Below are 72,089 nucleotides of genomic sequence, written 5' to 3' on the forward strand. Positions count from 1 at the left end.
TATGCATCTATGAAATGGTAGCTGGAAGAAATCGAAGCATAGACTAGTAATTACAATGCAAAAACAGAAACCCAAAAAGAAAAAGAAGTTTGAGAGGATCAGATTATCTAACATGTTCCCTCTAGTTTTCCTTGTGAGGGTCTGCTAGTGGTGATACTAGAGTTCCTTCTTGGGAAGGGGTGTTTCGAGATCCTCTCGAAATAATCAAGCAATGATGAACACTGAATTTGAAGGCAATCATGAATCTTTTTCTCGGACTGATGAGAGGAAGATTGAAAAGGTTACACAAATTTCAGATGAGGTAGAAACGAAGCAGGGAATGAATGGAGAGAACGAGGGACAGCAAGAAGCAGTGGAATGGATTGAGCATGAATCGGAGCAAGAAACACAAACCTTCACTTGATTAATATACAAAGATGTTAATAAACACGATATATTACATACTCTAGCAGGGTATGAACTAGAGACTATTCGATTGTCAAACTACCCACACCAACATATAGAAATAAAAATTACAGAATAACTTTCCCCTCTAATTCTCTATACAAACACAAGAAACGTTTAAGCAAATTTTGCTTAATAATTTCTTGCCACAGAAACCTTCTAGCGTATCTTTGCAACTATTGAGCATACATAGACTCAGCAAACAAGCACCATAGAGTTTGCCATGAAGCGAAAACTTTATGCAAACCTGATCAGCTGTCTTGACTCTTGACTTCATCTGCAAATGACAGATTTGATCTATTTGGGTGAAATATGTGCAGGACTATACCCCAAACAAGTCATGATTATAGTTCTCTAGGCCTGAATCATATATTTACATAGAAAACATATTAAGAATAATTGACCACATTAGTTCATCTCAAAATTGTAGGCTAAGTTTACAAAACTTTCATTTATATATTACCTTCAATGATACCATTAAGAAAGATTTGTCAAAAAAAGTAAATTGGTCTGACAAAGATGCAATCTCCCACATTCAAAGTAAGCGCCTAAAAAACCATGAAACAATTGAATGCGACTGGAACATCATTTGGAATGCTCCAGGTCACCCCAAAATCAAACTCTCCCTTTGGCAAACCTGGTGGGAGAGGAACCCTACTAATGAAAATCTTTTCTTTAGAAAATGCGCACCCTCCCTAGAATGTAATACTTGCTTCCACCCAAAAGAAAATATGCTTCATATCCTCAAAGATTGCCCAAGAGCAAGTAGTGTGTGGAATAAGATAAATAGACCCACCCGAGTCAACAACCAACATCTACACCGATGGTTAGAGGAAAATCTCGCTCTAAGTGAAATCCGCCATGGAAAAATCCCTTGGAATGTCTTGTTCTCGTTTACCCTTTGGGAAATTTGGAAAACAAGAAACAAATGGATCTTCAAAAAACAAAAATGAAAATGAGGATGTTTTTTATAAAAAATTTAACTTGGTTTGCTCAAGAATGGTTCTTTGCCCAACCCAACACAAAAGCTCCCAAAAACCCAAAACCAAACCCACCCAAATGGCAAACCCCACCCCATGGTCTGATGAAAATCAATGTAGATGCTTCGTACTTGTCCTTGAATCTAGTTACAGGTATTAGAGGCTTATGCCAGTCAAACACGGGAAGATGGTTTAAAGGATTCATCGCAAAAACTTGTTGCAGGAACTCTAAAGCAGCCTAAAATTCAAGCTATACTCTCGGCCTCCAATGGGCACGAGACGAAGCTTGGAAGAACTAAATCATTGCCTCGGACTGCAGACAAGCAGTGAATGAGATCAATTCTAAAGAGGAAAGTGTTAGGTGTGATCAATGAGAGAACCGGATATCCCACTCCAAGGCACGGAAACTACGCTTTCCTATTAGTTTAATTTCGCCCCTCTAGGATCACCGGGTTACCACGAAATAACTATTGAGATACAATGGAGAGAACAATCCACTTTGATCTTCTAAGTGAATCAACAAGAACTTATGTTTTGTGTTTGTGAAGAACACTCAAGAGAAGTTCGCAAGGTTTCTCTTAAGCAAAGCAAAAAGATTAGAGAGTATAGAAAATTCCGATTTTTCTTCTAACCCTTTCCTCATAGGAATCACAAAGGTTTTACTTTCATAACCCCCCTTTTAATCACTGATTAAAGACCTTTAATCCACTGATTTAAGGACCTAAGTGTCATTAAAAGGTAAACGTACACATCACAACGGTTGAAAACCGTCAAGGCATCTTTTCACGTTCCAATCAAGGCAGAAGACAAGTCGCGACCCGCGACGCCTGTCGCGACTCGCGATGGCTCCCAGGTCGTGACCCGCGACGGGTGTCGCGACCCGTGACCAGCTTCTGTTTTCCCCTTGTTTTCAACGTGCTTTTGTCACTTTGTGTACTCTAATCTTTTGCATACTAGACCTCCTCCTCTTCTAGTATAGAATCATATGAGTATCAAACCCATTACCCTATAAATGTTCCAACAGAAATTAAAGACCAACTAACTAGAATCATAAAAAAATTGCAGGATATTCCTAGAGTAGGATGGAGGAACACTAGTGCATGAAAAGAGAGAAGCAAACGCCCCCACTACTACAAAAAGGGCAAAGATAACACGGCTAAATTAACTCTTATCTTAGCAACTGTTATGTAAAGTCTAAATTTAACATGTTGACATAAGAACTGTTATCTTACCTTGTATTGAAAATATATCAGTTAACACTTATCTTAATGTGTGTTATCTTTGCCATAGAATTATTATGTGGTGTTTTATTTTTTAAATTTTTTTTATGGAAACGTGGTGCTTCAATTTATTATTAATAATAAAAAAAATCTGTAAAAATAATTATATTCAAAATAACGGTTTACTTGCTAGAAATTAGGAACCAAATTACCCTTGCTAAACCCTTTTGCAATTTCCCTAAACAAGCACGACTGAACCAAGAATAACCACTCGCTCAACTCCGGTTTCAACCTTCGTTCCCGCCTTCACCTCTAGTTCTCACCTCCGGCACTCATCTTTGTTTCCCACCTCTGGTTCTCACCTCCGATTCTCACCTCCGGCTCTCATCTTTGGTTGATTCCAGCAAACTTCGTGGGATTCGCAAGTTCATTCAACCGAGCAAGTCGTTTTGGGAGAAACCGACAACAATAATCGCCATTGTTACCGGCAAATGAAGGTAATTCTTAATTTTCTATCCCTTTCTATTCCTAATACATAAAAAAATTTGATTTTCGTGGGTTAGTGTAGTGTTAATATTGTTAATTTTCTATCCCTTTGTTCAATTTTCGGTAATTTAATCAAATTTGGTAATTAAACTTCATTTTCTGCTGCTAGTGTAGTGTTACAATGATTTCATGAAGTGTTGGGTAATGTAAGTCTCTGTATGTAATCACACATCTCTATGAGCATATCAAACATTTATTTGTGAGAAAAAGTAATAGCAAGTTTTAAACATAATTCTGATTACTTCTATTAGTTTGTGAGGAGAAGAAATTTCATGAAGCTTTTGAGATTTGTTAATGCCGGATGAGGTCTTTTAATGGTGTATGAGATGGCGGCAGAGTGAGGAGAGCCAGGAGACACAGACTAAAGACATAATGCCAATAATGGGAATTTCAGATGACAAATAATAAAGTGTAGTTTGAAATTCTTGTATATGAATGGTGAATCAGTGTGTCTTGGATTTGGAATTTAGGTTTATGAACAAGTGAATGATTAAATTGGTCAAGTTTTCGAGTGCATAATTTTTCAAGGCATAAACCTAAATTAAAGATATAGCATTTACTGTTATTTTGAATTGAGGACAGCATTAATCTGAATACAGAGGCAGAATTTAGTGTTATTTTCAATTGAGGACAACATTAATCTTGGTATGGAGCTTTGGAGTTATCAGAACTCCATTTTTGTTTTCTCTTTTGTTTGTTTTCCTCACTTTTCATGCCATGTTAAAGACTGAGTTTTACATAGGGATGACTATTTTGTTTTATCTATAAATATTTCCTAATTTTTTGAATATCGAGTTGTATAACCAAGAATTAGTTTGAATTTCTAATGGGTTAGTTAATGCTCATGAAGAGAGCTAATTAATTTATTTAAAAAAATTGAATTGATGAGTTTAGAAATAATTTATCTTAAGAATATCTTCTGCGTTGCCGGAAACAGTTTTGTCTCTGACAATAGCAATTGCAGTCGTCGGTGCAGCGTCCACTGTTCTCGTAAAAAGAACCCAACAATCTGAGAAAAGGTATGTGCTAAATATTCTCATTTTTTGCAGTATATTTCCACCTTCCTGGAAGAATTTGTATTTGTAATAGGTTTAAGAGCAGTTTGAGTGAAGTAATGACAAAATGTTCTGTTACAATTTTACTAGGACTCTTTATGTCTTAGATTTCTGCTTCGTTTTGAGCGTCATGAAAGTAAATATGACCCCGTCCTTTGTCAATCCTAGAATCGCTCTCAGTTTCACTTGTCAGTACGTTAATGCTGACCATCCCAGCTTGATCATAATAATTGTTGTTATTAAGTATGTGTTCTCTTCACCCTAAAAAAAAGAAGTTTCAGAAAAATAAGCTGACATAAGTTTTAATAAGCTGACATAAGTTTAGACTAGTTTACATAAGTTCTAAAAAGCTATAACAATAAACTCTCCAATAGGAAGTTAGTTCAGATAATTCCAATATGTTTAATGACATTCAACAATATTCAAGTGAAGAGAATGCACCCTTAAACTGCATAATTGCTTGTGAATGTAGCAGTTAGTATTCGTATAACATATATGGCTGGATGTGTGTATTTAACATCTCAGATATCCATTATCAATCAATCAATACGACCTCTTGATACCTTTAATCTAAATTTGGCCACTCAGATATCCATTATGATTGTTAAAGTAGGTAAAGCTTTGATGATAATTAAGGATGATGGTTTAACTAAGACCCATAAGGGACTGAATTATTGGAGACAGGGTAGAGACTTTCTCTACCTCGATCCAGCGTACCCTATAAATTGACATTTACAAGGGGAGCCATAGCTTTGCAATAGTATAGAAAAACATAAGTTCGCAGGAGAGGAGTCCTTTTTGTCTCCAGCACTATGGGTGATGTGCATCTTTTTGTGTACTACTTTATTTAATTACTCTATTTCATCCATAACCCTTGTGCCTCATTCTGAAGTTAATTTTTATTCAACAAACAGGATGGTCAGAAGGCAGTAGAGGTTGCTGCTACAAGAGGGAATAGAGGTGTAGTTGAGATACTACCGCCCTTGACCACACCAGTTCCATCTGTTCCTGACTGGATTATAGATGGAATAATCAAATATGTGCAGTCTGAAACTCAAAAACAAGAGGTATCTCATTTATTTCTGATTAACTCTGCTCCTCCTGCGGAGGTTCAGGGCAAGGCTGTGTACATCATAATTCGTACCCAAGTCCATAGTTTTTTTTTCCGTACTATTAACCGGTGCAACTTTGTGATTTGGAATCGTCAAGCTAATTATATGCGTCTGAGTCTTTTTGTGCATGTGTACATGCTTGTGTTCAGAAACATTAGGATCTATGCAGCACACTTATTCTACAATTATTACCAAGAACAGTATAGATGATTCGCGAGAATATGTCTCTGCCGAAAGAAGATTAGCAGAAAGCCTCATATCTTCCACCTCTATTTAGAATAAACATGCCACGCAAACCCCTCAACTCAGAAGCCTCATATCTTCCACCTCACTGAATTTCTGTGGGGAAATCTCAGAAACATGTAGGTTCCTCAAATTTTTGTTAGATATAAAGTTTGTTTGCCGAGTAGCTCTTACTCTTTTAGTTTTAGATGAACTGGCAGACTGGCAGTTTCACTTTTAATGTAATTTGGTGCAACTTTTAAAGGGTTCAATTAGGTGCTGAAGACTTTAGGCCTGGCTATGTAGGTTTTTGAATACGAAAGTTCAGACATCTTATTATACCCTTACTGAGTTTAGCTGAACTCATTTATAGGAATTGATGAGACCTAACTTATAACTATCTGATGGAAAGAGGAAGTGGAGGACCTTTGCAAGAATAGGGTCTGACTATGTACAAGTGTAGTGTGTTCCTTCTTAAAATTATAACAGTCAATCTGCATGTGGATTTTCCTCTTTAACACTCCTCACTGGACTTTAGGTCCATTAGACTTCAATATGGATTTTGGTTGTATGAAATCAACCAACAATTCAAAAGGGTCCAAATATATGCAAAAACAGACTCATTTAAAAATACTTGATAAAAGTATGGTCTTTTGTGTGAAAGAAAAAAAAAAAAGAGCCTATTTACCCCTTGAATGATCACCATAGAATTATTTACTGCCTGTGAAGAGTAGCAATCATCACATTTTGTTATAGTAGCTCTTTGGAAAAGAAATGCAAGCTTGTTTTCAATATGTTATAGTAGGTACTTGCAGGCAGAATTTCCTTAATTAATTTATTCTTTGTTTAATGCTTATCACATTTCCCTTGAATGGAAAAATATTTCAATGGACAGTTTTTTCTGATGAAGGTTCTTCTGCATATTATCTACCACATTTTGGGAGGAAGCTAATTATATAGGTTCAACTCATAAATCATGAGTTGACATTTAGTGAGCGGAAGCTAGATTTTAATGTGAAATTGTCAATTAGTCATACATTGAAGGTTTATGGTGCAAATTCTATTGTTATACTTGTTGATTCACCGAAATCAAAATGAGGTGGAAAATCTGCATTTAGATTGTCACTTTTACTATTTGTCACAGAGACATGCATTTCATAGTTTCTGCTGGCTAGTGAGATCACTTGTTTGTATATAGGTTCAACTCATCAACCATGAGTTGACATTTAGCATACATGTTACTAATTTTTCTCAGCTGCCATTCACACATTAATTTGGAATCAATCACTAACGCATACATAATCAAGAAAACAGTTGGTGTCTAGTGTCCACCATACAGTGTGACTGCATAAATAAATTAGTATATGTAAACCTTTGTGTGTATTAATTTATTCTTTGTTTAATGGTTATCACATTTCCCCTTGAATTACCAGTTACCACTGGTGCAGTAACACCAAGAATTCAGCCTCCACCAAACTAAATGGATGAAAAGACTCAAGTAAATGCAACAGTTGATATTATGTGTGTCGCTACATGTTTGAGACAGTACAGTTGAGACGACTAGTTATTCCTGATAAGGTACTTGAACATTAGTTATAATTTGGCTTTTAAAAATTTCTATATGATTACGAATCTTTCATACTATAGATTTGTATCTATATTATATTAGAGAGATAAGGCTAAGAGTATTTTGGATAAATTGGTTGCGAATACTTGATTATTATTTTATATCTGAATGATCTTACTACTAACTATGATAAATTAATTTGTACATGATTAATTATAAAGTTTAATTATTTTTCAAGTTTTTATATATGAATAATTATTTTGTAGTTAACTTTATCGTAGTACTATCAAGGCATTGGTCCAACATATTCTCAGGAGAAAATTGATGAACTCAGAGAGTTGTGGATTACATATGTCGGAGATCAACACGAAGCACAAATGATGAATGAGTTCTAACTTTTCGCCTAATTTTTTTTTTTTTTGACCTTAATCCACTTTTGGACATACATTATATTTTTGGATTTGGATATTGATATCATGTGGATGTGGCTATATATATAGAATAGATTTGATCTTGTTATGATTTAGATTATTATTAATATGTATATATAGTAGTTTTTTTTAGAAGTTTAGATTTATGATTATTAGTTGAATTATTTTGTAATATAAAGAATTTTGGAAGTTTGGAATATCAATTTAATTTATTAGTTGTAAGATCTTATGGGTTGAGTATTAATTATACAACAGATACATGTATTGTACCATCAATGTCTGCGTGCTGCCTACCGTCAATAATATATGCGCGTGAAATAATAATTTGATTATTTTTAAAAAAATATCATAGATAACAGTTATAGGTAATATATGTTATATATATTATAGGAAAACATAACAGCTATTCAAGATAAGTGTTAAATTTTCCTTCTTTCAATTTGTCATATAAATAGCAAACATAACACTTATTTACAAAATGTGTTATCTAGTGGCATAACCTACATTATAAATAACTGTTATGTTTTCTCTGGCAAACATAACACTTTGATCAGGTGTTATGTTTACTTTACATTACATTGACTTGGATAACACCTCAAAACTGTTATGTAAAGTCTTATTTAACAGTTATCTTTGCCCTTTTTTGTAGTAGTGATGAATAGTATAATGTTGTTTTAGTCATGAAAGTAAGTTTAATTTGGAAAAAAGTTAGTTGAAAAGTGCATACCCTAATTAAATCAACAACAGAGTTAATTCAATTGTAATAAATGAGGATGTCATAATTCCACAAGGATTTTATAGGCCACCATGTCATTTGACATGTGACTTCGTTTTGTTTGTATTTGGATTATAAGATTGTTATTAATTTATGTATCTGTTTTTGTAAGTGCAAGTCGTCATTATCTCTGATACCAAAAATTCTCATGAAATATTCTGAAAACACATAAATTTTAAGAAATTAATATTCAAGAGAAACCTCATCTATAAAGAACCATATATGATATATCAGTAACTCACGTCTTAAAACCTTAAATTACCTTTATTTTCTTTCCAATATGAAGTATAATATCTCTGCAGAACTCCAAATTAATCAACTAATAATAGTACTTTATAATCACCATATATATATATTTATAATTTACATCCAAGCTATATACTTGATTCATTGTTACGTACACCTTTTACACATATGCATATTTCCATTTTCGATATTCAATCCTCATTATTTCATGTAGCTAGTTTTTATGCTTTCTTTTAATTTTTTTTTTCCTTTAATTCGTCTTAATTAAGATAAGTGCACAGTGTTCACTAATTACATTATTCTAATACCTACCACATGAAACCACCCAATTAACTAGCTTATATTAATTGGTTATTAAAGTCTTGTACTAGTAGGTGTTGTTGAAGACCTAAAATCAAATCTCGTTTATATCATTCGTCCTTATGATTCTCTCTACACTAAAAAGAAAAAACTGAATCCTAATAAAATGAATTACCTGGACCCAGGAATATAAACTGACTGCAAGGATTGAACAGTAATTGAAATGTGTTCTCTTAAAAGTTGAAAAACCCTCTTTCCTCCTTCAAAACTACTTCCAAATGCTGCCCTAGATATTGCATCTGCTGAAAGATTGTGTAGATATGACCACATTTCTAGTTCTTCACTTCCTGTTTTCGATGTCATCTTCTCCCATTCTTGAATCATCTCATTACAACTCGCATGAAATGCTGGCACCATATGCTATACATAAAAAGTGATCGATTACATGCAAAAATAAAATTGTAACAAAAATTGCAGTTTTATGATATACTTCCTCCGCTTAAAAATAATTACACTATTTGTATCGTATATTTCTTAAATTAGTATATTAAATTAGCTATTTGTATCGCCATACAAAAAAGCTATTCGTATGATTTATCAAGTTTTTTTTTTGACAAGGAAAAAATATTAGGTTGTCCTTTTCGCAAGAGGAATACCTAATACTTGGGATGATTTATCAAGTAGCTATTGACCTATTATATAGCGTTAAGAATAGAAAGAAAGAGATGGCTAATCACCTCAAATAAGGGACCTACGTGACTACGTGTGGGTTGAGGGGTAGGGGGGCCAGAAGGGGAGAGCTTTAAGAGGTGTAAGTAAATTGGGATGGCTGTAATTTTTGGAGAAAATTAGGTCATATTAATTTTTAAGATTTATTGATGGAAACAAAACTATTATTTTCGTCCCAAAATATAATTCATGTTTATTTTTGCATAGTTTTTATACTTCTCTTTTTTCTATTTTATCACATAGAAGCGTAGAAGAGAAAAGTGAAAAAGAAAAAGATATACATAGTTTGCCAAATAGAAGCGTAGAATGTAAAGAAAAAGTGAAAAAAGATGCGTAAAACGCAAATAAAAAGTAAAAAAGGTAGAAGCGTATAAGAGAAAAGTGAAAAGGATAGAGAGACGAAGAGTAAAATTAAGATAACGATGCATATATATTTTCCAGGTCAAAAAGAGATATACATTAATAAGGTGGATAAACCTAACTTATAAAGAAAAAAGTAATTTTTTTTTTCTTAAAAACCCCATTAAATTACAAAAACTATAAATTAAACATAAAGAGGTTTGATGCACCTAAGGAAAATTTAGGAGGGGAAATAATTCATTTGGGAGAGAACTTTGGAAGGGAACCAACTTAAGTGACTTTCATTTTCATACACAATATTGATTATCATAAAAAAAACTACAATAATATCAATTTTTTTCAAGTGTTAAAAATATTAATCCTTTAATCCGACTTTTAATTATCAATTGAATTACATTATTAAGTTGTAAAAGTAACATTTCTAAAGTTTTTTTCAACTTTCTAAACTTACTCTATTTTTTCTAAATTAATCTGAAAATATGTAAAAGTAAGCTAAAAATAATGTACCCTAATGCATGATAAATACACTAAGAATGATTTGCCACACACTCCCCTTAACAAAGATCTAACAATTATTAGCAATGATATTGTAATCAAATGCGATAATGAGCCGAGTTGTCTCCTAAACAATTACTAAAGCTTGACTTAAAATATTTATGAGTTGCGCGAAGCTAGCTAAATTCGACTTGAAAGACTAGACTTGTGAATAGACTCGACATATACTATAAACTATTTTCGGTTTACATATTACAAGATTAGATGTGTAAATAATAAAAATCTACATAATACTTGTGAAAATCTTTAATTATATATGTATCATAAAAACTTAATCATAAGAATCTTAAAATTTTAAAAGGCTGATTTTTATTTGGTTACAATCCCGGAACTCAAGTTGTGTTTTAAACGGAAAATAATTAGTCTACCCACCGGGTAATATACCCACCACTAATAGAAATTAAATAGAGAGTAATGGTGAATGATGATAGTGGAATCCAACTCACATGATTAATAATATTTTAATGCTTCTATTAGTAGTGCGTGGGTAGGTTACGCACCGGGTAGATGTAACAATGTCCGTTTTAAACTCAACTAGTCTTGAATATTTGAGCTTGAAAAGCTTGAGATTTTACTGAAGGTAAGTTAAACAAGCAAGGCCAAACAATCCCAAGTTCTAGCTCAGCTCAACTCATTATTAACCCTAATTAATGATCTAATGGCATATAAATCTCATTTAAATTTACCAGAATTAGACGTTGTGTCCCTTATAACTCAAACTAAATTGTACTTAATTCATAAGTTAAAGACTGATCAACCTTTAGTTTCTCCATATGGAAGGCAGGGTTAAGCAGCTTTCTTTCTTGTGCCCATTTCTGGCCTTCCAGCCTTACTAAGCCATTTGTAAGCCTCTTCAAAAGTGGAGTTGCTGTCTTCTGAAAATCATAAATCTTCAACAGATTTCTCTTATTTCTTCTGGTTTTGTTATGATCACTGTTGGTGTTGGTCCATTCCAAAAGTACGATTTTTCTCCTGATCATGTCAAAAATACTTTCACTTAATTATTAGTAACGAACATTGCTACATCTACATGGTAGGTAATCTACCCACTATTAATAGACTAATTATTATCACTTACCATTACTCTTTATTAGTGGTGGGTATATTACTCAGTGAGTAGACTAATTATTTTCCTTATCTTATTGTACTCTATAATCATTGCAATTGTGGCGCCCTATATGGTATACACCCCAAAACACAATACTCTAACCTTTTTGAGTAATTAAGCTAATTAGTATTAGAAACTTTGTGTCTTTGTTTGTCTCATTTGTGTTTTTTTTTTTTTTTTGGGTTTTTTCTATGTTATGCTTTCGTGTTGGTTGATTTTTTATGTTTTACTCGATCTTTTGAAAGTTTTTCATTAGTATTTCTCAATTTACAAAAGTTAGTTTAGAATACCTATTTTTACCGTTATCTCATTGTTACTATTTACAATTTTGGTTGTTTTAGAAGCTAATCATAAAATTCACAAGATAATATTTTCACATTTATTTGTTTGAAAAATCATGTGAGTAGTAGAAATCAAAGAAGTACTTATATTATGATGCAGACATATTTCCAACCTTATAGGCAGTCTCAATCTTCAATAGACTTTAGGTATTGATGTATTATTGTTAGTTGCAAACTTGTAACCTAGGAAAGTGAGATCAATAGATGATACTTTTTTCCAGTTTATTAGGATGCGAATATTTACACTTTCACTTTAGCAAATAAATAATTATGAGTTTTAATATCTTAAATATACAATTATAATAAATTACCAAATGTTAATATTTTGAAAACACACATTAAAACTAATCCAAAATGTATTATTTAATTATAATATTAAATTTATATATTAGTAAAAGTAATTAGTATGGTCAAAGTTATATATGAAGCCAATATGTAGTAATATGGTTAAAGTACGTCATTTTTATTTCAGGATAAAAGTCACTTTAGGTCTTATTTAGTAATTAACAATTTGTTAATTCGATTGACTTGTTTGAATAATTTGTGTTAAATAGTTAGCATTATAATACTGTTATAAGTATATTCTTGGTAAAATGAATTACTAAATGTTTAACACATGTGAAATGATCAATCTTTCAGTTTTAGTCCAATTTTTTTGCCAAAAGATGCTCCATTCACCACAAAAGTTAGATTTTGACCAAATTACTGGAAAGTTATTTACCAAAAGTTGACTGGATAACCACATTCAACAAAAATACATTTTTCAAAACATTATAAACAAGATTTTTTTGCTGCTCATTTTTGCATTACAACTATGCTCTAATATGATTTGATCATATAAAATATTACTCCCTCTGTATTTTTTTGTTCTTCCTATACTTTAGATGTTCGTGTTTGCCAATGTAATTCTTTGACCTTAAACATCTTTTATTACATATTAGTAAAAATAATAACGATTAGATATCAATAAAGTTTTATGAGACGAATTAAACAAGATCTGGACAGGCCACATGATCATATTTTTTTTTCTTTAATATTGAAAAGAGTTCAGAAGATTCTTTTTACTTGTAAATGGTGTTAAGATTCCAAGTAGGTAAAACAAAAAAAAATACAAAGAGAGTACTACCTAGTTAACTTTTAATCTATAAATTAATTAGTTGTACTAATCCCTACAACTCCTATGACCCTAGCACATTAGAACCAACAAAAATTCAAGACTATCCCCAAAACATTTAACAACTAGCTCCCATCCTAGGTAAAAGCGGAGTAGGCCGGTCTAGATGTATAAATTTTTACGTTAAACACAGAAATTAAAACTCATTACTTCTTTTGTCTTATGTTAATTTACTTTTCAATATTCACAAACTCAAACCATACCATTTCACCAATATATATATAATATGGGTGATATGTTTATTAAAATTATTTTGTCTCGTGTATATTTTCAAATAAGGTCGCACCTCACAATAAACCTAAAGAAGAAACAAGTTGTTATAATATTTAAAGACAAGTTAGTAATAAAACATACCATAGTTCTCCATTGTTTGATGATGAAATGGGAAGATTCGAGGGGTTAATGATTTGAAAAGTGCTCCATAGGCTTAGAAGTGGTTTCTTTCACCATTTGAGCTATTTTTTTGGTGTCACCAAACAATACCTTATAAGGTTGCCCTCGAAATCCTTGTTTTGTAAGGCATCTTTCTAGTATTTTTGGCTTCAACCAAATCCAATTTAATGCTTTCCACATCCATGCTATTGTAAAAATACAGACTAAAGAAGTTGCAACGTTGATCAAAGTTACCTCCATTATTATTCTACTATAATTTTTTTGTGTTTGATTATTAGAGAGAGAAGAGAAGAGTTGTTTGGATTAAACAAAACACCAGAAAGAATTAGTATTTATAAGCCTAGTGCTCTGACTTTGAGGCCAATATATGGTGCATGAATATTGGACGTTGAATACTATAAGTCTTTTCTTGAGGATTGGATATCTTAATTCTTAATGAAGTGGCCCCCCATCCTAATTTTACGAATTGATCAAGTAACTATAGTCATGAGTCATGACCATGACATGTACATTATTTAACTATAGTCATATTATATTAAGGAAAATTATTCCTCCATATTATTTTTTCTTGTAACATTTTATGGAAACGTGGCACAAGAATTTATTAAGAGATCGTGAGATATATAGAAATAGATAAAGAGAAGAATTTATAGATGTTATTTAATGTTAAGAGAGAGCTTAAAGACAGAATATAGAAATAAGAAAGCTTAAAACTGTAGAATATATTGTAAAAATGTCAATGTTAAGTTGTGTAAATGATATATGACTTATTTCGGAAATGAAAAACTCAAATAATAGAGATATATTATATAGAAAATCTGTGGAGAACCACTTCCTTTTCTAGTTGTGGATCATGAAGGATATATATCAAGCTTGGATTCAATTAAAGTTTTGAACAAGGCTCGTCCTCATTATGAATTTCTAATAGGATACTAGAATAAGGTCAATTAATATATAGCTATAAAGGTCTAAAGAAAAGTATATAGTTGATTTGGGGTGTGTAATAATAATTGTAGTCGTTTACAAGTCGAATCGACTACGTACCTCAAGTATGAAAGAAGTAAATTTATCTACTATTTAACTAAACCTTGTTTTGCTTCTTTTAATCGACTTGTAACATTGCGCGGGTGCTTGACACCATTTGGGTAGCCTCGAAAAGTCTGTAAACATCCCATTTGTTCATTTCTCGTAAAACCTGAAATTGCCTCGAAATAAACGTAAAGGCATCCATATATTCGTTCCAAGCTAACTGAATCCTTTCCAATGACATCCGATGGCCCTAGGAGGCATCCCGTGGCGTTCGGAGCTCGGACCCCGGAAAGTCCGAAAGTGTGTATTATAAGCTTCAATTTTGGCTGTTTTTGGAACATTTTTGGACTTCTCCGGGCCTGGTCATATTTTTTCCCGAAACGTTCCTAGGAAAGCTGACGTGACTTATTATACCATTACGCGGGTGCTTGGCACCATTTGTATTGCCTCAAAAGCCTCTAAACACCCCATTTGTTCATTTCTCGCAAAACCTGAAATTGGCTCGAAATGAACGTAAAGGCATCCATATATTCGTTCCTAGCCAACTAAATCCTTTCGAATGACCTCCAATAGCCCTAGGAGGCATCCTATGGTGTTCTAATCTCGAGCCACGGGAAAGTCCGAAAAAGTGTATTATAACCTTGAAATTTGGCTGTTTTTGCGACATTTTTAGACTTTTCTGGGCTTGGTCATATTTTTCCCTGAAACGTTCCTAGGAAAGTCGATGTGATTCATAACGTTGCGCCGGTGCTTGGTACCATTTCTACTACCTCGAAAAGCCTCTAGATACCCCATTTGTTCATTTCTCGTAAAACCTGGAATTACCTCGAAATGAACGTAAAGGCATCCATATATTCGTTTTAAGCCAATTGAATCATTTTCAATGACCTTCGATGGTCCTAGGAGGCATCCCATTACGTTCGGAGCTCGGGCCCTGGAAAAGTCCGAAATCGTGTATTATAACCTTCAATTTTGGCTGTTTTTGGGACATTTTTGGACTTCTCCAGGCCTATTCATATTTTCTCCCTAAACGTTCCAGGCAAAGCCGACGTGACTTGTAACATTGGACGGGTGCTTGGCACCATTTGTATTGCCTCGAAAAGCCTATAAACACCCATTTGTTCATTTCTCGTAAAACGTGAAATTGCCTCAAAATGAACGTAAAGGCATCCATATATTCGTTCCAAGCCAACTGAATCCTTTCCAATGACCTCCGATGGTCCTAGGAGGCATCCCGTGGCGTTCGGAGCTCGGCCCTGCGAAATTCCGAAAGCGTGTATTATAACCTTCAATTTTTGCTGTTTTTGGGACATTTTTGGACTTCTCCAAGCCTGGTCATATTTTCTCCCGAAACGTTCCTAGGAAAGCTGACGTGACTGGTAATGTTGGGCGGGTGCTTGGCCATTTGTATTGCCTCGAAAAGCCTTTAAACACCCCATTTGCTCATTTCTTGTGAAACCTAAAATTGCCTCCAAATGAACGTAAAGGCATCCATATATATTCGTTCCAAGCAAACTGAATCCTTTCCAATGACCTCCGATGGCCTTAGGAGGCATCCTGTGACATTCGGAGCTCGGGCCCTAAAAGTCCGAAAGCGTGTAGGCGTGTATTGTAACCTTCAATTTTGGCTATTTTGGAACGTTTTTCGACTTTTCCGTGCCTGTTCATATTTTCTCCCGAAACGTTTCAAGGAAAGCCGACGTGAGTTGTAACGTTGCGCGGGTTCTTGGAACCATTTGTGTTTCCTCGAAAAGCCTCTAAACACCCCATTTGTTTATTTCTCGTGAAACTTGAAATTGCCTCGAAATGAACGTAAAGACATCCATATATTCATTCCAAGCCAACTGAATCCTTTCCAATGACCTGTGATGGCCCTTGGAGGCATCCCGTGGTGTTCTGAGTTTGGGCACTGGAAAGTCCGAAAGCGTGTATTATAACCTTCAATTTTGGATGTTTTTGGGCCATTTTTGGACTTTCTCGGGCCTGATCATATTTTCTCCCGAAACGTTCCTAGGAAAACCGAGGTGACTTGTAACGTTGCACTGGTGCTTGGCACCATTTGTGTTTCCTCGAAAAGTCTCTAGATACTCCATTTGTTCATTTTTCGTGAAACGTGAAATTGCCTCGAAATAAACGTAAAGACATCCATATATTCGTTCCAAGTCAATTGAATCCTTTTTAATGACCACCAATGGCTCTAGGAGGCATCCCGTGGTGTTCGGAGCTCGGGCCCCGGGAAAGTCCGAAAGTGTGTATTATAACCTTCAATTTCGATTGTTTTTGGGACATTGTTAGACTTTTGTGGGCATGGTCATATTTTCTCCCGAAACGTTCCTAGGAAAGCCGACGTGAGTTGTAACGTTGCGCAGGTGCTTGTCACCATTGTGTTGGGTCGAAAAGTCTCTAGAAACCCCATTTATTCATTTCTAGTGAAGCCGAAAATTGATTTGAAATTAACATAAAGGCATCCACATATTCGTTCCAAGTCACATGAATCCTTTCCAATGACCTACTATGTCCCAAAGAGGCATCCCGTGGCGTTCGGAGCTCGGACCCCGGGAAGTCCGAAAGCCTGTATTATAACCTTCAATTTTGGCTGTTTTTGGGACATTTTTGGACTTTCCTGGGCCTGGTCATGTTTTCTCTTGAAACGTTCCTAGGAAAGTCGACGTGACTTGTACCGTTGCGCGGGTGCTTGGCACCATTTGTGTTGCCTCGAAAAGTCTCTAAACACCCCATTTGTTCATTTCTCGTGAAACCTGAAATTGTCTCGAAATGAATGTAAAGGCATCCATATATTCGTTCTAAGCCAACTGATTCCTTTCCAACGACCTCCAATAGCCCTAGGAGGCATCCCATGGCGTTCGGAGCTCGGCCCCGAGAAAGTCCGAAAGCGTGTATTATAACCTTCAATTTTGGCTGTTTTTGGAGGTATTTTTGGACTTATCCGGGCTCGGTCATATTATTCTCCCGAAACATTCCTAGGAGTGCCATTATCACTTGTAACATTGCCCGGGTGCTTGGCATCATTTGGAGTTCCTCGAAAAGCCTCTAACACCCCATTTGTTCATTTCTCGTGAAGCCCAAAATTGTCTCGAAATGAACGTAAAGGCATCCACATATTCGTTCTAAGCCACATGGATCCTTTGCAATAACTCCTATGTCTCTAGGAGGCATCTCGTGGCGTCCGAAGCTCGGATCGTGATAAAGTCCGAAAGCGTGTATTATAAGTAGATATCATCTTTCTAGCTAACAATGTGTTTCGATCGGTGAGGGAAATCAAGTACTCCCTCCTATCTACTGTGTTCTTCCTATTTAATTCTTATATTGGCATTTGACACACTATTTATATATAAAGAGAATCTGCTAAATTCTTTATATATATATATATATAATATATATATAATATATATATATATATATATATATATATATATGATTCAATTACATAATTAAGTAGCATCTTGTTTGATTCGTTGTAAATGAAAAATATCACATTTTTATAGTTTTTCATTAAAATATATTATTAAAGATATTCATGATACAAAATATATTTTATTGACAAACGTAAAAAAAATAGAAGGAACTCTATGAGAATGAGACCTAAGGAGTAGAAGCTAAGATAAAGTGGAGAGTCCAACTTCCCTAATTTGGATGAAAAATGCGAGGAGATCAAAAGAAAATATGGGGGTTGAGTCGGTGACTATTATTCTACATAGAGTGCTAGGGAACATTAAATTTCCTATCATGTATGTACTATACATAAACTATAAATACTTACCTTGAGCTAATGAGCCAGGAATATAAACTGATTGTAATGCTTCAACAGTAATTGAAATGTGTTCTCTTAGAAGTTCAAACACCCTTCTTCCTTCTTGAAAACTACTTCCAAATGCTGCACGAGAAATTGCATCTGCTGAAAAATTGTGCAGAAATGACCACATTTCTAGCTCTACAGATCTTGTTTCATCAGATGCCATCTTTTCCCATTCTTGGATCATCTCATTACAACTCGCATGAAATGCTGGCACCATATGCTATAACAATAATAATAACCCAAATGTAAACCAATTATATATGCATGCATGCTTGCTTGTTGCTTATTGTTCATTTGTTTATTATATAAGAGTTGTTTTCACGTGAACTTTATTCCAATTATATATTGTATGAACTACGAATTATTTATTTGCTGATTAATTACTTACTCTATGTCAGTGTGATATCTAGCAAGTAATATGCAAAAACATTTACAGTTTGGATTTAGAAAACTCATTTCCTGAGATCAAAGGGATGTAAAATTTCTTTTTTTCTTTAATTTGCATGCATGTGCATGGGTATTACTTTCAACATGAGATATGCTCATATGCATGCTTGGGTATTTGGCCCTTCTAAGAGAAATGCAAAACATATCAAATTATCAATGATACCCAAACAAATAACAATAGCAGGTAGAGGCAGACGAGTCCCTTCAACTCATTTATTTGAACTAGATCTTATAGATTTTTTTTTACTATAAACTAATTTTTAGGCCCGATATATATATAAAATTATCAATGCCAAAAGTATTATAATTATAATTTATTAATATTTTACTATAAAATTATAACATCAAACATTACTTGATTAAGTGGTTAAGATTTCAGTATATAAGCTTGAAGTTGTGAGATCAAATTTTATATCATGTATTTTCCATTTTTTTTATTGTATGTGTAGTAAACACTCTAAGGGATTGTGCTAGGTCACATCGCACAGTTTCTTATTTGTGAAAGTATTTTAATATATTGGTATAAATATATTATTATTGAAACTCATTTTGAAATTTTTATAAAACCTTTAACTTATTAGATACTATCTCGACTTATCTTCAATTTATTTAAATAAGTCAAAGTGAGTCGAATAAAATAAATAATTTAGAGGGTCATTTTTCCAAATTGAAAACAACAAAGGTTAAGCTGTAAATTTCGACTCTAATCAATAACAATAAAGTAACCTTTTATTCACTAGATAATTAATAAGCCATGCATGTATATGAATCCAAACAAAGAGTTTGTAGAAGAAAACAATGCAACCTTTAATTGTTCCACATGAAAAGCAGGGTTAATCGACTTTCTATGTTGAGCCCATTCCTGACCATCGAGCCTTGCCAAGCCATTTTAACCAACGACCAAACGAACACTAAGTACTGAAATACTAACATGTTCAAAAATAGATTAGCTTCCCCTTCAAGTTACCTCAAATAGTGGTAACTAGCAAGTACTTTTATTTATTTAAATAGTTTTATATAAAATATTATATATCAATTTTAAAGAAAATGGTATAATCAAACAAACGTCATGATGCCACATGTTATCCCCTCCCAAGGAATTGACACAATTAAATAATAAAAATGTGTATGGTAAGACTCGAACCCCACAACCTCTCCTTGGAGATATAAATACACTAACCAACTAATCTACAAGCTTATATTAATTATTTATTATAAGTGCAAGTAATTATGTTTCTTAAGTTGAGAAACAAATTCAACATCTACATTATATACGAGTAAATGAGTAATATATTAATATATCCTTGTGTTATAAATTATATTACCTATAAAGGCACCTTTCTAGTCTTTTAGGTTTCAACCATATCCACTTCACTGTTTTTAAGACACATGCTACTATGAGAATACATAAAATGGAAATTGCAATGTTACTTAAGGCTATTATCTCCATTAGTCCCTAGCTTTGAATATTTTTATTTGTGTTTGATTGGGAGAGAAAGCGAAATTGGGGATTGTTTAATTTGTTTGAATAAAACATGAGGGAGAATTAGTATAATATCTATAAGTCTTGTGCTTTGACTTTTATGACCAACGTAACACAGCGCATGCAATTTTTATCTGTTGCACATTTATATCCATTATTTTGACAACCATGATCTATTTGGTCCATACCCACTAATTGACAATGTCTTGTTCAGGGGTTGATTAAATTGGATGGGATATCTTAAAAGTACATAAGACTATACAAATTGGTTAAGTAATTAAAAGTCAAGACCATGACACATTCATTTTAATTCTAAAGTAGTGTAAGAATATATATATTGTTAATGTATATATGCATGTGGGGAAAGAAATAGTTGTCTCACATTTAAAAATTAGAGAGAGAATGACTGACATATAGATTGTTGGTTACTCCATCTATCACCAATTGTCCGGTTTTAGGATAGAATCTTGCTAACTTTGTATGTGGTCAAACTTTCCTCCGAAGTCTAGGGAGGACCCAACAAGAATGTTGTGACCTATCCAGATTGCAAGATTAACATGTGAGGGAAGTGTTAAGAGTATAAGACACATGCAAGTTAGGAAATAGTTATCCTACATTGAAAAATTGAAGGGAGAATGACTAAAATGTAAATTGGTGAGTTACTCCACATATCACCAATTGATTTTAGGATGGAAACCTACTAACCTTGTATCAAATATGCTATTATATTGATCATAAGGGTGCATGGAGATTGGAGAGTCACAAATTCATAACTAAATCAGTAGTAATAAGTAACCTATCTAGTATCTACTCTCTTCCTCTTTGAAAGATATCCCACCTTATATTTTACGTCATCTTCAATACATTACTTTGATTATTAATATCTTTTATTGTATAATATTAAATATTATAAAAATAAATAAATTAAAAAATATACATTATCATAAATCCACAATATCTCCCTTAATAATTTTCACATATAACCACATATGATCAAAGTTTTTACAGCTTTGATCACTTTGATAGTAAATGGAGAAATGTTTTTTTTTTTTATATAGAAACTCAAAGACTTTAAGAAGCTTTTTCTTGACTCGCCACACATGTATAATAATTCATAATTATATATTGATTTTATTCCCCACATAGGTATCATAATTATAAAAACAGAAATGAATGTATTGATCTGGACAATGCTACATCTATTCGGTGGATAGTTAACTCACTAGAAATATAGAATTAAAAAACAATTAAAACTCATGAGTTGGATTTCACTATTTATTTATTTATTTCTATTTGTAGTGATTGTTGACCAAATGAGTAGATAAAGTTTTTTCCTATTGGTCTTTTATTGTCTCTGCTTTGGTGGGTGATTTGACCAAGGCCCAACCATCCAAAATGTTAATTTAATTAATACATTAATAATCAAATATGTATCTAGGGCTTGTTTGACAAAAATAAATGTTGTGTTAGTTGTTAGTTGCTAGTTGTCTTTGTAATAGTTAGTTAGTGTGCTAGATACTAGTGTTAAAGATTAGTCGTTGTTAGAGGTTAGTTGTCAAAATAACTTACAAAATAATATAAGAGGTTTGTAAACTCAGCAGCTAGTTTAGTGCATGTATATAATTATTAAGAATGAACTGTATATATATTTTAAATGTTCAATAGAACTCCAAAGATATTGATCTCTACCATACCCTCAATGAAGTATTTCTTTTAGTTTCTTTAAAACACTACATGAACTAGTAAGAGTTATCTTTAAGCATACAATAGTTCATCAAACACCATATTTTACCTATATTAAAAGTTTTGTCTTGATCAACACATATACATTACTTGAAAATATGTTGTCAAACACGTTTATAATACATTTTTTTTTTAATATTTAGTATTTATATACTAATTTTGTTTAGTATTTATGTGGAACATCTATATAAAAGTAGTTTTTAACTTTTCGATTTTTGATCGACCATTATTCTACATAAATCTTCTAATTTGAACCCTCTCTTTTTACATTCTTTCATTATTTCATGTGATTAACTTTTTTCGGTCCAAATTGTACTTCGATCCTCGATCTTGGGTCATTCTTTTTTACGTATTGTTATTACAGTCATTGTTATTGTTATTGTTATTGTTCACTTATTGTTATTATTATCATTGCTGTTTTATTTTTGAATTATTATTATTAAGATTCTTGTTACTTTATCTCAATAATGATCTTCAAATATATCACAATAAGTTAGATTAAGGCTTAATTTACCCAAGATTTGTGATTCCTATTGAGCCAATGTCAAATTAAAACAACCCAAAAAAAATTAGAAAAAAGAGAGACAAGAAGAAGATGGGTGACTCCTTTGTTTAATGTTTAGCAATTCTTGATGCCAAAAATGGAACAATCGACAGCAATGACATCACACAGTTGCTAACGTATGCACCTATGCCAGCTTAATCCATGACTATAATTTGTGGCCACTGCTCATCACTGGCCAGATGTAAATTTGATTGGTCAAAAAGTAAGAATTTTATTACACCAATATATAGTTCGTGCGGTCAATATGTAATTTCAACGACATACCTCTAGAAAAAGTCCACTTAGAGACGGACAAAATCCGTCCCTAAATAGGTCAAATCCGTCGCTATATGAGCTTAGAGACGGATTTAGAGACGGATATTGTCCCTCTCTAAAACCCTTGTCGCTAATTCGAGTTAGAGACGGATTTTGGAAATCCGTCTCTAAAGTTTAGAGACGGATTTTGGAAATCCGTCTCTAAAGTTTAGAGACGGATTTTGGAAATCCGTCTCTAAGCTTAGAGACGGATGTTTAGAGACGGATTTTGAAAATCCGTCTCTAAGTTAGAGACGGATTTTGAAAATCCGTCTCTAAGTTAGAGACGGATTTGGGAAATCCGTCTCTAAATTCGCTGAAAATATAAAAAAAAATGATGTGTTTTAAAATATACCGCAAGTGCACGGTGTCTGTTTGGCAGAAACTGGCAAATACGGGTCGATCCACAGGGAGAGGAGTTCTACTGATTTATGTTCAATTATCTAACTACTTCCAGAGAGGAAAAATAATTGAGGAATTAATAACTAAACTAGAACAAACTAGAACGCAGAAAAATGGAAATTTATCAAATAATTAAAAACCTAGGGCAATCGATCGGTCCACCATGCTTATACCAGTTTAATCAATATAATATAGTTCAACAACACTTGGATTGAGGTTCAAATAAATGAAGTATTTCGTTAATCCTTGGTCAGGCATTAACAACTCCTAGATTAACATATGCCAGTACGGTCGCTCAACATAATCAAATCTACCTATTGTAATAAGCCTCTAATGAATATGATCTTTCGATTCTAATTCTTATTAGCTAAACATAACTCATGATATTGCGCAATTACACGAATTAAACAAGTATAACAAATCAATAGGAATTATTCTAATTCAATCCAATTATTGAAGAACATCAAACTACACTAAAAAAGGTATAAACATGGCTTCCCTCTCTAAACCCTAGAAATAGACTACTCACTCATGATGATATTAAACGCAATAAACATAATCAAAGTAAAATAATTCATAAATTAAACTAAGTAAGAAAAATACCAAATGATTGAAGAACGATGAAAAAGCAAATCGACGATCTATATAATCTTCCAATATAAAAGTTCAACAAAACTAGAGAGAGAAAACTAGAGTTTTTGCTCTAATAACGTAGAAAATAAAGTGGTCTCCACGAAAAAAACTAAAAACCTATTTATACTAATTACAAAACCGGCTAAAAATCCCGAAAAAACGCGTCCCGAGGAACCGCCCGGTCGGGCGACGGTGATTCACAACTTACGACAAAAAAGCAAATCCGCCCGGTCGGGCGCGCAAGCGATTTTGGATCTTTCTCGCCCGGTTGACCGGGCTAACATTTCTTGCATTTTGGTGAAAAATTGATTTCCGCGGTCGGGCAAAACCGCCCGGTCGACCGGGCGGAAAACAGTGATTTTGCGTCAACTTGTGAAGGCTGTATTTCTCGAACCAGATGTCAGATTGGGGCGTGTGACCGATCATTGGAAATCTCTTTAAGTCTAGTTTCCAACCCAACTGGAATTTCTTGATTATCAATTGTATATCAAAAGTTATGGCCAAAATAGTGAACAGGTGTCAGTTTTGACACTTCTTTCACCAACTCTTTGCTTCATTCTAACTCGAAATTGCCCGAAATGATGCATTGTGATCCTTGTGCAAGATATCTTCATCTTCAATGATTAATAGGCTTGATCTTAGGTAATCATAATTAATTTGCATCAAAGTAACCTGAAAATGATCAAAACACGCAAACGGGGAGTAGTAGAGCACAACTTACGTAATTCATTCCATTATGCACCTAAATGCTCTAAAGAGAGTTCCAAATGCAATCAAATGCATCTAAAAACTATATATAATTGTGACATATCAAACTCCCCCAAGTTAAACCTTTGCTTGTCCTCAAGCAAACAAGACATAAACATGAATATGATTGCTTACCCCTTCATATATGAAAACAGAGATCAAAATCTTTTATAAAGCTCATAAATCATTCAAGCAGGCACAATTCAAGTTCAACTGTTCAGATTACTCTATTTACCATCGCCCAAATAAGCAATCAAATGCAGCTACCTTATATGACATACAAATCTCGAGAAGGCTCCACTAGGGTGTCACACCTCTCGACATTTTTGTGGCAGGCAAAAAAAAATGTGCCCGATCACTCACCATCCCAACCATAATAACCCTTCCCACTCACACTCTCATGTATTTAGAAAGGTAATAATGCCACTCATCCTAACCATGTCGACTCAAGTAGCGAACGTACTCTTTAACCTTGACAAACTGACCACATCAATCGATAGACAATGTAAGCACAAGCTCAAGAGGACTTTTTCAGGGTTGTAAGGGGCTTAGGTATGGTATGGATTATGTATGGGAAATGTGGTGGAAAAACCAAGAATAGGGAGCACAAGTTACTAGAAGTATCAACCTGAATATAGCCAATAACAGTGTCCCAATTCTATAAATCACAAAATTTTCAATAAACTCATCTTTGAAGCAGTGTGATGAATTTTTTCTTTGCAAGCACTTGTAAAAGAAAGAATTTTTGACTTTTTGTTTGTTTATTCTTTTTCAATCTTTCTTTTTCTTTCTCTTTGACATTTTTTCTCAATCCATAATCACATGTATTTCAATTTGCTCATTTTTTTCTTTTTCTCAACTTTTGTACCTTAATACAATCATCTCCATCCAAAATAACTCATAAAAACTATCTCAGATACTAACTCAAACATATGCTCCCCCAAGCTAGGCTTGGGATTAATATCAAAATAAGGGCATGGGCATGTAATGAGGTTTAGTAACCTGAAATAGTCATTAGGCTCAGCAGGGCTAAGGAGGATAAAAGTATATCACAAAAATCACTTTAAGGCTCAAAAAGCAGACAAAAGAACGCCTCTATCACAACAATTGCCACAAGCCATCAGATATCAATGCGTACGATGTCAAAGTCAAGATCAGTCAGCTAATGAGGAACTAACACACAAGAAAACAGAATGGATATAGAAATGAATCCATTGGCAAGAATGAATCCTCACAGTCTAACCAATTCAAGTATGCAGTCAAGATAAGCGCTTTATTATCAAAACTCATTGAGGGTCAAGGCATTTAGAGTTCACATTCCAGCATCACAATCTCAAGTGCCCAACTATCCAGATAAAGAGCCCAAATATACTTTCAAAGAACATCATGGGGCACAGGGAAGCAATCACACCAATCCAGTCAAATCGTATTTTTGGTATTTTTTCAGCAATATTTGTTTTTTTTTGTCTGAAAGCAAATAAATCTGGCCTAAGAAAGAAAAAAATCTACACTAAAAGGTAGTAAAAGAGAGAAAATACATACAAAACTCCTCCCCCAAGCTGAACGTGGCAATGCCCTCAGTGCCGCAAGATGAACTATATGACTATGCTTAGAGGAAAAATTAACGTTAGTACGCTCCCGCTCTCTCACTCTCTAAAAGGGAAAAAAATGAAAAAAATAATAAGAAAAAAAAAGATAAGAAAAAAAAACTACGGGTTGCCTCCCGCTTAGCGCTGGTTTATAAAGGTCCCGCACGACCATATTACCTCCTAATCTCAAATCGGAGGGGCTTGGCAATGAGTGCCCCCCTCATCAAACATTTTCCTCCTGCAGCAATTTTGCTCAAGCATAGGAGACTTAACAGCATTGGTTAGTTTAAAAGTGACATTATCATCACCAACACTCAAAGTTAAAGACCCAGACTTGACATCTATAACAGCACCAGCTGTACACAAAAACGGCCTACCAAGAATAATAGGAATTTGAGCATCCTCCTCCATATCAAGCACCACAAAATCAACAGGAATATAAAACTTTCCCACCCTAACGGGACGTCTTCTAAAACACCTAGAGGGTATTTTATAGAACGATCGGCCATTTGCAAAGTAATTTGAGTGCACTTAAGTGCTCCCATATTCAGTTTCTTATAAACAGATAAAGGCATGACAGACACAGAAGCACCTAAATCACACAATGCCTTATCTATAAATAATGCACCTACATGGCAAGGGATGGAAAAACTACCAGGATCCTTCAACTTATGCGGGCTTCTATTTTGTAAAACAGCACTACACTCTTCAGTTAGAGCGACTCGATCTACCCCACCAAAGTCTTTCTTTTTAGTAATCATGTCTTTCAAAAACTTAGCATAAACAGGCACTTGAGAAATAAGTTCAGTAAAAGGAATTGTTACCTCAAGTTCTTGACCATAGTCAAGAACTTACCAAGTTGTTGATCGACCTTCGACTTCTGCATCCTATGGGGAAAAGGTAGCCTTGGTGTAATAGGCGTTTCAGAAACCTTTTCCTCCGCTTTCCTGTCTGATCTTCCTTAGCTAGTTCGACCTCAGACATCGAACTCTTCTCCGCTTCTTCCTCTACCACCTCTTTCTCCTTGCTAGGAGCATCATCATCAATGGGCATGGGAGGAGCATCATAAACAGTGCCGCTACGAAGTGTAACGACATTGACAGTCTCCTTTGGGATGGGTTGTCCCGGCAGATAGACCTGGTTGCCTCTGTGCATTATTTTCGCCACTGAGCAAGTTGAGTCTCCAAGTGTTTGGTAGTGTTCTTCAACTCCTTGATGCTCTCCTCATGATTTTTCTGCATAGAAACCATCATTTTCATTAGATCAGACATAGTAGGCTCTTGAGAGCTGGTATTATGAGGAGTTTGCTGCTGATAGCCTTGGGGTGAAGGCCTATTGAAACCAGGAGGGGGTTTTGAGGAGCCCCTTGATAATATGGTTGTCTAGCAGCATGTTGTGGTATGTTTTGATGTGGTAGTTGGTAGGAAGATTGTGGTGGAGGTTGAGGATTTTGAACATTGTTGTTCTTGTAGGAAAAATTAGGATGTTCTCTCCAACCTGGGTTGTGTGTGTTAGAGTATGGGTTGTGTGGAGGTCTTTGCTGAAAAACATTTGCATGCGCCATTTGATTCGGATCAGGTTGATTGTAGCAACAATCATGACCAAAGTGGCCTTGAACACCACACACTTCACAAAAGGAAGAAGTAATAGGAGCCATGGAAGACATTGCATTAATACTCATAGGAGGAATACTAGACTGCAAAGATTTCAGTGAGTCCATCTTCATGCTCAACTGGGCTACTTGTGAAGACAACAAGGCATATGCATCAACATCCAACTTTTTCTTTGTAATAGTCCTGGAAGAACTATGATCATTCTCTGCTAAGTTGGCCAGAAAATTATACCCTTCATCCACCTCCTTATCTAAGAAGACTCCCCCTGCAGATGAATCGACTGTACTCTTGATATGGGGTTGTAGACCATTGTAGAATGCTTGGGTGATGAACCACTTATCCAGATTGTGGTGTGGGCATTCTCTCTGCAGATCCTTGAATCTATTCCATGCTTCCTTCAGTGTTTCATCGGGTTCTTGTTGGAAGGTGGCAAGCTTGTGTCTTATTTCTGCATTTTGGTGGAGGGTAGTACTCTTTCAGGAATGCTTCAGATATAGCACTCCACTCAGTTTCATTAACATATTCAGCCACTTCTGTGCCTTGTCCTTTAGTGAAAATTCAAAGACCATGACCTTCAACTGATCAGGAGTGACCCCTTGGTGCTTAACGGTACGACATAGCTGTTGAAATCGTTGTAAATGATTTGCAGGGTCTTCAGATGGATGGCCACCAAACTAATTCTGCTGGATCATGTTGATGAGGTCAGGCTTGATTTCGAAGTTGACTGCTTGTATATCAGGCATAGTAGGGCCTGTGGGAACATTGCCAGGAGAAGGTACCCCATAGATTTCAGCGACTTAGGAGGCATAATTGGTTCAGTTGGTTCTTCCGTGGCTTTTTTCTGATTAGCAGACTGCTTTTTCTTCTTTTGTGTCTTCTTGAGCTGCCGGATGGTTTTCTCAAGATCAGGATCAGTCTGAACTGGAGAACCTGTTCTTTTAGACCTGGGCATAAAAGAAACAAAGAAAAATGTGCAGTGAGATGGCCTCAATTGGAACTTGAAGTTCCAATGAGACAGCAGAAATAGTCAAATAATTAATCAGAAAGCTATAGAAACTAGTCGTCTCCCCGGCAACGGCGCCAAAAACTTGATGTGTTTTAAAATATACCGCAAGTGCACGGTGTCTGTTTGGCAGAAACTGGCAAATACGGGTCAATCCACAGGCAGATGAGTTCTACTGATTTATGTTCAATTATCTAACTACTTCCAGAGAGGAAAAATAATTGAGGAATTAATAACTAAACTAGAACAAACTAGAACGCAGAAAAATGGAAATTTATCAAATAATTAAAAACCTAGGGCAATCGATCGGTCCACCATGCTTATACCAGTTTAATCAATATAATATAGTTCAACAACACTTGGATTGAGGTTCAAATAAATGAAGTATTTCGTTAATCCTTGGTCAGGCATTAACAACTCCTAGATTAACATATGCCAGTACGGTCGCTCAACATAATCAAATCCACCTATTGTAATAAGTCTCTAATGAATATGATCTTTCGATTCTAATTCTTATTAGCTAAACATAACTCATGATATTGCGCAATTACATGAATTAAACAAGTATAACAAATCAATAGGAATTATTCTAATTCAATCCAATTATTGAAGAACATCAAACTACACTAAAAAAGGTATAAACATGGCTTCCCTCTCTAAACCCTAGAAATTAAACTAAGTAGAGAAAAATACCAAATGATTGAAGAACGATGAAAAAGCAAATCGACGATCTATATAATCTTCCAATATAAAAGTTCAACAAAACTAGAGAGAGAAAAACTGAGTATTTTGCTCTAATAACGTAGAAAATAAAGTGGTCTCCACGAAAAAAACTAAAAACCTATTTATACTAATTACAAAACCGGCTAAAAATCCCGAAAAAACGCGTCCCGAGGAACCGCCCGGTCGGGCGACGGTGAATCACAACTTACGACAAAAAAGCAAATCCGCCCGGTCGGGCGCGCAAGCGATTTTGGATCTTTTCTCGCCCGGTTGACCGGGCTAACATTTCTTGCATTTTGGTGAAAAATTGATTTCGCGCGGTCGGGCAAAACCGCCCGGTCGACCGGGCGGAGAAACAGTGATTTTGCGTCAACTTGTGAAGGCTGTATCTCTCGAACCAGATGTCGGATTGGGGCGTGTGACCTATCATTGGAAAGCTCTTTAAGTCTAGTTTCCAACCCAACTGGAATTTTTTGATTATCAATTTTATATCAAAAGTTATGGCCAAAATAGTGAACAGGTGTCAGTTTTGACACTTCTTTCACCAACTCTTTGCTTCATTCTAACTCGAAATTGCCCCGAAATGATGCATTGTGATCCTTGTGCAAGATATCTTCATCTTCAATGATTAATAGGCTTGATCTTAGTAATCATAATTAATTTGCATCAAAGTAACCTGAAAATGATCAAAACAACGCAAACGGGAGTAGTAGAGCACAACTTACGTAATTCATTCCATTATGCACCTAAATGCTCTAAAGAGAGTTCCAAATGCAATCAAATGCATCTAAAAACTATATATAATTGTGACATATCAAATATATAAACAAAATTAACAACACGATAGTTCCTAATATTATCATGATTATATTTAATCACCTATTATTACCTACCTAGTTCAAGTTGATCTCATTACCAGTTAGGAATATCCCTTAAGTAAACCCGGTTCAGCTCTGCAAGGGAAAGGATAAGAATATCCCACAGTCGCAAGAATCGCTGTTCGTAGGAATCGAACTTGTAACTTCAAAGAAACGAGAAGAAGCTCCAACCAACTACACCAAATACAACTTGTATACTTCTCTACATAATATTGGTAATATGTAGAAGAAATATTAGAGACGGATTCAAAAATCCGTCCCTAATTTAGAGACGGATTTTCAAATCCGTCCCTAAATTAGAGACGGATTTTAAAATCCGTCTCTAAATTAGAGACGGATTTTTAGAATCCGTCTCTAAATTTAGAGACGGATTTTAAAAATCCGTCCCTAAATTTAGAGACGGATTTTAAAAATCCGTCCCTAAATTAGAGACGGATTCTAAAAATCCGTCCCTAAATTAGAGACGGATTCTAAAAATCCGTCCCTAAATTAGAGACGGATTTTCAAAATCCGTCTCTAAATTAAATACGTGGAATAAAATATTCATATGTAAATTTAGAGACGGATTTTTTAAATCCGTCTCTAACTTTAGAGACGGATTTTTAAATCCGTCTCTAACTTTAGGACGGACTATCAATATCCGTCCCTAAGTTAGAGACGGATTTTCAAAATCCGTCTCTAAATTTATTTCGAGACGGATTTTTAAAATCCGTCTCTAATTTAGGACGGATTTTTAAAATCCGTCCCTAAAGTTAGAGACGGATTTTAAAAATCCGTCTCTAATTTAGAGACGGATTTAAAAAATCCGTCTCTAAATAAATTTAGAGACGGATTATCAATATTCCGTCTCTAAATTAGAAACGGATATATATCCGTCTCCAAAAATCCGTCGCTATATAAGCTTTTTTTTGTAGTGAGAATAAAAGTAACCCAATTCCTAAAGCTGATGTCAAGTGAGTAATTTGCAATCTTTGTGCAATAGTGTGTTGATGTTTGTTCACTAATGTACAAAGAAACATTATTGTTTGATTGAATGTTCACTGGATATGACTCAATGTACAAATATTCTAGCAAGATTGTTCAACTACTAAGCCTGAATGTACAATGTTGTTATGACTGGATGTTCAAGTTATTTTATAGAGCTGAATTTGTTCTGTGTACATTAAAGTTGCGTTAATGATCACTATGTATGACTAAATATACATTAGCTTCACTAACATGCATGCATAACATATTCTATAGACACAAATAAAACAAAACAAAAAAAAACTCAATATGGGTACTAGAACAAAAGTTAAATTAGAGTCTGTTCTTGCTATCTTCGCCATCTCGTCCAATTATATCCATAAGATAGATACTTTCAACGGCCTTTTTGGCTTTGAGCATTAGTCACTAGTATTCATCTTATTGCTTTCTAGAAGTAATTTGAACATTTAGGCGTCGCCAAGAATAGCCCACATATGGCCACATTAAATAAAGAAAGAATAGCCCACATTCTTTAAACAGGCCGTTTCTATTGTCCACAATGAGCAAGGGAATGGACCAACTTTGAATCCTCGACCTTGTGTGATTCAAATCTTCTTCATCCACTGGATCAACCTATCAAAGTACAAAGTCTTCTTTTGTTCTCCTTAATATTTTCGAGTACATCATAGTACACCATCGTTTGGACTATATAGTATGGACATCATAGTTTCGTGATTTGTACACTCAAATGGGCCACTTGATTGCCTTATATATTACCAAATTTTAGTATTAGACAATCTTTTCATGTAGTATGGTGATAATTCTGATAAATCAATTTAGGGTGTATTCTCTTCACTGGAATAAAATAAATTAAAATGTAAGGTAAAATCAGGGATAATAATCATGGATGATAAATCAGGTCTATAAGTTTAATTCAAATAAGTTTAGGTAAAGAAAATGCATCCTTAATTGGTCAAATATCCAGTATGCAACCATACATTGGTTATATGTTGAACATTGGTTTAGTCATTCATAGAGTGCACCAATTTGAGGTTTTATATTGCTTAAGGTAAACCAAGTTCACATATTGAGTTATTCCACTTCCGAAAAATCAATGGTATGTTCCATCATATGTGTAGTTTCGGTGTCTTAGAAAATTGACCATTCATTTCGAGAGCTAAGAGAAAAATGCTTTAAGAGGATGTATTATGCATGTGTGTTAGGAGACGAAAAAAAATACCCTTTTTTTTTTCTCTCTCCCCTCTCTCCTCTCTACTTTCAAAAACCCTAGCCTCCATTGTTGATTTTTAAAGGGGCTTCCATCGGTTTTTACCGTTGGAAAGCCTCCACCTTTGCTTTTTTATTTGTTTTTAGGTTTCCAATAACGATTTCTCCCTCGAAAGACAAGGTTTTCGATCTCCTTCGTAAGAAAAGGTTTTTCGATCTCCTTCGAAAGACAAGGTTTTTCGACCTCCTTCGAAAGACAGGGTTTTTCTCCTCTTTTAGAGGGGGAATTTCTACAGGTTACAATCCGGGATACTAGATCTAATGGATTGCCGTGAAATTATTTTGTTGGTGAAGAATTATGCGGGATCACAAAGGTTATCAATTTTTCGAATACGGTCAGATGAATCCGACGGAAATCATCCTCACGACTACAAGGGATCGTTAGATTGTCTCTCCAACAAGGCTGTATTTTCCAGCGATATAAGCGGGAGATGTTCCACATTGCAAGATTTGTTTGACGATCGTAGTTTTTATGAAGGAAATTTTTGTTTGATTCAACTTATGTATTTGTTTGATTCGATTGCTTATGTAGATATCGTATGACTTTTTATTAATGAATTAATTTTACTATTCAAAAAAAAAAAATGCATGTGTGTTAGGAAAGAAGTTCATTTTAGAGACTCGTGAGAACAATTTGTATAAATTATTGTTGGAACTTGAGCGATGATGGAACTCAATAGGTTGTTTGGCATTCAAATTTCAAAGTTAGAGATGCTAATCGAGCGAGTTGATTGTGAGCCGGATCCTGCTCGACTCGACTCGAAAACCGATCAACGACTTAGCTCGACTTGTGCTCACTACTTTGAGTCGAGCATGCATTTAGCGAGTTTGTTTAACCTTTTACCATTTGTACAAAAATGAAGTACACAAGGTTATTGGATACATAAACCCAAATTTTATATCCCCGAACTTATAACATAAGTGGATGATATGAGTGGAAAAAATAGGGAAAGTAGATGTGATATGTTACTAAGAATAGAAAAAACAATATTGTGTAGATTAAAAAGAAACAGACCAAAAGAAAAGTATGTAGATTTATAAGAAATGGAGGGTATGAGTATATATTTAGTTCTAGTGGCAACCAAACTATTATGTTGATATGAAACCTCAATTTCAAATTTTAATTTCAATTCTTATTATGATTAGTTAATGAAGTTTGTCTTTCCTTTTGTGAGACTTTCAATACTCCACTTATGATGGGGTATGTCAATTCTCACTTCAGGAGATGTTTGTACAATTATCATAGGTGTTAAGCTATATAGAGGATGTGAATCATTGATGATAGTTTGGTGTCTGAATTTTGTAATTGATATTGGTATTCATGGATAGTATACGAAATCACATCATAATTTCTTTGCCAAAACTTTCTTTTTTGTGGGGATTTCTTTGCCAAAAGTTTCTCAAAAAGAAATATACTCGTTTTGAAGGATATATAATAAAACAATGATTGGACATAGGGGGCGTCACATTGTTAGATCTAGTTCATTACATTTATCTCTATTAGCTTCAAATGCACGTGATGCGTGCGAAAGCATATTAACATCAATACTAATATTAAAAAGTGTTAGAGGCACTAATATTATTTTATTGTAGTTCAATTTGATCATTTACAGGTTTTATTCAATGTGATAAATGAACATGTATCAGAATGTACTATAGGTTGATGTTATTGGATTTTATATATTAATCTCTTTAATATATGTTTAATTTATTTCATACTATTACATTGAAAATTGAATGATATAAGCCTATTCTTTAATATATTTAAATAACATCCCTAATAATCATGACATCTTTCTATATAAAAATAAAATGATAAGATGGATTATCCCAAATGACACAAACCACTACTACGAACCTTTAAATAAATAAAATGGTAATCGACATATACGACAATTATAAAAGGCAAAAAAAAAAAAATGAGACTATCCTCCTATTTTTCTTGGTAGATTTATGGATGATCAATGTATGTTCTTTGAAATTGTAATTGCGATGGGAATTTTAAGTAGAAAGAAAGTTTATAAGTTCTTACTTTGTAATTGTTTGTAATTGCTTTAGTTATATCACTTTAATTTGCAATCGAAAATATATATTAAGCATATTTTTTTGTAAGATGCTATGCATACATTACATCTTATTACTCCCTCCATATCCTAAAGATCTTCCTTGTTAGTGTTCCTACAGATACCAAAGAGGATCCATTTGTGTGGGGTGTGGGGTGGGTAAAGCAGGAGAGAGAAATGGGTTAAGATAAATAAACAAATAAAAAGGGGTTAAAGTAGAGAGATAAAGGGGGTAAAATTGAATTAATAATGTAATGGTAGACCATGTGATAGGGACATGAAAGGGTAAAAAGGGAAAAAAAATTCCAAATAAGGAATAAAGTAAAAGAGGGAAGATCTTATGAAAATGCACTTAAACGAAAAGAGGGAAGATCTTTAGGAAACGGAGGGAGTATAAGTTAGACAATCTTAAGTTTTCTTATTAGTTATTGCACAAATTGTAGTTCAAGAAGCAATTGGATATTTTAAAATAAGCACTTTTAAATAAATTAAGGATATAAACGTAATCTTATATGGGGACACCATAGCTCACCCCTTGGCTTATATAATAGAGATTACATAAGGGAAGGGGGAGCAATGGTATCCCCCAATAAATTTACTTACTTACCCCTTGATAAATCAACTACTCTACCAAAAAAAGATGAAAGAAAATCAAACTCAAATGTAGCATAAAAAAAATTAACGAAGAAAATCATATCAATCAAATATTTGATCAATCAATATACAATCAAGTAGTAAATAAAGAAGGAAAATACAATCAATTAACAAAGTGAAATGATTTAATTAAAACAAAATACTTTGTTGATAAGAATAACAAAATCCTTAATAAATCTGCGTAACATTCTTTTATCACTTATCAGTTTTAATTTTAAAACTTTTAAATAAAGTATAAATAAAATAAATAATAAAAGATAGGTTTGGTTAAGTGATATAGGCTTAATCAACAATATTAGCTAGTCCAAAAATATGTCTAATGTTTAAATTTTACCTTTGTTTATCCCCAAAAAAGTTATAAATTATGTTCTAAAAAAGTGAGGCATGCATCGCGTGCATAAATTGCTAGTAGTTTTCTAGGAGAAGAATCTTGTTTGGGTTCAATCCGTTTTGTTTTTGTGATTCCTTTGATATTTATTTCGAATGTCTTACGGCCTATAATTAACGAAGTGAAATTTCTCGTTAAATGTTTGTCTGAAATAATAGATTTTTTTGATGAATATTTTCTAGCCAATTTTTAAGTAAAACCATGGAAATTTTCCCTTATGCTTAATTTATCCTCTTATGGGTTTGAGTTTTCATTTTTAAGTAATCACATAAAAGTAACCTTTACTAAAATCACCAGTGTAAAAGGATAATTTCAATCATCAATATTTTGACTATAACAACTAAAAAGAAAACTTTTGCAAAAAATAAATTTGCTCAGCGCTAAAAAGATAATATTTGGTCTCCTGTCATACCATCTAACCAAGCAGAAATGAAATATTTGATCAAGACTCACGGGCATATTTCTATATACTAGGTTTATCGATGAAAATTATGATATGTAAATGCAAATTGATGCTACTATTTATTATCTCAATGGTTTGTTTGATATAAAAATACCTCTATTGTTAATACTGAGATGAAGTTGCTTTCTAGCAACTACTCGAAAGTAGTTTATGTTTTATAAAGCTAAACTTATCAAAATTGAAATATGTTGTTTTGCTGAATATTAAGAACGTATGTATATAGAATATCAGATCTATTTAATCATATCAATTAATCATACCTTTTATGCTTGGCTTAGTCTTAAATATAATGCAAATTCATAAATAGGTGCATAAAATGAGGTAATCAAGCATATCAACTTTTATAATTATATTATTTATAATATATTATATAAGTTTTTTAATAAAAGTATCACAATTACAATAATTTTCATCAAAATTCTAGTAAGTTAAAATAAGATAAGATACATTAAGATAAGATAAGTTTAAATTTGATAAAATAAGATAGAATAAAATAAGATAAATTTAGAGAAGACTTGAATCAAACAGACCCTTTATATGGTAACTTTCAAGCTTTACTAGTAAAAGATTTTCATGGATGAACTTTTCCTGAAAACAAATTTGTGGGTAGGCAACGCTATTTGTTACTATTGACTCTATCTGTACATGGAATTTTTTACTATTGTTATATAGGTGCACTTCCTGTTTTCCCAAGAATTCATGCACCTTCCTTTGTCTCATAAGGCCTTCTCTAATAGGATAAAGCCTTCCATTTTCGTCAAATGAATCAACTGCCCCCACTAAACAAAACATACATCCACCAAGCAACAGCCCCACATTGTGAATCGACCTCATTAAAATGAGAGGAGTTGGGCTCCCTTTCTCCCCACCAATGACTATTGTCTTATTCTTTTTTAATACACAAATATATGCATAACAAGAAATAAGAAAACTGGATTAAGCAGGAACCAGTAATATAAAGGGATTAGCAAAAAAAAAAAAAAAATGATGAATGGGTGAGTGTCATGATTAAATCTCTAGGAATATCAACTTATGAAGCAGAGTAAATTAAGACTGAATAAGAAGATTGCCTAACTCATTTGTTTTCATTGTATGATGTGACATCCATATCTTTCTAAAGAATGTGATAAGAATCAACACTTTATGGCTGAAGATACAATTCTTGTCCTGAACGAGGAATTGCATACAACACGAATCAAGATAAATAGAGGACGGTATCACATATTTAAGGCTTTAGTTCCAACAAACCATGTGCCTCTTCAAAAGGAAGGCCATCCATTTTAACAGTACGTAATGACTGAAGTGCATAAGGAGTGAAACACTTTTGGTCTAATCACTTCCTTCTCACCACTCTTTAAATAGTTCCTCCCTCATGCCAGGCCCATCAACGATTCTCATATCGATGTATATCTCTTGCATGTTGCTACTCTAAATTTCTGCTTCTACTTTTTTTTTTGGTTTTGATACTACGCCAATTATAAGTGTGTGGCAGAGACCGATGGATAGCTAGTTAATAGTTGGTTAGAGCTTCTCTCCCGATTTCCAGAAATTTTGGGATCAATTTTTATCTCTTGCTCTTATTGCGTTTCTAAACACCAAAAAGTAAAGTGTGTGGCATGTCACTTGATAGAAACAATAGATAACACTCAATGGAATCCGTTGATGATAATTTTGGTAACGGATTGGGCGCTTATAGATTATGGTAATGATGAGGATTTATAGGTAGTTAGCAAAGACGGAAGTTCTCATGTCAATGTTTATGATTTTCCAATTGATTAAAAAAAAATTCATTGTCATCTGTTTCTGCCTAGAAACTGTCAAAAGTAAGTGTATTGTTGCGAGTCTTGAAATCCCGAGAAGGTCTGAAGAGCCGAGGAGGAGGTCTCCGATAAACCTCCAAAATACAATGAAAAACTGGCCCGGGGTGTTCCCAGGAAAGCCCCTCCGACGCTCAAATCAGTTGAGATTGAGGTAGAGAGAGAAAGTGAGTAAATGTAGAGAGAAATGCTCTAGTTTTGTTAGGTGAGAATTTCATACCTTTGTCTAATGTGACAACCCCTTTTTATAGAGATGAGACCTTGAGTAAATGAGGGTATGTTAGTTAGCTCTAGCTGGTGGAGGATTATGTTCCCTAGAGGCAGGGGTATTTTAGTAACTTCGTTATAGATGGGTTAGTCCAGGAAATGGGCCCAAACAATTAGCCCAACGCCAAGTAATCGGAGTAAAAGATCTGTCATTCTTAGTGCGGTTGATTGGCGGAAGAATAATGTTTTTGTTGAGGTTGAATGATGCCTTGAGTTAGCTATTTGGCGCTAGGATTAACCAAGTACGGGGGGTGGACCAATTTTTCGAGGTATATGCCCTTACAACAGGGGGTGGACCCATTTGTGTGCATAGATAATCCCTGCGAGTCCCCGAGTAGGTTGACCTTGGAGGGTGGATGACCCCTACTTCTGAGTGCATCACATAAGACCCCCGAGTGTGCACATACAGCACTGTGAGGCCCCGAGTGAGCTCTCATGTCGACTACCCCGACTCGATAAACCCAACCCACTGTGAGTTCTATGCGTGTAAAGCAAGTCTCGAGGGAGCTGAAATTCCTTGATGGGTAGCCCCATCCCCCGAGTGTGCATAGACAGCCTCTGCGAGTCCCGAGTGGGGATGAAGCTCTGAGGTCGACTACCCCGACTTGGGGTGTTATGGTGCCATGGGGCAGGATCCGGGATAGCAGAGTGAGACCCCGAAGGCTCTAGCGTTTGATCTCGCGTGTGAGGTCCCGACCCCGAGACTTGTCGGGTATGCGGACTCGGCTCGATATTGAGGAGCCTTTCTCGATGGGCCTTGAGTTGGGTGTTACGGTCCGGAATGATTGGGAGCTAGGGCATTTGAACCCCTTGGTGGGACCATGGCAAGTAGGGGGCGACTCGGGGGCAAATGAACCCTACCATTGGGTCCCGAGTTAGTCATGAGTCTACTTAGCGTTTTGTAGCTAAGTGTTGAGCCCCTTGGATTGACTAATGAAGCGTGACCAACTCGGGGGATGATGAGCCATTCCCTTAGGAACCGGGGATGTTGAATCCCGCCCCGGGAATGTTGAATCCCGAGTCTATGATTTGTGAGAGGGCTCATGGAAGCTTTCCCGACCCGTGGATGCTGAATCTTGGATCCTGAGTAGGTCCAATTAACGATACTTAGCCGTTTTTCGGCTAAGTTAGTATGACACTCCTCTTATGACCGAGGAGGTGCCAATGACGGAGTTTCTCGACTCGGGGGGCTAATGAGCCATATGTTTGTCGACTCGGGGGGCTAATGAGCCCCATGTTTCCCGAGGAGGTTTCACAAGCTACTCGGATCCCGAATAGGTCCAATTGTCGATACTTAGTCGTTTTTCGGCTAAGTTAATAGGACGCTCCTCTTATGACCGAAGAGGAACGCATGAAGGAATTTCTCGACTCGGGGGGAGGGGGGGGGGGGCTAATGAGCCCCATGTTTCTTGAGGAGGTTTCATGACGCTACTCGGATGAATATCCTCGGTAGCTTTGACTTCTGTTATGATCTATGGGATTATATGCCACCTTCTGATGGGGGACTTATGTTCTCAGTGGCTATGCCTTCTGTTGTACTCTCCAAGTAACCAAAGGAAGTTTTCTGATAATGAAATATGATGGAGATTATATTAATAAAAATGACTTTTAAATTGTTGATTCGAAGTATATGTTTACGAAATGATTTTACTATTCTCTTCTCCCTGTTTTCAAATAAAATGAATTGAAATGAATTTACGTTGTTAGAGTAGCATGTTACTGAGCATCGACTTATGTCTTTCTGTTTTTCTATTTTAGATATGCATACAAAGACGGGATGACGTAGCAGTGAGGAATAATTTACTTCAATTCATGCAACTATGACGGTTATGTAATCTAAGTTTATGATCACTAAATTACCTAACATTAGTTATGCTTAAGCTATCTATATATAGAATTACTATGACTGTTATAGAGGTTTAGTTATATGAAAGAATGTTGCCTTGTACTTTCCCGGGAGGAGAGTACGGCAATGACGCACTGACTAAGCTAGGAAGGTCTTTCGCTGCTAATCTTTGTAATTAATTAACTTAATAGTGATGCTTAGAAGTCGGGGCGTTACAGTTTTATAACAAGATCTAGGAGCTTGTTTCAACCCATAAAGAGCTTTATCAAGATTATAGATCCGATTTGGGAGATCAGCATTTTCTAGACATCTTCAAGTAAAAAGCCATTTAAAAATGCACATTTTACGTCCATTTGGTACAACTTAAATCCCATAAATGCAGCAAAGGCAATCAAGATTCTAATTGTTTCTATCCTAGCAACAGGAGCAAAGGTTTATCGAAATCAATACCTTCTTGTTGATCGTACCCTTTGGCTACAAGTTTGGCCTTGTTCCTTACCACTGTTCCATGCTCATCAAGCTCGTTCCTAAAAACCCATTCCAATACTTTTGTTCTTTAGCTTGGTCTCTAGGTGCCAGACCTTGTTCTTTTGGAACTCAATCAGTTCCTCTTGCATAACATTTATCCAATTAGCCTCTTTGAGTACTTTTATATGATCCTTAGGTTCTGTCATAGATAAGAAAGCATGAAAAACACAAAAATTCTTTATTTGGGATCTCGTTTGAGTTCCCTTTTCAACATCACTTATAATTAATTGTACGATTTTTTCACCAAGTACCCCCGAGTTTTCAAAAAATTCACTTGGTACCCTCCAAGTTTTCAAAATTCACAGGGTACCCCTCAGTTTTACGTAAAAACACACAGACACCCTTAATGACTAACGGCGTTAACCACCTTTAGTCATTAACTCTAATTAACCTAAATCAACCCTAAACCCTAAAACCTAACTAACCCTAACCTAACCCTAACCACCACCCAACCCCCCTCCACCACCACCCACCCCACCACCACACAGCCCCCTCCCCTACCCCCACAACAGCCCCACCCCCTCCCCTCCCACGCCAGCAGCCCCACCCCTCCCCCACCCCCGTAGTAGCCCGACCCCTTCCCCACCCCACGCAGCAGCCTGACCCCCTCCCTGCTGGGCTGCTGGGTTGCGATTTCTTCGATTTTTCCGATTTGAGATGTTCAAAGTGCGAAAATTCAAGGGAGGGGGATGCGAGAATCATGGGTGGGTAAAACGTGCGAAAATTGAAGGGGTGGGGGAGCGGGGGTGGGGGAGGGGTGGTCGACTGTTGGGGTGCATGGGTCGGTACTGGGCTGCGTGGTGTGGGAGGGGCTAGTGAAGTTGCAGTAGTGGGGATGGGGGTGGAGGGCAGGGGTGGTACGGGGAGGGGCAGGGGTGGTACGTGGGAGGGCAGGGGTGGTAAGGGGGTGGGGGAGGGGGGGTCGAGCTGGGTGGTGGTGGTGGCCTGGTGGGGGGGTTGGGTGGTGGTGGAGGGGGTTGGGTGGTGGTTAGGGTTAAGGTTAGGGTTAGGGTTAGTTAGGAGTTAGGTTTTAGGGTTTATTTAGTTTAATTAGGGGAAATTAGAGGTTAATTAGAGTTAATGACTAACGACGGTTAACGTTGTTAGTCATTAAGGGTATCTAGGTGTATTTACACAAAACTGAGGGATACCCTGTGAATTTTGATAACTTGGAGGGTACTAGGTGAATTTTTTGAAAACTCAGGGGTACTTAGTGAAAAAACCGTTAATTGTAAGGGAAGAGAATTTTGGTGTATTCAAGGCTTTGGATCAAATCTCCTGGTTGCTTCTTGAGGTGGTTGATTCGTTTGATCTTCCTCAGTTTTAGGAGTTCCTTCATCTTCTTGAGTGCCTTTGGTTGCTTGTTCCTCGTGAGGATCAAGTACATGGTTCTCTGGATCAAGAACTTGCTTCTTCTCTTTTCCTGCAGGAGTTAGCTCCTCATCATAATAATTAGACTCTTCAGGTCGAGTCAAAGCAATTTCGAAGTTATCATCATAACTCTGTTCCTGCAAGGAGTTAGTCTCATTAAATATAATATGGACAATTTCCTCTACACACATTATTTGTTTATTGTAAACACGATAAGCTTTGCTACTTGACACATATCCTAGAAATATAGTCTCATCACTTCTAGCATCAAACTTTTCTAAGTTGTCTTTTCCATTAGTATGCACAAAGCATTTACATCCAAACACACGAAAGTAAGAAATATTGGGTTTCCTTCCTCTAAGGAGCTCATATGGTGTCTTCAATATAATTGGCCTCAGCATGACTCTATTAATGATGTAGCATGTTGTATTTAATGCTTCAGCCCAAAAATTCTTCAGAATACCACTCGTAATTATCATCATTCTTGGCATATCCTCCAGGGCCCGGTTCTTCCTTTCTGTCACACCATTCTGTTGTGGTGTCCTTGGAGTTAAAAAATTATGGTCTAACCCTTCACTGCCGCAAAATTCATCAAACTTGGAGTTCTCAAACTCCTCACCATGATCAGATCTCATATGTTTCAATTTGGAACCACGCACTAGTTCATTGAATCTTTTTAGCGAAGGTTAGAAATTCATCAAAAATCTCATCCTTACTATGAAGAAAGATAACCCATGTGTATCTTGAAAAATCATCCATAATGACTAACACATATCTCTTACATGATCGACTTTGCATGCGTACATGGCCACATAAGTCCATATGAATGAGTTCCAATGGACTTTGTGTGCTTACCATTTTCTTGGATTTGAAGGAGGATCTCACTTGCTTCCGTTTTACACATGGATCACAAACATTGTGGTTCAAGAACTTAATTGTTGGTAAACCAACTACCAAGTCTTTCCCATTTAGTTTATTTAGTAGGGACAAGCTGGCATGACCGCAACGTTTGTGCCATAATAGAGGATCTTATTCGATCACGCTTAAACATCATGTGAGATTATACATAGGAACAAGGTTAAGATCAACCATATAGGTGTTGCCTTTCCTTGTCCCTTCAAGTATTTTGGTTCGTGTATTTTCATTGTTGAGAACACATGCATCAATAGTACACTTCACTATGTTGCCCTTATCACGAAATTGAGAAATGTTAAGTAAATTATGCTTTAAGCCCTCAACCAAAATTATATTATCTATGGAGTGTGACAGAGACTTACCAATTTTTTCTACAACTACTATATTACCTGTTAGGTTGTCACCGAAGGTCACAGTTCCTCCATAGTATGATGAATTAAAGTAAGAGAAACTTTGATTTATCGTCGGTCATATGCTTAGAACAACCGCTGTCGAGGAACCACAGGTTGTTCCCCTCACTTCAGCCTTGGTGTTTGATGATTCTCCTTCATCTTTAGATTTGGCCATGAGGCATAGGTGAGTAATTTCTTCTTCTGTCTGCTCATGCTCCTCATCGGAATCAGATTCTCCCCATGCAGCAACCATGGCTAGCTTCATATCACTTTTTGAAAAAGGTTTTTATTGATCCCTGTTTCTTTCCTTGAATTTTCCTTTTCCCTTCTCGGAATCCCATTGAGGACACTCTTCGATAAAGTGATCGGGACTTCTACACTTATGACAACTTAATTTGGTAGGCTTCCTTGTGACCTTCCCTTTATAGTTCTTGTTAAAGAACTTCTTGAATTTTCACACGATCATTGTGGTTTCTTCGTCATTTGTCCCTGGCTCTTCTTGAGCATCTATCTTAAGAGAAAGATCCTTAGGTCTCACAGAGTCTAACTCGTGAGTCCCTAGATGCAATTCATGGGTCATCAAGGAACCATCCAATTGTTCCACATTAAATGTGATGAAGTCTTAAGTCTCTAATAAAGGTGTAACTTTAGCCATCCACTTCTCATCCTAGGGAAGACTCCTTATAATTTTTCGAACTTGTTCCTCTAGAGTAATGATTTTCCAAGAGACTCAAGTTCGTTTATGATGTTCGAAAAGTGAGTGAGCATGTCTTGGACAAGCTCCTTTTGTTTCATTTGAAATAATTCATACCTATGCATAAGCATATCTATCTTCGATCTTTTCACCTCCCTTGTTCCTTCATGAGTGACTTGAAGGAGTTCCCACATCTGCTGTGTTCATGAGGACCAAGGCCACAGTTGAGTAGCTTTTTAGACAAATTGTTCATCTCCATTTATCAAAATCATCTTTATTAAACTCTTAAAGGGATTTTGGAATCAGTTTCGCTTTATTATTTTTCTTTGTATTTCAAAGTCTCAAAGCTCAATTACCCTCCATACTTAGTAGTTTTCTGCTTTTATGAAAATCTCCATGCGGTTCTTCTAGTATGGATAATGCTTCCCATTGAACATGGGCGGTCGTTGAGTAGAATATCCTTCATCAAGTTTTTCTCGTGTAGTGTTCTTGGTGCCAAGTACAAGCTCCTTAGGTTTAATTGATTTTTGGAGTTAGTAGGCTCTAATACCAATTGTTATTCTATTATGAATACTATACCAACTACAAGAGGAAGGGGGGGCGGTGAATTGTAGTTGAGGGAATATTTTCGAATTTAGATTGCAGAATTAAAATAACTTAAAACGAAAGAGAAAAAGCACACGAGATTTTTACAAGGAAATCTTTATAGGCTCAATAGGAAGAAAAACCTTGACCACAAGAGTGTTTTGACTCAATACTCTATTTACTATAATAGGCTAAAAGACTCTCTTTTACACCCTATTAATGGACCTTTCTTTGTTCCTCTAGGAACTTGTTCCCAGTCACTCAGTTCCCCCTGAACTGTTGACACTCACGTTGACTTCACTCGAAGTCTTCTTTTTTCTCTCTTTCTTTCTCTCTCTTGATTACAAGGATAATCTCCGATTTTTCTCTCACCCAAACACTATGAATATTACACAAGTATGTTCGTAGTATATGAGAGGAAATTACAGGAAAATTTTCGAAGTTAATATTGAATTTTCGCTCGAGAAAGTCTTAAGTTCTCTTCGGGTAATCTCCTCTTATATAGCTGCTGCACTTTTTACTTCCGTTAATGTATTGCTCCACTTTCTCCTAGTTTGTAGAATTATGGAGATCATGGCCCAAAAGGTGCTGCACTTTCTCCACGTTTATTACAACGGTAATAAACTAATTCCACCATTTGTTAGTGGAAGAATATCGAGCAAGTGGATTGAAACGGGTAGCTATCTTTATGAAAGTTATTCCGCAAATTTAGCCACGTTGAATGCTTGCTTAGATCTAGGAATCACGGTGTTAAACTTGCTGCATTATCACCACGTGTTGTGCAACAGTTTCTAACCACATTCCACTAGACATTGTGCGCAAACAACCAGCGAGTTTGTTGAGAAAAACTCGCACCACTTCCCTTACTTGTAGGCACACGAATATTTCAACCTATAATTCATAGCAAAGCAACAACAACAAGATCTAATAACCTTCGAATCTTCTTATCCAAAAGATTCTAAGTTATTAGAACTCTATTAAACATATCATATTAATAATAATTTAAAGTGTATAAAACATATCTTGACTAGATTTTCTAAATAATCTTTCTCCACAAGATATATAAAAAATAACATTACATTATTTTTGCTATTTTATATATATATTTTTAAAATAAAAACTATATAACAACCTAAGTATTTGGCATCATCAAAACATGGACTACAACAATGATATGTGCACATCTTTGAGCCTTCTTGCATTATAAGCAATAAAATGCTTTAAACTATTTAAAAAAGTTGATGTGAACCTGAATATGTGAACTAGTTCCACAACTGAAGACCCAATAAAACGATCCAAATGGTAATCCAAAATTCGAGATGAATTGAACCTTACTAAATTAATTCAAAATTAGATTAATTAGATATTCACCTGGATTATTTTCTTGAACTTATTTGAATTAAACTTATCTGAACTTATTTAAGTAATTAAATTCATTTTATAAGATGTTAAAAGTTATATAAACTTACTAAACGTAGAAATTATTTTTTCATAAGTGAAACCAATGCACCCTTAATTTGATTCAGATATGATTATCTCAATGTGATTGGAACTGAAAAAACTCATTGAATTGTATTGATGGAACAAAAAATAAATTGTTTGTGGCAACCCTAAGAATGCAACCAATATTTTTAAGAGAGAAACAAGGAGAGAAACAAGGAGATAAATAATAAAGAAAAAAGTATATTGACGCATCCAAATATGTTGGTCCCTTCTTACTTTAAATAGTACTACATTTTAAGATGTCTTCTCAAAACAATCTTTTTTTTTTAATAATTTGGCATATAGCTATAAAGGAAGACAAGAAAACTACATCACCTAATAAAGGAGCTCATCGAATGTTATATCTCTTGTTATTACTTAATGATAACCATTGTTATTGAAATTCCAACCCGAATCTTACAATAATTCGATTCTACGATATGTAATGACCTGATTGATTCCAATCACATATGGAATCTTAATTTTGTAGGATATTCCTATTCTACCCAACTACAAAATGCACATGGCAAGATCTTAATACGTTTCTAGGTACTGATCCTATCATAAAAAATTAATAAAGTAATCTCACATATTATCTTTCTCCTATTAGATTTTGATTGCATAATACATCAATCTTAGAGTATTCAATAATTGTCATAATTTGCGAATGAAATAAGTCACTATTAATGTTGATTAATTTTAATTTTATCATGAGCCTTTTACCATATTGTAACAAAACTATCAATATTTTACCCACTTTGATCTTAAGATCCTACATTCCTATTTTCAGATTCTATATATTTAATCTTACCAACCATTGCGATCCAAAATATGATCATGACCTTGATAATCTTGGTTATGACATTTAAAATCAATAAAGAAAAAAAATCATATTGAAGATTATTGATTTTAACTCCATTTTTGCTACCACGTACCTTTGTGTCCTCACGTATTGGAAATAATAACATTTGGTAGGTGTCACAACTTAATCAATACATTCCGCAATGTGAGCCCTCCACCTTGCCAATGGCAATATGACATGACACTAAGTCATTCATTACATGGCAACTGATTTATCATATTTACAGCTAATACAAAAATTGATTCATCAATCTTTGAATACATTACCTCTAAATCTCATATACTTCTTCCATTCTATTTTGATTTAGTAATATTTTGATTTATGCTGGTCAATTTACAAATTTAACCATTAATATTTCTAATTATATATTTTCTAAAAATTATAAAAAGTTAGAATTATAAATATATATTAAGATAAATCCAGCACCTAACATGTTAAATTTATATTCTATATTATTCACAAATATCTCTTCAAAGTGATTACATAGATAGTGCAAAAGTTAAAACATTACAAGTAAAAAAAAGAGGAAGTATATCATGTTGACATGATAATCTTTAATGTGAATCACTATTAAGAAATACTCTTAAATCAATAGGGAAAAAAATTTGATAATCGGTAAACCTGGTTATTAGGCGGGTTGGGTCAGGGTCAGTGCGGGTCGTTTCATAAGAAGATCGTCTCATAAAGGATCGCTAACCGATCGTGCCAAATGGGTAGTGGGCCGATAGCGGGTCAATAATGGACGGACCGGCAAACGAGCAAGAAAAACAAGGAGCAAAGAGATCAAAAAGTGAGTTTAAATGAATGTGAATCCGAATATGTAATTGTTTTTACAAAACCTATTTTATTTTTCAAAATTATTGTGTTTTTTTATTGACCTTATAATAGCCATGTCCAATAATAACCCTATCCAATAAAAGCCTTGTAAATTTGACCCTAACTATTTAGTTATTGGGCTAATATGTCCAATAACCAGGTCTAATAATGAGTACTAACAACTAATTTTACTCTTCGCTTTCAATCCTTTTCTTTTCCTTTATTATTGTCTTGTTTATAGCATCCACAATTATAATTGTTTGACCAATTAATTTCCACGAAAAATAATCAATGACAATAATTTTATTTAAATTCCTGCGAGACCAGAAACTAGTTGTCTTTAATCAATAGTCCAAAGTTTCAACTCCCCAGTCTCCTCTTTATTAGTAAGTGGCTGAAGCGCATTTCCCATAATTTGAAAAAAGTAACACATCCACAAGCATGTTACATCCACTGATCCAATAAATTAAATGTTCTAGACTCCGTAGCCACCAAACTTGAACAGAAATTTGGACTTTCGTCGTCTCAAAATGCATTACTTTTCCACACTCGAAAGTGATCGACCAATTTTCATAAGAATTGGTTAGAGTCTAGAGAAATCTTTCATACATTGTATTCGTCGGTGATTAGTATTGTAAATCGGATAGGTCGGGTCACTCCGAATTATAAGCTATCTCAAGACGTTAAATCATAGGTACTTTTAAGGGCGTCGCTTAAATTGAAAATTAAGTGCATGATTCTAACCTAATTCATAAATTCAGGACAATTTAACGAATTGAAATGATTATGGTATGAAATTTCAATTTTTAACACTCTTTTTATAATTGACGATCTAGAACATCCCCATAAGTAGCTTAGTCCTATACGTTACACAACATTTTAGGTTGAAAAATCCACTGCTTTAACTTTTTGTATGAACTAAAACTGGTAGAACAATACGAACAAACTTATCTGAAAGTCGTGGCCTGAACTAACATTGCCCTAAAGTTGAATTTGTCCTATTATGTACATATGGGCTCTAAACAACCAACCTCCAAGATACATGACTACTGCTCCTCTAGTGAAGTATAGAGTTACAGTTTGAGAACATTCCCAACAATGCCCAGGAAAACACGGAAAAAAAGAGAATGTGTTTAAGATTTTTCAAAAAGTAGAATTTTCTATATCCGAGGATGAAGACTGCTCAACCTTTTTTTTATATAAAGGAAGCCCCATTAAATCAAAATGGCAAGTCAAGCAACTAGGAGTATATGAAGGCATAACCAAATCATCAAGGAAATTAAGCAACGGCTACGAAATCAGCGAAATTTTGAATGTTGAATTCCGGCAAAATTACGGATAGATTTAAAAAGTATTGCAACCGCGTGCACATGTAGTGAATATTTCCTTCCCTCTAAACCTTCAATAAATGTATGAAGAAGAAAACTTACATAAAAAATGTAGGAGACTATAAAACTACCAATGTGGGACATTTATCTTCCACAACACTTGCATGCATCTGGTTAAATCGGACCACACTTGATATAAGGGTTGAGATATGTATGTAACAAATTTCAAGATTTATGGAGCCTATTAGGAGGAAAGATGATATATAAAGAAATTGAAGTTTTGCAATATGAAGATAGATTTTTTTACAGTATTTATTGCTCCCCACCATGCTACTTGTTTCAGAAATTATTTATCAAGTTTTATTGCTTTTTAACCAAACGAACGAGCCCCTATCTAACCCATTTTGATATGCCATCTAAACGGTATATAATTAATGAGTTTGGGTTAAATCAATCTTCATATTCATAAACTTTGTTCAAAATCCAAATAATAAGTTTGGTTGAAGTATAATTTTTTTGGCTGTGCCAAGTTTTGAAAGGTCTATCTATAGTTTACATATCTATGAGATTGTCTCAATATTGACCATCAAGGTCTATTTAACTAACAAAATAATCATTATTATCCCCATCAACCCTTTCTCCAAAATACCCTAGCCCTAAAACACAAACCCTAAAGCCAAACCCTACAGCTCTTGTCGCCCTTGTAGGCTCGTTGGTGCCCGACGACGCTCCAGCAGTCGCCAACGAGCTTGTCCTCTAGAATGTTGTGCCCCCATCCCCTAATTAGTTAGTCCCCTTCCCTATTCGCATGTCCCATCCACAGTCTTGCGTGTCCCCATCTCCTTCCCCCAGCTTTCGACCTCCAAGTGTTGTTCTCCCTACCCCCTTTCTCGTCGTGCGTCTCCCCGCCCCATTCCCCTTTTTGTCGTCTACTTTAGGTTTGCTTCCTTGCGTTTCCCCTTCCCTTCTCCAGTCATGTGCTTGAGTATCCCCTTTCCCCTCCCCTATTTTGTGGTCAAGTCTCACCCCCCTCCCTTATGTAGTACTATTCGAGTCTCCCTTTCCCCTCCCCTAGTTTGTGTCGTGTATCCCATTCCCCCCTCCCTTGTTTAGTGTTCTTGTATCCCTTTCCCCTCCCATGTTTTGTGTTATGTCTCCCCCTCCCAAGTATGTGTTGGTTTTGTGCATCTCCTTTTCTTGCTCCCCCTAGTGTCTTGTCGTTTCCATTGTCGTGCGTCTTTGCCTTCCTCGTCCCCTTGTTATGTGCCCTCACAGTTGTAGGGTTTGAGGATTTGTTTGGTCAGTTTGGTTGCATGTTTTCCCTGTTCCTTGTTTGGGCTTGTTCTCGTGGCTGCTTCACGCTTTTTTCTGGTTGTCTAGTGAAGATTCGAAGTTGAAGGTTTTTTTATTAGTTTTTGTTTCACTTATGTTATCTATTTTAGTCTTGGTTTAGTAGTACTAGGAGGGAATATAAGAATCTTGGTTTTCTATGACGAGGAATAATATAGGAAATCAAATCTATAATGAAGAGGCTCCTGGAGCTTGTCATTGGTTGGCTCAAGTCGCTTTACGAGTCCATATGTTGGGTAAGATGAGAAAAAAAATTCTCCTTCTAGGTGAGGAAATATGGTTGTTGTGGTTCGATCTTCTGGTTTCGGGATTGTAGGTTCGAATCTTCAGATTTACGAAATGGGTGAATTCAATCAAGCTGATTCGCCTCAAGTTCATGTGATGACTTTGGGAGTCATCTCACATCAAAAATGCATCTTATGGGAGGCCCTCTAATTTGATTTGGGACAAGTTTCAACCTCCTACATGTTGAGTTTCTGCCTACGAGGAAAAGCTATAGGGATCCTCAAAGTAGGGTCAAAAGTCACTTAAGGAAGTGTCTTCTTTGGTCATTCAATCAGTGGAATTCCAGGAAAAAAATTATGCTCAAGGACCTTGGGATTTATCGTCTTGTCAACAAAGGGTTCATCAAGATGAAATACAATAATCTATCTCTGAAGATCGATTGGCTTCATCATCTCAACAATCTCTCTCTCTCTCTCTCTAGCTATGTTAATTCTTTTACAACAAGACATATTATCCAAACCCACCAAAAATCACCCAAGTAAAAGTTCATTTGGATTGGATCAACAAGAAGTTGGTTTTTCTTAGTGAGGAAAATAAGAGCTAGTGAAGCTCACCTTAAAGTTTGTTTATTTTATGTTTCATGTTTAGTTGTAATAGCATTAGATTGTAATAAGTTTTAATTAAAATTTCGCGATGTAAAAAAAAAGGTTATTTAAACTGTAAAAAATATAATGTACTCTTTGAAAATATATATTAATTAAGACATTAGATCATTTTGGTAAGAATTACTATTCTGCTTCGAAGATTGTACTGACCCAACAATATGCCTTTCAATGTTCCTCAAATAATTGTAGTATATGTCTTTTTGGACCAAATTTATAAATTCTTGACCGTTTGTTCCCATTAATATACTATATAACAAAATATCCTAACATTGCTCTTACTATATCAATTTCAATGCATAATTTCATTAATCATTATATCAAAGTTTAATATTTTTTTTTTTACTAAATACACTTTCATTGATCGTATTATGCGAATTTTGCATAAGAAAAAAAAAAGATAATCACGTGAGATATGTTAGATTCATCTTGACGTCTAGTTTTCACGATACCAATTTTTTATTATCTTACTTAAAGACAACTAGAAATATTAACTAATTAAAGTTACGCATCGACGAACGTGTCGAAAAAATGTTTCAATTAGTATGAGACAGGTGAATTATATAGATAATAATATTGACATAGTATGTTGGTAAAACGGTAAAAGTTAGACAAGATAATTAGTTGAACCCAAAATCAGTAAGTATATGTTATGATTTCAAAAGAAAAAACGAAATTGAGTTGTTCTTCCTTTTCTTTTCTTGCCTGTTAAAGGGGGCCCATTACAGAGCGCCATGCCTTTTATGGGATAGTAAAAAGAGTGGGACTAAAGCCCATGAGAGGTGCCTTATCCCCTAAATCCACTAATCTGGTGGTTAGTTCAGTGCACTAGCCACTAGGCAGTAGGCACTTATATTTCTTTGTTTTGTTTTTTGGTTGTTGATTTCTAATTTTCTTTTTTCTTTTTTCTTTTTTCTTCAATGTTCTTTTGGTAAGACACTAGGCACTACTTCATGCATGCAATGCAGCTAGGAATTGGGGATAAGAACTAAATAAAGTTGAGGAGCTCATTGTCACATGGAGCTGATTTGCTGACTACAAATTATCTCAGCACTCAACAGGAAGACAAAAGTGTTTTTTGAAAATAATAAAGGTCGGATTATACTTCTATATATATATATATTTTGGCTTTTTCTTAACAGCTACTCCCCTTTTTAATTAATAATTGCAACCTTTTTCTTTCAGGGTATATCTTTTTACAATTATTTATACACTCTTTTCACTATTATACTTTGATTATATATATTAATATAGTTTGAAAATTATGCATTGAAACAAAATCAATCAAATTAATCAATTGTAGGGTGCTCCCACTTAAGGTTCATTAACCAACCCATTAGGCTTTGTTTTTATTTAACTTATTTTAAGAAGAAACTAGTTATTAGGTCTGGGCTATATCCCGGTAAGAAAACATTTCATTTATTAATATAATACTTTATAATAATGACATTAAATACAACTTAGCCTAGTGGTTAAAACTTTAATATATGTATTTGAGGTCTCAGGATCAAACCCTATACTATGCAATTTCTTAATTTTTTTATTGTACATGGATTACTTGAATTAAAACTCCCTAGGGAGAGGGCCACTTGACACAGTTTCTTGTTTTCGCACGCCTTTTAATATATTTGTACAGATAAGATGAGATAAGTTCAGATATAATAAGATAAGATAAGTTTAGATAAAATAAATAAATTAAATAAAACGGATTAACTATGCTAGACAGCATAATAAACTAGAATATAAACCTAACTAATTAAAATATAATTGGTAATATCTTGTAATGTTATGATTCTTAAACTTGAAATCTTGATCATTTATATCATGTGATTTTATAGGGTTATTGCTAAAAACTAAGATATGAATTTGTTATGACAGAAGTGAGAGAGAAACAAAAAATGAATACGAAACAATGAAAAACAGACAACATATTTACGTGGTTCACCAATTTGGCTACATCCACGGACATAGAGAGAGAATATTTTATTATGTGAGGTATAACAGATTAAAGAGAGAATTAGACTAAATTCGTAGTCTAAAACGATACCTTCCGGAAAATCCATCGATCCGCCTGACCGGTTCGGGTGAAATCTACCCGACCGGCGGTATTTCCCTTTTCCCGAACTCCTTGCGGCCCGACTGGGCAAGACCGGGCGACATCCCGGTCGGGCGAGACGCAGAATCCCCTCTTTTACGCATTTCATCAAACACCTTCAAGGCAATATTCAAGGTACTATTCTTACAAATCTCCACCTTGACTTGAATCCTCTCACAATAAGCTAGAAAACAGATGCATTGATCACAACATCCAGAATCTCCCTACAACAGACTTGTCCCAAAAGATAACCAGATCAGAGTAGTCCCTAAGGACCCCAGAATTTCCCCAAAAAGGCAACTAACAATAACGAACGTTGAGTAAGTCCAAGCAATGTTGAAACTTACTCTACGGAACCGGCTTGGTGAACATATCAGCGGTTCCTACTTTCTTCACCTTAATTCTAGTCTCAGTCCTCAGGAAATGATATCTCATATTAATATGCTTAGTCCTCTCATGATGGACTTAATCCTTGGCTAAGCATATTGCACTCAGACTGTCACAATACACAATAGCCTGATCGTGATGTAAACCAAGATCAATAACTACCCCTTTTAGCCATATCCCCTCTTTAGCAGTTGCTGTCAATGCCATGTACTTTGTTTCAGTAGTAGACAAGGTAATTGTAGCCTGCAAAGTTGCCTTCCAACTAACGATAGAACCACTAAGAGTAAATACATAACCAGTCATTGACCTCCTACTGTCAACATCTCTAGCATAACCAGAATTAGAATAACCAGTGACTAAACACTGAGTATCATTCCCATAGATAAGACCAATATCAGATGCACCTCTAAGGTAATGAAAAATCCTCTTGACTGCCTGCTAGTGCTCCTTACCAGGGTCACCGATGAACCTACTAACAACGCAAACTGCATGTGCAAGATCCGGCCTAGTACAAACCATATCATATATCAAGCTTCCTACTACACTAGCATGAGGAATCCGACTCACGTACTCCTTCTCCTCAGTAGTCTTGGGTGCAAAAGCAACAGACAAATGATTATTGGAAGCACTTGGAGTATCTATAGACTTAGCTGTTAACATGCCAAACCTTGACAAAATCTTCTGAATATAACCTTTATGTGACAAGAAAACTTTCCTCTAACCTCTTTCCCTATAGATCTCCCCCAAAATCTTTCATATCAAACTCAGCACTGAGAAGACCCTTTAACCTCTAAATATCAGACTTAGTTTTTGCAGCTATGAGCATATCATATACATAAAAACCAGATAAATCAATGACCCATCATTCATCTTGTTGTGATACACACAACAATCACACAAACTCCTATTGTAGCCTAACTCAATCATATAACTATCAAACTGCTTATACCACTGCTAGGAGACTGCTTTAGTCCATATAAGGACTTCTTCAACCTGCAAACATAATCTTCTTTTCTAGGAACTTGGAACGCATCTGGTTGAGTCATATAAATCTCCTCTTCCAACTCCCCATGTACGAAAGCTGTTTTCACATCTAATTGCTCAAGTTCAAGATCCTGATGTGCAACTATTGCTAGTAGCACTCTGATGGAAGTATGTCTGACTACTGGTCAAAAAATCTCGTTATAATCAACTCATTCCCTTTGTGTGAACCCTCTTGCAATAACCCGAGCTTTATACTTGACCCCCTCAGAGGGTGAAGATCCTTCCTTCTTCTTGAAGACCCATTTGCATGTAATAATCTTTCTCTCCTTAAGACGTTTGACTAGCTCCCAAGTCTGATTCTTATCCAGGGACTCCATCTCATCCCCCATTGCAACGAGCCATTGAGCAAACTCGCTTCCAGAGACAACTTCTTTATAGGTGGATGGCTCATGATTTTCCACCTCCACCTCCTCATAAACTTGTAGTGCATAGAAAAGCATGTATTCAAAACCATACCTCTTTGGAGGTCCCACACCAACTATTCTAGCTCTATCAAGTGCTATGCTTGGTTGATGTACTTCATATGTGGTTGACTAATGACTAGAAGACTCTCAGTAGCACCATGTTGATCTTCTCCACCTTGGTGCTGTGAATCACTCTCATCGTGAGTGACTTGCAGCTCCACCTGTTAATCAACATCACTACTAAGAGACACCACAATAGACTTCACAGGAGAGTTAAGCATAGATTTTTCATCAAATATTTCACTTCTACTAAGTATAACACGACTCTCAGAAGGTGACCAGATTCTATAGCCCTTAACTCCACTCCTAAAACCTACTAATACACCCTTCTTAGCTCTAGGTTCTAATTTACCCTCATTTACATGATAATAAACAGTAGAAAAAAAAAACTCTCAACAGAGAATAATCTTCAGGCTTACCAGACCACACCTCATAAAGGTGTTTTACAGTCAATACCTGTGTGAGGTCCACGATTGATCAGATAGCAAGTTGTACTTACAGCTTCTGCCCAAAATCTTCTAGCTAACCCAGCATTTGAGAGCATGCACCTTGCTGTCTCTAACAGTGCCTGATTCATGCGTTCTACAACTCCATTTTTGTTGTGGCGTATTTCTAACAATATGATGGTGAGCAATCCCATCATTCTTGTAGAACTCATCGAACTTAGACCAACAAAACTCCAGATCGTTATCAATACGCAGCCTTTTGATCTTTCTTTTAGCTTGATTTTCCACTAAAGCCTTCCACTGCTTGAGGTTCTTGAAAGCCTCACTTTTATGCTTCGTCATAATTACCCAAGTAATTCTTGAATAATCATCGATCATCGACACAAAATACTTGTGACCTCCAATAGACTCAACTCGGGAAGGTCCCTAACACTTAGAATGGATATAATCAATAGTACCTTTCATTATATGAGCCACCTTTGGGAACTTGCTATGATGAAGCTTTCCAAACACACAGTGTTCACAAAACTCTAGATCCCGCACCTCGTGCCCACATAGAAGATCCCTCTTTGATAGAATTTGCATCCCCCTTTCACCCATGTGTCCAAGTTTCATATGCCACAACTTGGTCAAATCCTCCTTGTGAATCTCAGATGATGCCACAGCAGCAGAATCTGTCACAGTAGAACCTTGAAGAAGATGCAAGGTACCATTTTTAATACCTCTCATAACCACCTTCGAACCTTTGTAGACACTCATCACTCTACCTTCACCTTGAAAACTGAAACCCTTGCTATCAAGAAGACTCAAAGATATCAGATTCTTTGTCATTAGTGGAACATGCCTAACCTCATTCAAGGTGCAGAATGTACCATGATAAGTTCTCAACCTGATGGAGCCTATTCCAACTACTTTGTAGGCAACATTGTTGGCCATAGAAACATTGCCCCCATTTATCTGCTCATAATTTGAAAACCACTCCCTGTATGGACTAATACGATACGATGCCCCAGAATCAAGAACCCGCGCATCCCTACAATGTGACTGGTTATTAACAACTAAGGCCAGATCTTCCTCAAAATTACCTTCAGTTTCTGCCAGAGCAGCAGAACCTTCATTCTTGTCATGCTGCTTCTTCTTCTTAGGACATTCAATTTTCCAATGCCCATTTTCCTTACAGTAATTACAGACATCAGTAGTTTTAGGACCCTTAGAATTCAAATTTTTATAGTTCGTTTTCTTTTTACCATATTTCTTTTGTCCCTTACCCCAGTAACTACTAATCCCAATGCCTGATTCTCTGTACTAGAACCAGATGCATGATGACAGACCTCTCTAGTATGAAGTGCAGATCTTACTTCTTCTAATTAATGACATACTATCTTTCCCAACAATAAAAAAATTCACAAAATTCTCATATGATACAGGCAAAGATACTAACAATATTAAAGCAACATCCTCATCACCTACTTTAATATCAATATTTCGAAGATCTAGTAAGATAATATTCAATTTATCTAAGTGATCCCTCAGAGACGTACCCTCCTGCATATGCAGGCTGAACATACGTTGCTTCAAAAGCAACTTGTTGGTTAGATATTTTGTCATGTATAGACTCTCTAATTTCAAGCACAGACCAGCAACAGTTTCCAGCTCCGCACCTTTAGTAATTATGTCATCAGAAAGACATAACATAATCATTGAATGCGCCTTTTTCTCCAGAATTTCCATCGCAACGGTGACTGAATCTGTTGACTTCTTTGCGAACGGTGCCCACAACCCATGTTACTTCAGTAAAGCCCGAATCTTGATTTGCCACAGATTGAAACTATTCCTCCCAGTAAATTTATCAATTTTAACATTCATCCCAAACATCTTTCTCACATAGATCGAACACAAAGCTCTTGATACCAATTTGTTATGATAGACGTGAGAGAGAAACAAATAGGTGCATAAAATGATGTAAACAAGAATATCAATTTTTATAATTGGATTATCTAGTTATTTATATATTATTTTAATATATTTTTTTATAAAAGTATAACCATTACAATGATTTCCATCAAGTTCTAATTAATTATGATAAGATAAGATGAGTTCTAAGATAAAATAAGTTCAGATAAGATAAGATAAATTTAAGTAAGTCAAAATAAGTTGAATCAAATGGATTCTTAGTCATAGTTGATGAAAATAAGATTCTAATAAAATTTCAGTGATAGCAGGTACATATGTTTATTATTAGTGCAATATTGTATGTACACAAGATAAAAAGGAATTATATTCGTATTAGATAAGTATTGTAACTCTATATATAATGCCAAGTTTAACTTAATCATGTTTAGACAATTATTTTCCACACTTGTACATGGTATCACAATCCTAAGTTAAAATTAATTTTTTTTGCTCTTGATGTTTTTGTTTTTCTTGTTCTTATTTCCACTTTTGTGGATTGTATTTGTATATGTTGATTCTAAGCAGCCTAAAAGCTTTAACTCCAAAAAAGCTACTAGAGAAAGCAAAAGTTATTGGCTGGAATGGTCAATGATTTTGGCACTTTTCAAATTTACTTCAACAACTCGCTATATCCAAACTTATATTTTGACTTTTGGCTTCTAATCAAATTGTGAATATAAATTTTACTTCAGCAGCGAAGAGAAAGATGGAAGGTATCAATAGCCTCCCCTCGTTTGTAAGGATATCTTTAGCAGCGAAGAGAAAGATGGAAGGTATCAATAGCCTCCCCTCGTTTGTAAGGATATCTTTATTATATATGAAAATTTTGAGAACTTTAAAGTTTATCTTTTTTAACATATTCCTAACAATAAAAGAAAATTACAATATCTACCACTTTCTTACTTTAAAAATAAAAAGGAAAAACCATCTAACAAAAAATCAATTGCTACTCATCCTTCCACTTTGCACGCATAATGTGCATATGAATACAAGTTTATCTAAATGACAAGATGGCATGTAATAGTAAATCTTGTAGCGGTTTCTCATAGGCGTCATTCGGCTTTGTAATAAACCTTAATATTATCGAATCCTATTGTCTCTTTTCTACAAAAAGGAAAGAAATCTAGAACCATTTTGTAAAGTTGTAAGATGACAAAAAATGTCATTACTGAGAGTATATGACATGGGAAGCATTTAGATTTCAAACCATTCAAGTTCGATGATCTAAGGGCCTAAATTAGTATTATAGTAATTGTTATTTGTGACTTGAAATCTTTGTGAATGACATAAAAATGACTTTGAATGCACATATCTCACAATCTATAAGCGATTTTGATGTGATTTTAATTGGAGGTGATAGTTTGTTTCAAGAGCTTTCCAACGATAGGTCATATGCCCAATTCAACTAAGAAACGAGAAAGTTAAGCCCGTTTTACGAGGAACTGCCGAGAGCATATACAAAGACTCGCGGCACCCACCGCGCCTCGAGGTTTACGAGATGCGTTGTCGATTCGGATTTCCTTTTTAGGGTTTTGTGGCGGAGTATATTCTAGGGTTTTGGTGCGGGGTTCCTTGTGTTATAAAATGATCTCTTCGTGTTCATTATTTAACACAACTTATGAGACACTTTTAGCCTCTACTATTATAGGACTTCCTTGTAATTATTCTCTCTGTATTTCTCCATCATTGTGAAGAAGCTCGAACCCCCACCTGCGGACGTAGGTCTATTTTGACCGAACCAGGTAAATCCTTGTGTTCTTTTGTTTATCTTCTTTATTGTTTTTCCCATCCTTATTATTTCATTGATTTTATTTCGTACTAGTCAAACTACAACACCCCGATTCCTAACAAATTGGTATCAAGAGCAAGGCTTTAAGATCTTAGGTGTTTATAGAACGAGTTTGATTAAATTATGTCAATGAAATTCGACATTAAGAAATTTGATAGGCAAATAAATTTTGGCATATGACAATTGAAGATGAAAGCCATCTTGGTTCAAAGTGGTTGTCACAAGGCTCTTGAAGGTGCATCCAAAAAGCATCCGGGTATGACGGATGATAAGTGGGAGGAGATCGATTTGAAGGCTCTCTCGACAATTCATTTATGTCTATCTTATGAAGTTTTGAGAGAGGTTGCCAAGGAGATGACTGTTGCGCATTTGTGGTTGCAGTTGGAGTCACTTTATATGATAAAGAGCATGACCAACCGTCTACTACTCAAATCTAGACTTCATGATCTCAGTCTAGAAGAAGGTAAACCGCTTGAGTTTCATTTAGATGAACTCTTCTCGCTCCATTATTATGGATTTGCAAAACATCGATGTTAAGATTGATGATGAGGATATGGCTATTAGGTTGTTGTGTTCTTTACCGACTTCTTATAAGAATTTTCGAGATACTTTATTGTATGGTAGAGATGATTTGAGTCTGCAGGATGTTAAGGATGCCCTAACTCATAGAAATTTAATCGACAATAAGTTGGTTAATAAATCTAGTAATCCTTCTTAAACTAATGCTTTGGTTTCTCATGGTGGTAAGAATTTTAGCAAATGTAAAATATGTAACTATTGTCACGTTAAGGGTCATGTCAAAGCCGAATCTTGGAAATTAAAAAGGAAGAATGGGGAAAAGTACAATGAGGACCAATCCGCAAATATCGCGAACGATGTTCTTGATGATGATCTTGCACTTTAGGGTTACAAGTTTTTTGGGTTGCGATTTCTACGATCTCTTCATGTTTGGTGCCCTTTGGGATATGTTTTGGTGAAACGAGAATCTGCGTGGATTTTTGCTATAAAGTCTTTGATAGATTGCTTTTGAGTTTGTAATAAAGTAGAAATATTGGTTATGCATTAGATTTTGTTCTAGTTATATGCTATTTCTTATCTCAAATTTGGTACTTTTGTGTTTTGTTAAGTACAATTGCAATTTAGAAATTATTGACGTCATCTGATTTTCTGGAATTGCTTGAGTTTATTATTAAGATGAAGAAGTGTTTGAAGAGAGTTTGGTCAATTTAAATAAGCATGCTTGGCGTTAATGACTTTATACTCTCAATCTAGGCCAAGTGATGGTTTCACATATGGAATTTTGTGTTCAAAGACGCATCGACACACAATTTATAGAAGATGCCCGTTCTTGATTGCCTAAAGTGAGTAGGCTTATGGAATTTTGTTTTGGGTGGAGGTTCTATGTTTATGGTGAGCATCACTTCTTGGTTTTCAGTTCAAGGTGGAGTTGTCTTGTTTGATCGTTTTCAAGTCAAGGTGGAGATTCGTTATTTGTGACTTGAAATCTTGTGAATGACATAAGGTTGACTTTGAATGCACATATCACTCAATATATATGGTTTTTATGTTATTCAAATTGGAGGTGATAGTTTGTTTCCAGAGCTTCCCAATGATAGGTCACATGCCCAATTCCGCTGAGAAACGAGAAAGTTACGCCCGTTTTACAAAGAACTGCCGAGAGCATACCGCGACTCGCAGCTGCCACCGCGACTCCCGGTTTGCGAGTTGCGTTTCCTAATCGAATTTTATTTTTAGGGTTTTGTCCGGAGTATATTCTACGGTTTTTGTGCGGGGTTCCATATATTATAAACATACCTCTTGGTGTTCATTATTTAACACAACTTATGAAACACTTTTAGCCTCTAGTATTTTAGGACTCCCTTGTAATTATTCTCTCTGTTTTTCTCCATCATAGTGAAAAAGCTCGAATCTCCTACTTGTGGATGTCGATATATTTTGACCGAACCACGTAAATCCTTGTGTTCTTTTGTTTATCTTCTATATTGTTATTCTCATTCTTATTATTTCATTGATTTTGTTCCCCATTAATCAAGCTAAAATACCCCGATTCTTAACAGTAAATTATAGAATTTGACATTACAAACCATGATGAACACTTTTTCTCATCAAACAATTATCAACTGACGAAATTTATAGCTTATAGGAATTGTGCCCTTTTTTATGATTTATAGTTTTAATTTGCCTTGTCTCAAATGTATCAAATAAACCTCCATAAAATTACAAATATAATTAGTACTCCCTCTGTTTCATTTTAATCTACACACTTACACTTTTCACGCATGTCAATGCTAAACTTTGAGGATATATATCTTTAGTTTTGTATTTGTAAAAATTGTAAAAAGTACATATTAATAAAATACATGTTATGATGAATCTAACAAGATCCCACATATGACTATATTTTCATACGCGTATTAATCACAAATGATGGTCAAAGTAAAATTTGTGAATAGTGTAAAATATCAAAGTGTGTAGATTAAAATGAAACGGAGCGAGTATGCATCAATTGTGCCACTATATTATTTGAAGATTACATCCTACAAAAGCCTCATCAAAATGCATTTTCTTGAGATGGGCTTTTATTGAACTCTTGCATCAACACCATATACAAGTAGAAAAGAAAACATGAAGGTGAAATAGGAGAGATATGTGAGTTGGCTAATTGCTACTTTACATCCCTATTATACAAGAACTACATACTCTATATTGGAAGCTACTAATTTCACAAGAATAAAACTTGGATTCTTACCATATACAAATATATATGTTACAAATTCTTTGCATTACTCCCTTCTAGAATCTGATCTCATAAGCTAGGATAGTGATGAATCCTTCTTGTACTCCCATGCTAGGATTTCTTAATTTAAGCAATGTCACTTTCAAAATATGTTGGAGGCTAAGTCACTAGCTAGATAATAGTTGTGGATGCCAACTAATTTAGTTGATTAAAATCTTGGGAAGTGGTGTCCAAGATTCGAGATTGAATTTCATCCACATTACTGCCCTTGTGGCTCCCTATGCACCAAAAACTAGCTAGATAATAGCTTAGAACTGCTCTTTACCTTCCTCTATTTTCTTTGCCCCATCTTTACCAACAACGATGCTCACCAATTGACATGGTTCAGCTTCCTCAAGCATTTGCACCACACTCCTCATTGTTGGCCTAAGCTCTGGGAGTCTCGCAGTGCAAAGGATTGCAATCTTCAAAATCTTGATTGCTTCTTCCTTCAAGGGTGACGCAATGGTTGAATCTATTATGTCAAACACACTTTCCCTGTTCTTCAACTTGCTAGAGACCCAATTAATGATGTCCTTGCTCTCTCCAAATTCTGGCTCAATTGGCCTTTTTCCTGTTACCAATTCTATTAGAACCACTCCAAAACTGTAAACATCGCTCTTCTCGTTCACTTTGTATGTGTATCCATATTCTGCACACGGAAGTAAACCCAAGGATGTCAATATTAATTACAATATTTACCTCAAGCACTAACTACTTAACTAGAAGAATTGTCAAAAATCCCTCATATATAATGGACATAAGATGAATTTCAAAAAGAGGCTCTTTGTAATAGCAACTCCAACTATATATTTAGTATATCTTTACTATTATACTAGATCTGTGGAAGTATAGAATTTACCTGGTGCAATGTAGCCGTGTGTTCCCGCAATGACGTGAGTTGATTCACGACTAGCATTCGCTTGAACAATCTTTGCGAGCCCAAAATCAGCAATTCTAGGCTTCAAAAACTCATCCAACAATATATTGCTGGACTTTACATCGCGGTGAATCACCGGTCTCTCGTACCCATGGTGAAGGTATTCTAACCCTTTTGCAGCACCGAGAGCAATTTCATATCGACTTTGCCAATCTAATCCCAACTTCTTGCTACTATGTAGCCTATCCCACAAGCTCCCATTTGGCAAGTACTCGTATACTAACAAGCTCGAATCGTCACTAGTAATACTACAATATAACTTCACAACGTTGATATGCCTAATTGAACTCAAAGTTTCGACCTCCATATCAAACTCCTTGATCTTCCTACTACTCCCACGTTTCTTATCTAACATTGGAGTGCTCGGACGATTAACTTTCATATGATCGGAAAAATCGAAATTCCATATGTGCTTAACTGCTAACTCCTTCCCGTCTTTAAGTGAGACCTTGTAAACACTCCCACACCCTCCTTTCCCTATCAAATTCTCGGGCTTAATGGAATCAAGTATCTCCTCTTCGGTGAAGGACAACACATGGTACGACTTCATATTCCACGAGTAATCGTCCTTCAATGAGAAAGACCGCTTGTGATCCTTCCTAGCACCACTCAACTTTGTGTACAAGTAACAACCGCTCAAAACAACCAAGATGGCTAACCCCAAGATTAGGCATATAATAAACGTGTGATAATCTCGATACGACCTCGATGAACATGGCCTAAAGTTCTTATAATGTGAGCTGCAAAGCCCATCATTCCCACTAAAACTCCCTCTAAAAGCCTCAATGGACAGAGATTTCGGGATTTGACCAGATAACTTATTGTAGGACAAATCAAGAAGACTAAGCTTAAGAGATGAAAGAGTATTGGGAATGAAACCAGATAACTCATTTTGCGACAAATTTAAGGAATTCAAAGTAGGTAAAGAACCTAAAGTTGTAGGAATTTCACCAGAAAATGAGTTTTGAGCTAAATCAACAGCATTAAGACCAAAACATTCCCCAAGAGAAGCAGGGATATTACCAGAAATCTGATTCTTCTGCAAGTACAGATTGTTTAACATTTTAAGCTTACCAATACTATCAGGAATCTCTCCTGTGAGTTCATTATTACTCAAATCAATCCAAAGCAACGACGAAGCGCCCGCGATCTCCGGCGGAATATCCCCAGATAACTTATTGTTGGCAGCATAGATTTGTACCAGATTTTTCGCCTTAGCAATATCCGAGGTAATGGAACCTCTGAGTTGATTATCAGCAACATCAATAATATTCACATTAGGCAGTCCCCATATTCCGCCAGGAACTTCTCCAGTCAGCGAGTTATCGCTAACTCGGAACCGAGTCAACGTTTTACAGTTTGCATAACTCGCCGGAATTTCACCGGAAAACTTGTTCTCGAGCATCAGAAGCTTCGTCATCGTCCCTTTTTTACACATATCAGGTGGAATTGGACCGGAGATCGAATTCGTCGAAACATCAATGAAATCAAAATCAGCCCAAGAACCAAGTTTCTGGGGAAGTTCTCCTGTGAGTTTATTACTATACAGAGATAAATTCACCAAATTCTTAAAATCTCCGAACTCGGCCGGAACTTCGCCGGAGAAATTATTCTCGAAGAGTTGAAGCCAAACTAGTTTGTTCAAGAATTTGAGCTCAGACAAATCACCTTCTAAGTTATTATTAGAAGCATCAAAGCGCGCCAAATTCGACAAGTTTCGAAACCCAACAGGCAATTTTCCGGTGAGTTTATTGTTGTAGAGCTCAAGCTGCCATAGTTTGTTGAGTTTGGAAATCTGTATTGGGATTGACCCAGATAGATGATTATCAGATAATTCAAGATTAATGAGCTCAGATAAGTTTCCAATTTCAGGTGGAATTGACCCTGAAATACTGGAATTGGTTAAATAAAGCAAATTTAATTCCTTTAATTGAGTAACTTGCTTTGGAAATGGTGTTATGTCAAAAGGGTTATCACCAAGGCTGAGTTGGATTAGGCCAGTCATATTGGAGAGAAAATTCCAAGGAAAAATCCCAGAAAAGCCACTTAAATTTAGGTACAAATACTTCAATTCACTCAAAGGTGAAATGTCAGGGAATGATCCAGAAAATTGATTGTTACCCAAATCTAAGTACTGAAGATTAGTACAGTTTCTGAGGTGGGAGGAGATGGCTCCGGAGAGAGAGTTGAACCCGAAAGCGAGTTTTTGGAGGGAAGGGAGGGAGCAGATGGTATCGAAAGGGAGCGTGCCAGATAAGCGCTGTTTCGAGAGATCGATTTCGATGACATTTCCAGCGTTGTTGCAGGAAATGCCATGGAAATCACAGATTGGGTTGGATGAAATCCATGTGGAGAAGAGGGTGGAGTTGGAGGATTTGAGAGAGGATTTGAGGGTGAGGAGGGAGTCGAGCTCGGTGGAGCTGGAAAAACAGAGGAGGAGGAGGAAGAAGAGGAAGAAACAGGGGAGTTGTGGTGGCATGGTGGTGGTGAATGGTGATGTGAGGTGAGGGTGGGGAAGTTTGTTAGGAAGGATGGTTGCCTAAGCTAGTTGGGCTAAGTAGAAATGTTAAGCAAAGTGTGATAACAACTGAATTTTGAAGAGGGGGGGCGAAAGACAAATGATAGTGGCGGGGTATTCACATTTGCTAGCTCCATATAATATTTTATTCCTCGTGGTTTGTTATAGTTTTTGTAAATCCTAATGATTAATTCCTCATAGATCTATTGAATTATGACGAAATTATTATGTTTTTGGAATCTATAAGTACTATATAGTTTTTCTTCTCAAAAGTAGTCTACTTTTTAAAAAATCACATACAAGAAGTTGTCTTTTATGAGTATGATCTAAAATATTTCAAAACGATCAAGTTTCGAATTGAGACATATAAACGTTTATAAAGGTGTGAATATCACTAGTGTTAGAGGGAGTCTTGAGGGAGTCTTGAGAGAGTCTTGAGACAAGATTTTCATGGGTCTTAGAGATAAACTAATGCAAGACTAGGGAGAGTCTTGAGTTGAGTTTTGTTTTCCAAAACTCAACTTAAGACTCACCCTTGCCAAATATCAAATATTGATTGGGTGAGTTTTTAAAAATATCAAAGCAATTATATATATATATATATATATATATATATATATAATAATATATATATATATATATATAATATATATTATATATAATATATATAATATAATTAATATATATATAATTAGATTATGTTTTGATGAATAATTGAGTCTTGATTAGAGTCTGGGGATAAAATATAAAAGTATAAATAAAGAGTTTGAAGTAAGTCTGAGTTAGTGGAAAACTGATGTGACAGAGTCTGAAGTGTATTGTTGAGTCTGAGGGATAAACTTACCCTAAGTATATGAACCATTAAGTCAATTGGCGGAGTGGTTAATTTAAATCAAGTCTAATGAATGCACAACAAACTGTGAAAAAAAGAGAGTAAATAAATAATGTTGAATGATGTATATCAGCCTACCTATAGCGAATCTATTAAGGACAACGCAGTCATTTGAGCTCTTGTCTAGATATTTTTCTATTTGACAAATGATTTAACCTATTTCGTTTGTTCCTAACTCTCTCTATATAGTATATGTAGTGTCAACTGCTGAATCATTTTGGGAGTTAGTTAATATAGATCATCTTTCTCTTCTCTCTTCTTATTCTCTGAATATCCTCTATGGGTGTGCTCGATATTCTCTGATTTATTCAGTCATCATGGTATCAGAGCCACCACCACAATGCACAGTGGATTAATAGACTCCCCGAAAAATTCTGATCTTCCTTTAAAAAACCCTAAAAAATTGATTTTCCAGCGTCGTTTGCTCTCTTAATCCAAAGCAATCAACTCCTCTCTTCTCTTTATTATCCAAAAATCTAATATTTTCTCCTCTCTTCTTCTTCTTCTTCTTCTTCTTCTTCTTCTTCTTCTTCTTCTTCTTCTTCTTCTTCTTTCTTCTTCTTCTTCTTTCTTCTTTCTTCTTCTTCTTCTTCTTCTTCTTCTTCTTCTCCTCCTTCTTCTTCTCCTCCTCCTTCTCCTTCTTCTTCTTCTTCTTCTTCTTCTTCTCCTCCTCCTCCTCATCCTCATCATCCTCCTCCTCCTCCTCCTCCTCCTCTATTACTTCATTCATCACAATGGTAGCAGGAAGAATATCCTTCCAAGATATGCTGAACCCACTCTTTCTTCATTCTTTAGACAGTGCAACCTCCATTCACATTGAAAAACTTCAAGGGTCTTTAGAATACATGTCTTAGTGCTAGACAATGGAGATAAATCTCACTTGAAAACGCAAGCTTGGGTTGTCAGAGGAGCTGTCACTATTGCAACTGATGATGAACCAAAGATGAACTTTGGGAAACCTGCAATAGCATGGTAAATGACTGGTCACTACCAATCTCTCTACTGCTATTAGAAAGTTTGTAATGTACATGACTAGCTCTAGAGAAATTTGGCTGAATCTTGAAAAACATTTTTCCCTCACTAATGGTTCACGCAAATATAAACTAAATAAAGATTTGTTTGAAGTTAAATAAAATGTTGTACATGTGAATGATTATTACACTTCAATGAAAGCAATGTGGGAAGAATTGGACACACTAAGCATGTTGCCTGTTATAGCTGAACCTAGTGCTGAAGTGAAAACCCTTCTTAAGACCATTGACCTTTATAAACAAGAGTCTGGATTGTTTCAGTTTTAAAATGGTGTTGATGATGTTTATAGCCATTAAAGAAGTCAGTTGCTAATGTTGACACCCTTGCCAAGTGTTGAGACTGCCTGTGCAGCCTAATGTAAAAGAAGGCCCACAGAGACCTCTTGCACAGACCCAAAATTGATGATACTATACTGTTATGAATGTTCAAAGCAATGTGGTTGTGTGTAATGTATGCATTAAAAAGGTCATACGGATGATAAGTGTTGGTTTGTTGGGGGGTTCCCAAAGAGAAATCAAAACTCTAAACCTTTCTCGCCCAAACCCAAACCTAATCCCTCCCCTGCACCAAAATGGAACTCTATACCCAAACCTTACCAACCCAAGATAACCAATACTGCTCATGTAAACCTTGATCATAATCCTTCACTTAGCAGTGGAGCTTTACTCTTCCCACCACCACCACAACTTGGAGGAGGAAGTGTATATGAAAATTCCTCCCGGCTTTCAGGGAGGGAACACTAATATGGTATGCAGGATGAAGAAATCATTGTATGGTTTGAAGTAGGCGCCTTGATGTTGGTTTGCCAAATTAGCCACTGCTCTAAAAGCCTATGGCTTTAAGCAATCTTATTTTGACTATTCCTTGTTTACTTTGACCAGGGGACAACTTCAGCTGAATGTTCTCATTTATGTGGATGATATGATTATTGCATGGAATGTTCGGGAAGCTTTACTAAACTTCAAAGTTTACCTTGGAAAGTGTTTTAAAATGAAGGATTTAGGCGCATTGAAATATTTCCTAGGCTTGAAATTGACAGGCGACCGTAGGGAATATTTATGAGTCAACAAAAATATGCCTTGAATATCATATCTGAGGCCGGCTTATTGGGTGCCAAGCCAATAGAGTTTCCTATGGACAAGCACTATCAGCTCACTTTGGCTGATGGTCCTTTGTTTGATGATGCAGAGAGATATCACATATTGATGGGCAGGTTGATTTATCTTGCTGTTACTAGGCCTTATTTGGCATATTCTGTTCACATTGTGTCACAATTTATGCAGACTCCTAAAGTTGTCCATTGGGAGGCCACTCTACGAGTGGTTCGATATTTGAAGAAAAATCCAAGGCAGGGAGCATTATTTCGTTCTGACGGTGATTTTGATTGGGCTAGTTGTCCTATTACTAGGCGGTCTTTGAGTGGATGGTTTGTATTGTTGGGATATTCTCCTGCTTCCAGGAAGACTAAGAAGTAGCCTACAATGTCATATTCGTCTGCCAAGGTTGAATATCGATCTATGGCTGCCATTGTCTGTGAATTAAAATGGTCAAAGCAGCTCCTTGGTGATCTTGGAGTTTAGCATCCCGTAGGGATGATATTATATTATGATAGTCAATCTGCGTTATATATTGTCAAAAATTTAGTGTTCCATGAACGGACTAAACATATTGAGGTTGATTGTCATTTTGGTCGTGATCTTGTGACTGAAGGATTAATGAGTCTGTCATATGTTCCTACTAAGTTTCAGTTGACATATATTTTTTTACTAAATCGCTTGGTAGGACTCAGTTTGACTTTTTGTTATCCAAGTTGGGTGTTCAAAATTTGCACGCTCCAACTTGAGAGAGGGTGTTAGGACTCTATTATGTGATGTATATTAGGAATAGGATTGGTTTTCCTAAACTGAGTTGAAGTAGGATTTTCTATTTAGGTTGTACTAGTCTTATATACACGCGATGCGTGCGAAATCGTTATGGGAATTAAATTAGCTATGTAATAACATCTAGTATAAACTTATAAAATAGAGATTATTTATAAAGTTTATCAAAGGGACAAAAAAATTCATGATGTATTGATATAACAACAAAGATATTGAATGGAATCTCTAGTGTTTCAAAAACAATAGCTTCAAAAGCTTGGCAAAAGAACTTTACTGGTAAGTAAATATCAATCCGAAGGTATATCAAATAGAGAAAATTTACGTCATACAGTTTCAATGTAGATTTGTTTTACCGTTCTTATGTCCAACATCATCAAAATACTCGAGTAATTATTTGATTTACATTTGTTTTTAAAATTTTCAATTTTTAATTTTTTGAAATAAGCAGTTTTTTTTTTTTTTTTTTTTTGAGGGGGTTTGAAATAAGCAGTTAGTTTTGTAAATTCACATGTTTAATTGTAATTACCTCCCACTGGCACCGTCCCGCCTACGAAAGAGGCGATTGGAGATATTTTAGAGTTGAAATGAAAAAAAAAAAAAAAAAAAAATGTAAATTCAACCGATGTAGAAAGGATTTATTGCCATAACATTATCACTCTACCGTCTACATACTTGATGAAACTACTACTTGTTTAGTTGAATTTTCTAACAAAGTTGCATATTGTAAATGACAATTTTAGATAAAATCTTATAACAAAGTTGTTCAGTTTTTATAGAAGTATTATTTATTTTTGTTGGAATGTAATATAAAAAATTGATATGAACTTTATATGGACTACTCTATGCATTTCTCTAGACACTTCCTGTATAAGTATTCATTATTTAAAGAAAATATAAAATATTCAAGAAGGAGATACAAAAGCCTGTCTTTCATAGTTTCGTGCAACAAAAACAACCAACAACCAAACTTAACAAAATGCTCTCAGATAAAATGATAAATAAATAACACAAAGCCACCAGACATTTCTATATCGTCTTTAATCTTTTTTGTTTTTCAAAAACTAATAAAAGAGACGGTTTAGTTTTAATATAAAAGTAGGCATAGTCATTATATAGATTAAATTAGTCATCATAAGAAATTAACCTAGCCACTATTGGACTTATTCTCTTTTTAATATTGGACTCATCATTGCCTAATTTTAATTTAAAAGTAGGCGGTTTCTTACCAGACAAATTCTTTCTTTTTATGGAAACATGATTATTTACAATTGTAAACATGATTATTTACAATAGAAATAATCTCGAATTAATAAAGAACAATTCAACTCATGAAATTTATCTCAATATACAAAACCAATAATAATATACAAAAATTTATCATAAATTAATATATGGGTATATATAACAATCAAATAAAATAAAAACATCTATACTATGCATGACCTTTGAAACGAAAAGTAAGAGTTTAACCATCAATACACTACGACTTTATTGTTTAATATTTCAAATAAAATATAATTAAGTTTTGTAACTTAACCTACAAGAGAATATTGATGTCATATTCTTTTACTACAATTTCTTTTAATAGGTATTGTTTTCAAACTCAAGACTTTCAATCATTTTTACTTATCACATCGTGACGTGAATTTTTTCAATGAACAAAATATACAAAAAAAAAATAGAAAAATAAATTTAAAAATTTAAAAATAATAATATATTTATTGATTGTAACTGAAACGAGACATCGTCCGAAAAAAAAAACTAGTTGTTACATAAAATGAGAGGAGAGAGCTTTCGCTTATTAAGAACTAGAATTTTTTGCACGCGATGCGTGCTTGAATTTTTTTTCGAAACAGAAACTCGATTTTCTTCGGCATAAGAGTCAAAATTTGAACATTAGACATACGAAGTATAATTTTTTTTAGTTGCAAAATTTGATTGGTTTAGTTTCTGTCACTTAAGTCTCTCACCATTCTTTTTTTTTTTTTTACTTTTCAAAGTTAAATTCTATGAACAAAATATAAATTTTAGTGAATTTATTTATGATTTCTAATATTATAATTTTTTAGTTGATTTTTGAATTAAGTACAATACTTCATAAATTGTAAAGAAAGTGGACACTTTGATTTCAAGTCAATTTTTTCATAGGTTGTAGTTTGTAAGTGAATTTTAAAGTTTTTGTAAAGTTTCCTCATTTTAGAGATTTGCATAACGTAAATTATACAATTTTATTATTTTAGTTGACTTGTGAGTGATAGTTATTATTATACTTTTGGTATTTTTTTATTTTGAAGCCCCTTTTGATTTGTAAGTGAATTTGTAATTTAGAATGGGAAGGGGGTAACATAATCTCTTCATTCGGAACAT

At 35.1% G+C, this 72,089-nt stretch overlaps 1 protein-coding gene, 1 long non-coding RNA gene and 1 other non-coding gene across 4 annotated transcripts; 1 reads left to right on the forward strand and 2 right to left on the reverse strand.

Annotated features, from left to right (window-relative positions):
- Nucleotides 1–282: 282 nt before the first annotated feature.
- On the reverse strand, nt 283–13,861 carry LOC125499063 (uncharacterized). Of its 2 annotated transcripts, none has more exons than XR_008969178.1 (4): nt 13,520–13,861; nt 11,301–11,514; nt 9,074–9,318; nt 283–804 (listed from the first exon to the last, which is right to left on the reverse strand). It is a non-coding gene; the product is annotated as an uncharacterized LOC125499063 (long non-coding RNA). The 2 variants fall into 2 exon arrangements; XR_008969168.1 differs by lacking the exon at nt 283–804 and adding an exon at nt 1,518–4,506.
- Nucleotides 13,862–28,262: 14,401 nt separating this feature from the next.
- LOC125494542 (small nucleolar RNA R71) lies at nt 28,263–28,369 on the forward strand. Its single transcript, XR_007270789.2, has one exon. It is a non-coding gene; the product is annotated as a small nucleolar RNA R71 (small nucleolar RNA).
- A 33,811-nt stretch (nt 28,370–62,180) lies between these two features.
- LOC104884759 (receptor-like protein kinase 7) lies at nt 62,181–66,100 on the reverse strand. The gene is made up of 2 exons (XM_010669447.3): nt 63,323–66,100; nt 62,181–63,112 (listed from the first exon to the last, which is right to left on the reverse strand). Exons 1-2 carry the CDS (start codon nt 65,877–65,879, stop codon nt 62,730–62,732), a joined length of 2,940 nt encoding a protein of 979 aa, XP_010667749.1. The 5' UTR covers nt 65,880–66,100; the 3' UTR covers nt 62,181–62,729.
- Between the last annotated feature and the right edge of the window lie 5,989 nt (nt 66,101–72,089).

This window comes from Beta vulgaris, chromosome 1 (assembly GCF_026745355.1).
Source record: "Beta vulgaris subsp. vulgaris cultivar EL10 chromosome 1, EL10.2, whole genome shotgun sequence".
Lineage (NCBI taxonomy): Eukaryota > Viridiplantae > Streptophyta > Magnoliopsida > Caryophyllales > Amaranthaceae > Beta > Beta vulgaris.

Bases quoted from the DNA above. Each gene is read 5' to 3' on its own strand.
- LOC104884759 (XM_010669447.3), bottom strand. From the start codon at position 65,879: ATGCCACCACAACTCCCCTGTTTCTTCCTCTTCTTCCTCCTCCTCCTC. The intron at 63,113-63,322 runs GTAAATTCTATA...TTCCGTGTGCAG, and splicing joins ACACGGCTACATTGCACCAG to AATATGGATACACATACAAA.